The sequence below is a fragment of the Chenopodium album genome, chromosome 25 (assembly GCF_948465745.1).
Source record: "Chenopodium album chromosome 25, dcCheAlbu1.1, whole genome shotgun sequence".
Taxonomy (NCBI): Eukaryota; Viridiplantae; Streptophyta; class Magnoliopsida; order Caryophyllales; family Amaranthaceae; genus Chenopodium; species Chenopodium album.
In genome coordinates this window covers 36,045,702-36,117,094 of record NC_137858.1, presented here as the reverse complement: position 1 = coordinate 36,117,094, position 71,393 = coordinate 36,045,702, and the positions used below count along the sequence as shown (strand labels likewise).

Below are 71,393 nucleotides of genomic sequence, written 5' to 3'. Positions count from 1 at the left end.
AAAAATTTTAATCCATATAAATCCTAAATCAAACAATCTGATTGTATAACAATATAATCCATATAAATACGAAGTATATATTTAGTTGCATATGCAATTGTAAATAACAACATAAGATTATGGTTTCCTTGCAGTTCCCAATCTTCCCATGGCAATATTGTAGAATAAAGTCAACTTAGATATTTAACAACATCTCTTATTCATTTTGTTAACCACTTACACCACCTTGTTGAAGTATGTGAATGGTAAATGGAGGGATTGGAGGCCAATTCCTTTCAAGAGGTGCCCAAATTATGAAAATATTAACAAGGGTCCTCCGGACAATTGTGTATGCTTTTGACATCAGGATGTTTATCACTTTACTCCATATTTGGCACCTCCCCCCCCCCCCCCCCCCCCACCCTCTCTTTTTCATCCTCCTTTACTCCACCAAATAGGTCAACTTAATGTAATTGATAATATTTCGAACCATAAATCTAAACAACTTTCTTTTTTCAACCCAATAACAACGATATTAGAGCTTTAATCCCAATGATGGGATCTGCTACGAAAACCAAGAATTTATAACTTGTATTTATCAAACAATCTCCTCTCTCTCCAATCATTCTTAAATCCCTTCATCTAAGTCATCTTTAATATCCCAATTCTACTGATGTGCTCTCAGGAATACTTACCTTACAGTGCATCTTTGGTCTCCGTCTTACATGCCCAAACCAACTCAACCGATACACTTTTATTCTCTTTCCTACCCAAAGAATTTTTTATTTATAGATAAAATGTAACATGTCATCGTCAATAACTTACTTTACTTCAATGAAAGGTATAATAGCAAGTATAAACTAAATTTATGAAAGTATACTAAGTACCAACAAAAACATTTATTTATTTATAGATTAAATGTAACATGTCATCATCAAATAACTAATTGAGACTTGGGTCCTATATTGTCCATGCATATAACAAGTTGACAAGCTAATATAGTAAGCTAGGAGGTCAATTTCATAATCAATAAGTAATGGGGGAAATTTGCAACTTTCGCCCCCTTTTATACTCCATCTATCTAGATTCTAGATTAGTTTTTATACTTCTATTTCAATAAGGTCCCACTATTATTGCAACACGGAGAGGATGCACAATATTTTAGGAAGGGAAAGAGATAGGGAGAGATAAAGAAAGGCCCATGTGATAAGGAGAGAGATACAAGGCATTATTGGTATAATAAAGTAATGTTCTAGTTAGTTTGCAACGTCCCAAAAAGGAATATGTTGCTGTTAAAAGAGAACGGAGTAAGTACATCTTTCTACTTGGTACATAAGGGTCCCACACTATCACATTAATGAAGAAAACCCATTGTCTTCAATCACATCTATTTTTATAATATTTAAATGAAACCCACTACATCATACCACATCTACTAATTCATAACAATAGCAATTGATAATCAAACTTGTCAGTTGTCACCTAAAACTTTATCATGATAAATGTCTAAACTAGTATGGGAAGCTTCACTAGGAATTCTTTCTTTATGAAACACTAGAAAAAGACTCCTTAATAGTCTTGTAAACATCACAAATCTCACGTATCAACATTATAAAACAAGTTTAGGATTTTATTTATGACCTCTGCCAAAATGCAATCATAAAGATCTATACACGTGTTCAAGAATGTAATATTCAAAGAAACCAATAATGTATAAAATGCTGCAATTAGAAAACATAATTGGTGAGTATGTATAGAATAACTACCAAGTACAGTCATTTAACTAAGGAATATTGTCGCCAAAGTAAGAAGAAAGACAGACATTCAAGGATGAAAGGAGTCTTTCAAACACAAAGATGCTTCCCAAAATATTATTAAAAAATATATATATAATAACCAAACGGCAGAATAATAGGGTCCACAAGTGTATGGGGGCTTCATTGATGGGGGTGGGGGGAGGTGAAAAGATACACTCTTTAACCAGAAAGTTAGTTTCATATATTATAAGTAAGAGGGAAGTATCCCAAACAAATCTACCAAAAGTCATTTCTCCAATAATCCACAAATGTTCATCTCAACTAGGAAGTAGACAAACTTCATTAAAGATGACTGAAAAGCTAACACTGTTTATAATGATGATTATTTTGAAGTTTCACTATCCTCTATTTATCTCTCTAGCTGATCCAACCTTCCCCTATCCCCTAGGACACCACAGGCCACGTCCTAGAAAGTAGAAATCAGTTCACCACTCTAGGACACCACTGCCTCTCTTCATATTCTTCACCCCCTCAAAAAGCTCAGCCACCACCAAAATCTTCATGTCAGTTAAGGCCATTTTTAGACCTTCGAGGGCATAGGCTCAATTTGTTGCCAAAGTGCTTAATCGAGTTCACTGCATTCAAGTGCTGTTTTGGTGGAGCAGTCCAATTCGGCCAGAATTCTTTTGTTTTTTTTGGCCAAATTTCAGGTAAGGTTAAGTGGGAACAGTGGTTATAAGAGGTGTTAAGAAAAAGAGAGAGAGAGTGTGATAAAGTGATTATCATGATGATGACAAGGATGAGAGATAGTTGAGAGGAATACAAGGTAAGATGAACCTAAAGACCAGACACTTGCAAGTAGCATTGAGACTAGTTTTCTTCTTGACTTTCGTGAGGCATATCCACATAAGATTTACCTTGACAAAAGATGAAAGTGTGGGGATAATATTGAGAAATGACCAAATGTACAAGCTTATGTGGAAAATTCTAAAAGTTAAAGTTCTCAAGTCTAAATATGCATCTCAACAAGTGCAACACAAAGACACAATCTCTTAGCAAAATATCTAAAAGTAAGAAACACAATTTAAAAGCAACACACATTAGCGCCTTAGTGCCACACCTCCTTTCAGATAGTATATTCATGTCTCCTGGTTTAAGTGGACACATCAGACAATAATAATTTAGATATATTAGAGTGAGAGCAATAACCTTCAAGAAGCAGTGTCAAAAGAGGCTTCAGTCTACCACTTTCAGCCATCAGCCGAACATTATGTTCACTCTGCGCCAGATTATCCAGGGTTTTATGAGCTTTCTCCGTAGTCAATATGTTTTCTGACTTGCTGCTGGCCATCCCAATCAAGATAAGGATTGCTCCATTAATTGAACCAATTTTCTCAGAAAGATTATGAGATTTAGAAAGCTCATATAGCAAAGAGGTAGCTTCTTCTTTTTCCTTTGGCGAGGATTTAGAGGACAAAAATTTCATTATGGTACGTACAGTGCCTCCTTCACCCATCACTTCCTGCAGAGACATAAATCTTTAATTGAAACTTCAATTACATTGTACCTTTCCAATATTAAAAGGAAATATGAGAGTAGAATACAATTTCATGTATCACTCAGTAGGATATGTAAATGTGCAGAGACAAGCTTAAATTGTTGCTCTTGGCATCACCAATGCTTGACCTACTTTAGCAAAATGAGGATAGAAGACCAATATCAAAATAATCAGAAAACATTGATTCCAATGATTTTCCTTAAAAAAGTAGACTTCCACGAGGAATTAATGACCAGGAAACAACCTTCATATCTGGATCTTTTTCTGCTATGACCCGTAGAGTTTCCAATGCTTTATGTCGTACTTTCCTGCTGCCGTTTCTAAGCATTTCAACAATTGCTTGCACTATCTCTGGATTATGAACCGCTTGCTGATTTAATCTGCTACCTTTTGAAATGTATTCCACGTGTCTCAATGCTTGAAGTATATCCCGTTCTGAAGAGCCTGAGGATAATGATCTGCGAGCAATATCAAGCTGTGCGGCTTCATTCCTAGCAGTCCATTCTTCAATTGTGTTCCGCAGAGCAATACTCGGGTTCAAATATGTACTTTTCAGATCCTCCAAAGTTAATGGACACATAGGCTTCTTTCCAGTCTCTTTACATTCCCTGAACCATTTCTCGATTGCCTCCCGTTCAAAAGTGTTTCCATTCTCTATGGTTACTGGATCACGCATGACCTGCTTTGTTAAAGGACAAACAAATGGGCTAAAGATGGGCTCTACATGCAGTTTCTCAACTGGTGAGCTATCATCTGACTGGCTATCAAAGTCTGTACTTCCACCTGAACTCCCGGCCATATTACAACGAAGAGCCTATAACACAATCAAATAAAAACTGATCAATGTTAGATTTTACCCCATTAAGAAAGAGAGAGACATGTCATATCATAATGATCCCACATTATACAAGTACACATACCCACAAGAATTGATAAAGCTCATGTATTGCTCAACCAGCACCTCCTGGACCAGAGAAAAAAATTCACATAATTCATATACTACAACATCATAGCCTACTTACTTCTAACGATGCTACCACTGTGAAGTCAGAAAGGAAACCTTACTCCTGTGATAACCAAAAAGTTGTTTCAGTTGACCCTATCCATTTAGTATGTAGTAATAAATGCTGGTAATGGGTCATATTTTATGCGAAATGTCCTATGACTATGCCTATGCCCATGGTAATGCTACTTCATCCTAAAGTACCTCTTTTCTTCATAAATTTTTCATTACCATCCATAACCACTTGAGTGGTAGTGATGAAATATATGAAGAAGGATGGGTTTGCATTACCATGGACATTAAAATTATACTTTCTTAGCAAATTTACACTTTAATTCATTCCCATTACAGCCATTCAGTAACACCTATCAAAAGGCTAGTGAGTGCAAGCTGATCCACAATAGTAAGAGGTTCAGTCATTCTAACAATATGATTTAGTCGATTACAAACAAAAGTCAAAGAACAACAAAAATTTTCACTCCATTAGAAGTAGACATTAGTTTACACATATTTCGTATATAATGGTTGGCCTCTGTATCTTCATTAAGTATGCTTTAATAGTCTATTAGCAATCATTTTGATCCAATTAGTCTCGTCAATCGTGTAATCTAATGCATGATGATAATTCTGTGTAGATTTACTGTCTGTATATACTCCATGACTTTATAATTTACCCCTTTTGTTAATTGTGGTTATAAGAACAGAAGATGATATTCTTCATATTACTAACCTCTTATGACCAGTGGGTAGACAATAAACATGTGACCAAACCAGCAATGGTAGATGAGTTTGTGCATACTTCACTAAAGGAAAGTCTCATGCTATTGTTTATGATAATGCAACTCCACCAAATTACATGTTTCTCTTCAAAAATCCTATTACTACTTAAGAAATGGTATCAATTATCAAGTGGTGATGGAAATTTATGAGCAAAAAACATGTACTCACGAGTGGAGTTGCAAGAACATTGATATTGGGACGAAGTATACACAAAATCATTATTTATACCATCATTTATCACACATCATACAGATTCGTATAATTGAAAAGATGGTAGCTTTTCGAAAATCTAACTTTACTAGTTAAAGTTGATAGTTTTCTATGAGCACATAAATTAGATGGTGCTCTACCTGTAATGTTACTGAATTAGAAACAAAATGCATTAGAACTCAAAATGTTACAACCAAGGTTACCTAATAACCCATCCCCCCTTAATCCGTATCAGTATTTTCGTTCCAATACTCAACTTTTGCGTATTAACACTCCTAAATTAGCGTTTTTCGTATTGTATGGAGTAGTCGATTGGTCCATGATTAAGACATTGTTACCAAAATTTGGACATGGAAATCAACCAGTATTATGTACAAGTCAGCAAAATATCCTTAATCTTCTACACATAAGCCAAATTAAGAAACACCCAAAATAATTAAGCATTAGGCATTACTAAATTCATAGCATTCATCAATAACAGTAACTTTTAATAATCAAAGATATCATCACCAAATACATAACCATAAGCCAAATTAAGAAACACCCAAAACTAAACATAAGATATTCAAGCCAAATTAAAACACCCAAAACTAGAAATTAACAGATTCATAGAATTAACAGTAATTTCAATCATTCAAAAGGGTAATTAAATAATGAATTGAAAAGTGAGAAAAAATATACCTAAATTAAAGGAGAAAAATCAGCGGAACACCTCAAAATATGATCCAACGCGTGAAGAAACTGCTTGAATTACTGACTGTACACAAAATTTGAGCAACAGGAATCAAATTTCAAGCAAAACCCACAATCACTAAATAAAAAAAAATGAAAATTTAAAGAATTTAATGATTTGTTCTTCTTTGAAGAGGGGTGAAATTGGAAAAATGGTGGTTGAAGAAGGAAGAGAAAAAAGAAAGAGTAGAGTAATTGTAAATTGTCATACGAATATCAGAAGAAGAAGATTGGTTGACTAACAAAATACTTGTATACTTCTCGTCCAAAAAAACAAAATAAATTAATTAATTAAAAAATAAAATAAAAAAAATACAAGTATACTTGCAAACTTTACAGTCATGAACTCATGATTGAATGCTGATGGGTTCAGTCTCTCTCCTCTTTGATTTTTTTTTTTATTTTTTTTTTATCAAACACTCGATATCCAAATGCACGGATATAAATCGGGTATACAAGTATAAAATAGAGTGTTCAAATAAATATCAATACACAAGTAAACAACAAAATAAATCTGCCTGACATAGTAAACATTTGTTTAAGATATTATATTTAAAGGTTTGCTGTTTTTTTTTTATTATTTAATAACTTTTAATTTTTTTGTCCGGATCTAACGGGGTTCAGTTGAACCCCGCTAGATCCGCCACTGTTGGCCATAAAGGTAGGCTCGGGCCGTTGTCTTAGAGCATTCACAAATGAGTGACTCAATACCCTCTCCATTGACCACAACACTCATGAGGTGAGGCTCCTTCCTCTTCTAAGTCCATAAAGGTAGGCTCAGGCCGTTGTTTTAGAGCATTCACAATGAGTGACTTAAGACCCTCTCCATTGACCACAACACTCATGAGGTGAGGCTCCTTCCTTTTCTAAGTCACTGACTGCCTCAACATTCGAGCTCAATGACAAACAAGAAGTTGATAAGTAACAATTTTTTGCATTTTCATTTAATTTTTTTGCCCAAAACTAACAAAAAACAATTTTTAAATTGTAGTGAGCTAGCTCACCATTGTCAAAAAAATATATATAAATGAGTGACTCATAATAGTGATTCAAGTTAGTGGAATAAGATGTGGAAGAGTTAAAATTGAAGAGAGAAATTGTGAGCTATTTGATGTGTTCATCTTATATATATATTTATCCCCGTCCCTTGGTCGTAATTAGTAGTGTTTTTGGCTCTTCCGAGCCACTTTTGTTACTAATTTGTGTTTTCCAGTGCTTTGGTAGTTTTGCTTGAGTTTTGTAGGAATTTGCGTACTTGAAGCATTTTCCCGGGCTTTTAGAGGAGCATCTACAAGTAGTGGAATACCGCGACCGCGTTCGATAGCCCAAGACCGATTGGAGGGATCAAATCGGTGATTAAGGGCCCGGTTATGAAGATTTGAGGACTTGGGCCGAGTTCGGAGGCCCAAGGGTTGGAGAATTCGAAGCCCAAGAGCTCGCCCAAGTCCACTCTCTCCGCCCGGTGCACGCGCCCGGCCGGGCGGGCCAAAGCAAGCACGCGCCCGGCCGGGCGCGAGAAAGCTTTTAAGGAGAAGAAGGCGGGCCCGGTCGGGCGAGCCCTTGCCCGACCGGGCGCGTGTCGTTCATCAGCGACGATTTGTTTTCCGATTTGTTTTGTTTTAACGAATAATACTTGCTTAGTATTAATATGTTATTATTAGGCAAGATTAGTCTCTCTTTTTATTATTATTATTACTCTAGTTTTAGTTTTTCTCTTCCTTCTCTCTACTTAACTTTCTCTCTCTAGATTTTATTTTCTTTCTTGTTCCTCGACACTTTTGTAATTCCGCCGCCTTGGTACGATTTCTTCCTTAATTAATTTCAGTATTTTATTCTTTCCGATTTCCTTCATGTCTTGTTTTATTATTATGTTTTGTTTAGTTTTGATTATGACCGAGTAGTTTAATTCTAGGGTTTATGGGGATCCATAATTAATATGAAGGGGTAATTTATTATTATTGATTATTGACTTTGCATGATAATTTCTTATTGAATTGTTTTAATTCTTTGCAATTGGATTATGAATCGAGCAGATGTAATTTGATTGTGAATGTTTAGCAATATTGAATTGATGAATCGAGCAGATGTTAATTTGATATTAAAGGCTATTTTCAATAGGAACTTAGATCTAGTAAATTGCGAGAGCCTGTTAGATCTATGTTGGTTAATAAATTGTGAGAGCCTGTTAATCATGTTATTTGTGCAATGTTGATTGATTGATTGTTATGTTTTATCCCGGAGTATTAATTATTGGTGAACCTGTGACCCTAGGCCTTCTTATATCTGATTTTCTCCCTAAACTTAATCTTCATAGCATAGTTTCATATTAAATACAACAATTTGGTTACCTTGATAATTTAGACTATATTAATTAATTAGGAGTAGAAAGACCAGTTTCCCTGTGGATTCGACCCTACTTCCCTATCTACTTTAGTTAGAGGATTTAGGTAATACTTTTGATTAGGTGATACGACTTTAGCCTGTCAAATTTTGGCGCCGTTGCCGGGGAAACGGTTTTATTTTTATTTCTGATTATTTTTGTAGTCTAGATTATTCTTTTTTTTATTTTTTTATTTTTATTTTGTTTTCTCGTCTTAGAGAACGCAAGTTCTTTGAGACAATTTCTCACATTTTTGTTTATTTAGTACAGATCAGGAATCAAGCATGAATCCACCGCCACCAACTCCACCTCGCAAGCTTAGCGATTATTCGCAGCCATCCCTGACGGATTTTCCACATCTATCTCCTACACCAAATCTCGAGGGAGTACAATTCGAGATCAAACCCCAGTTTATTACTATGATTGAAAGAAAGCAATTTAGCGGAACTAAGGGTGAAGATCCAAATCTTCATATTGCAGATTTCTGTCAATATTGCAACACCATTAGGCAAGCTGGGTCACACAAGACCAAATCAGGGAGATTCTTTTTCCTTTTTCTTTGTGTGGTAAAGCTAAATTATGGTATAATGGATTGAATAGAACTGCACTTGGTATTACTGACTGGGATACTCTTGTTTTGAATTTCTATAATAAATATTACCCTGCAGAGAGGACAGCTTTGTTAAGGAGTTCAATCCTAAATTTTTCCCAAGAAGTGGATGAATCTTTATATGAAGCTTGGGAAAGATTTAAGGATTTGCAGAGAGAATGTCCCCATCATAAACTAGAACAGTGGCAGATAATCCAAGCTTTCTACAATGGGCTTGGATATAATTCAAGAATGATTTTGGACTCTGCAGCTAACGGAAGATTTATGAATTTGGATGTGAATATATCGAGCAATGTTGTCGAAGAGATGGCTATTCATAATTCCCAATATGGGAATCCTAGAGGATTTGCAAATAAGGGAAAACATCAAGTCGATTCTATATCCTTTTTGCAAGCACAATTGACTTCTATTAGCCAGAAATTAGACAATATTAATAATTCTAATTCGTCTTCCGTTGCTAATGTTTCTGCTATTGGTACTAACCCTGTAATATTTTGTGAAAATTGTGGTCTTGTAGGTCATTGGGCGCATAATTGTAGGAGCTCACTTGAGAAGGTTAATGCTTTTCAGGCATATAAGCAAATTAGTCCATACTCCAACACCTACAATGCAGGGTTAAAAAATAACCAAAATATGTCGTACAATAGTACGAATGTGCCTAACCCCCCACCACAGGTACAACAACCACAGCAGAGGTACTACCAACCTCCACATCAGAGACCACAACAGGTTGTTACTCCTCCATTTGATTCTGACCTATCAGAAATCAAAACGATGTTAGGTACTATGCAGAAGCAGATGCAGAGTAGAGACGCGCAAATTGACTCATTGATAGCACATAATAAAATGATAGATACTCAGATTGCGCAACTTTCGGCTACTCTGCAAACTCGCCAGCAGGGAGCCCTTCCATCACAGCCAGTACAACCTACAGAATATGCGAATGCAATTACCCTGAGGAGTGGTTCACACTATGATGGGCCTCCTATGCCCAAAGATGACGAACCTGTTATAACAAAAATTGCTAATCCTGATTCCGTTATACCAAATGATGTTGTTAATAGCCCTACAGGGCTCCAGGGTAGCACTAATATTTCTGATAATTCTTTGCAGGGTAGACTCCATGACAAGAGTGGAGATGTACAGAAACCAGTTATCAAACTTCCATTCCCTAATAGGCATTTAAAGAGTAAGTTGGATAAGCAGTTTGGTAAGTTTTTGGAGGTTGTGAAAAATTTGCAGGTAATGGTTCCTTTCACAGATTTAATTACTCAAGTTCCTGCATATTCTAAATTTATGAAAGAAATTTTAACTAGAAAAAGATCTATTAGTGAGGTAGAAACAGTTGCTTTTACTGCAGAATGTAGTGCTATTTTACAGAATAAATCTCCACCTAAACTAAAAGATCCGGGTAGTTTTTCTATTCCATGTCATATTGGTAATCTGATGATTGATAAAGCTTTATGTGATTTGGGTGCTAGTGTAAGTGTTATGCCATTATCTGTGAGCTCTAAATTAAATATAGGTAAATTAAAATCTACCAATATTACTCTGCAAATGGCCGACCGTTCTGTTAAATATCCTTTAGGTATTTTAGAGGATGTTCCTGTTAGAGTAGGTAAATTTTATATACCTGTTGATTTTGTTGTTCTTGATATGAAGGAAGATTTGCAAATTCCGATTATTTTGGGTAGACCATTCCTTCATACTGCAGGGGCAATAATTGATGTGAAAAGTGGTAAACTTACATTATGTGTAGGGGATGATAATATTACTTTTAATTTAAATAATGTTCCTAAAAGCCCCATGTTAGAGGAGAAGTGTTATAGTGTTGGTGTGGTTGATGTAAATAATTTTTCTAATAAGCCCCAAGCTCTCGTTAGAGATCCCTTGGAGGCGGTATCTTGTGTTGCATCTTCCGCAGGAAAAGCTAGTACATGGAAAGATGAAGTTGATGCTATAGAAAGAGCTCTAAATTGTGTAGGACTTGGGTTTGAGGATGAACAAGTGCAGAAAGAGAAGCAAGTTGTAGAGTTTGAGGCCGTAGTGAAAGTCCCACCCGATCGGGTGGCATTTGCTCAAACAAGCAAAAGTACGAAGGAAATTAAGGCCAAGAAGAATTCTCGTGCAGCAAGTCGTAAAACACGACCTGGTCGTAGCTTGGAGGCGGGCCCGGTCGGGCCATGCTCGCCCGGTCGGGCGCGAGATCGCGGCAGCAAAACTGGGCAACTTCAAACAGCCATAACTTTTGCGTTTCTTAACGAAATTTTGCGTGTGACCTATCATTGGAAAGCTCTTCAAGTCTACTTTCCAATGCAATTGGAATCACGTCATTATAATTTGTATAAAAAAAGTTATGAGCAAAATAGTGGACCTGACTCGTTTTTGCCTCTTCTCTTACTAACACTTTGTTTCTATTTTGTCCAAAATTGTACCAAGGTGATGCATTGCAATGTTTGGGATGGTGGTGGAGACAAGTTTGATGATGAAGGGTAGTCTCTTGGATTACTAGCTTCCCCTCAAGCCAATGAGGACATTGTCTGATTTAGCTTGGGGGGATTTCTTGTATATTTAGGTACTCTTTCTTTCCCTTTTCTTTTTATCTTTCTTTGGTGTGCTTAGTTTAGATTTTATTGCTTTCATAGTATAGATTTTATTGCTTTCTAGTTTAGTTTTACTGCTTTCTTTATGAGAAAAATACAAAAAAATTGAAAAATTAAAAAAATAGAAAAATACGTTCCAATGAATAATGAATCATACTTCTCTGTGCCCCTTGATGAATTTTTCGAAATTGTTTTGATTCTTGGTTTTTGATGATAAATATTGTGGATTAGTTGATCATGATTTGATGTTTGATTGCCTTGGAACCTTAACATGCGTCAATTTTGTCCAACCACTTGTGAATATAGCGCTTGACTAGTTGATTTGGTTAGGAATGAGTGATTAGTTCCTGGTATGTCAATGAATTTGAGTATTGGTTTGCAACGATGAGTAGTGTTTCATGGCTCACTATTATGCACATGTGGAGGACGAAGGCGTTCACTCTTTTAGGTAGCCTTCAGATTTATTTAGATACATTTGTTCCCTTCTTGCTACCTATGTTGTTGCCTTGACTTTTTGTTGTTTATTAGCCACATTATCAGCCATGTTTGCCCCATTGGTTACTAGTTCCAAGCTTGGCTTGGGGGAGCTATTAGTGAGTGAGGTGAGGGAGTTTGTAGTGTGCACATTATTTGCACAATTTAGGTGGGTTTGAGAAGTTATTTGTTCTTGATCATATTTCTGTTTTGATGAGTTTTTAGTGCATATATTTAAAAAAAATAAAAGTGTGATGGAAAAAAAAAAGAGAAGTTCAAGAAAAAAAAAAGTAAAAAAAAGAAAGTGAACTTCTAGAAAAGCAAAAAGAAAAAAGTTTGACGTTCAAATTATCTAAGTGAAGATTTATCAAAAGAAAAGAAAAGAAGTTGAGTTTCAATGTAAATAATTGAGTTCAAAGTTTGTTTATTCACTCTAGTTCCATATTATCATATTTTTATGAGTGAAATTGTGAGTGTTGGGATTGTTTATTTTGTTTGGAGTGTATTTGGTGGTTTTTGTTAGAGTTAGTTATGTTGTTGGAGATGTTTGATCTTTGTTTATCTTTGATCATGGGTTTATCAGGATTTGGCTCCCTTTAAGCATAGCTTTTCTCTCACATTTTCCCAAATTTATCCTACCCTTTACCCTAGCCTTACATTACAAGCTTTAAAAACCTTTTGACCTTGTGCATAGAGTTGTGTAAATATGAAAGTGTTGTTTATCAATGCAAGTTATGATTTGACATATTCCGAGTCGACTATTAGGTTGAGTGTATGTCTTTTTAAACACACGAGAGTTGTGAGTTTGGGAGGGCATTGTTCACATTAAAGGGGTTGGGATGGAGAGCGATCGAGTACATCTTTTACTCGCCACATAAATGAGAGTTGAGTGTGTGAGCACTAGTCTTGAATTCTATATGCTCTTGTGGTTTGCTCTACTTGACAATTGTTGGGGATGAAGGGTGATTAGATGGATAGGATTGGTTGATTTTGAAGCATGTTCACTTGATTTGCCTTGAGTCGTTTGTGCTTGATTTTTATATTGGGGTGAGGCATGTTTTATTTGTTCATTGAGGAGCTCTTTGCTTAGGGACAAGCAAAGTTTTGGCTTGGGGGAGTTTGATGTGTTCATCTTATATATATATTTATCCCCGTCCCTTGGTCGTAATTAGTAGTGTTTTTGGCTCTTCCGAGCCACTTTTGTTACTAATTTGTGTTTTCCAGTGCTTTGGTAGTTTTGCTTGAGTTTTGTAGGAATTTGCGTATTTGGAGCATTTTCCCGGGCTTTTAGAGGAGCATCTACAAGTAGTGGAATACCGCGACCGCGTTCGATAGCCCAAGACCGATTGGAGGGATCAAATCGGTGATTAAGGGCCCGGTTATGAAGATTTGAGGACTTGGGCCGAGTTCGGAGGCCCAAGAGTTGGAGAATTCGAAGCCCAAGAGCTCGCCCAAGTCCACTCTCTCCGCCCGGTGCACGCGCCCGGCCGGGCGGGCCAAAGCAAGCACGCGCCCGGCCGGGCGCGAGAAAGCTTTTAAGGAGAAGAAGGCGGGCCCGGTCGGGCGAGCCCTTGCCCGACCGGGCGCGTGTCGTTCATCAGCGACGATTTGTTTTCCGATTTGTTTTGTTTTAACGAATAATACTTGCTTAGTATTAATATGTTATTATTAGGCAAGATTAGTCTCTCTTTTTATTATTATTATTACTCTAGTTTTAGTTTTTCTCTTCCTTCTCTCTACTTAACTTTCTCTCTCTAGATTTTATTTTCTTTCTTGTTCCTCGACACTTTTGTAATTCCGCCGCCTTGGTACGATTTCTTCCTTAATTAATTTCAGTATTTTATTCTTTCCGATTTCCTTCATGTCTTGTTTTATTATTATGTTTTGTTTAGTTTTGATTATGACCGAGTAGTTTAATTCTAGGGTTTATGGGGATCCATAATTAATATGAAGGGGTAATTTATTATTATTGATTATTGACTTTGCATGATAATTTCTTATTGAATTGTTTTAATTCTTTGCAATTGGATTATGAATCGAGCAGATGTAATTTGATTGTGAATGTTTAGCAATATTGAATTGATGAATCGAGCAGATGTTAATTTGATATTAAAGGCTATTTTCAATAGGAACTTAGATCTAGTAAATTGCGAGAGCCTGTTAGATCTATGTTGGTTAATAAATTGTGAGAGCCTGTTAATCATGTTATTTGTGCAATGTTGATTGATTGATTGTTATGTTTTATCCCGGAGTATTAATTATTGGTGAACCTGTGACCCTAGGCCTTCTTATATCTGATTTTCTCCCTAAACTTAATCTTCATAGCATAGTTTCATATTAAATACAACAATTTGGTTACCTTGATAATTTAGACTATATTAATTAATTAGGAGTAGAAAGACCAGTTTCCCTGTGGATTCGACCCTACTTCCCTATCTACTTTAGTTAGAGGATTTAGGTAATACTTTTGATTAGGTGATACGACTTTAGCCTGTCACTATTCCACCAATTTAAATGCTCTTAAAACGGGCCAAAAAAAAAGTCATGGTGTTAAGAGGCTAAGCACGACCCGACCAGCATATCGTAATCACGTTGGGGTGTACTGTGCTAGTGGGTCCTTTAGTAATTTTTTAAAACATAATCCATGGTAAATAGCTTAAGAAAAAGATGGCAACACACACATGCTAGCCTGGACGTAATACTCGTCCATGGCATGTGTGAATTTTTGAAAATGATTTTCATGCACGATCCAACTCATTCAAGGCCCACTAGCATGCTTCATGCGGGTGTCGAATCAAACCATATTTGTAACGAGTGAATTTAATTGGTTCATGTCCACCTCTACCCACGGACTTAAATGGAGTCATATACTCATATCCAAAAGTTCGAATTATTGGATCGTAAGCATGGGCGGACCCACTAAGGAACAAAGGGGGAATACTGTCCCCCACTTTCGGAAAAAAATGGAGGAAAAAATTTTTAGGAAAAAAAAATACTGGAAAAATACTTGTATGCAATTGTGTGTAAGAAATAAATAAGAAGTTTGCCTTAGCTAAGTTGGTAGTTGGCTAGAAACAATATGAGTAAAGGGTGAGAGTGAGGGATAGCTCAAGTGGTTAGAGCTTCCCTCCCGATTCCAGGAGATCATGGGATCGATTCTCATCCCCGCCCTTGTGGCTCTCTAAACATCCAAAAATATGAGTAAAGGGCCAATATGATATTCACCTACATTTAATATGGTCTTTTGGATTGAATATGTACTCGACTTTTTAAAATTGTGTACCCGAACTTTTTTTTAATAAATTTAATTATCTAAATTGTCCCCCACCGTCAAATTCCTGGGTCCGCTACTGATCATAACTCGTAAGGGGTGGAGGAGGAAGATTAATGTCAATGACTACACTGAATAATCAAATTTGATTCATGTAACCGACCCCACTTATGGGACTAAGGCTATGATTGATTAATTGATTTATATATTTGCTCTAATCGCTAAGGCTTAGAACGAGAAATGGAGGAAGATTTATAGAATAATTCAAGGTTGCTCGGGGCAATTTGCAATGGAGGAACCATGCTACGTTGAGTTGATGCAATTTGCGGCAGCATATGTTAAGAATTTCATCAGAGTTAGAGTTGCAATTAAATCACCGAAACTTCAATAAGATGATTGCCTATACACTGGAATACAGAAAGAATGAGTGTAATACAGATTATCCATGACCCTTTTAACACAGCAAATAGAATTGATGAGCATTCATGGTATAACTTCCAACAATTCTGTGCGACTTAGATGAGCCCTTTCAGATAGAAGACCGGAAACTTTACATTAGTAGTAGTGTAGTACCACTGTGTCAACATATATGAGACTGGCAATGCAGAACCAGACAATGCAGCCTTTGGTTCTAATTAACTACATCTTAGCTCATCAAGTAACCATTAATTGCGACTCTGCGAGCAAGTGATAAACATTTTCGCCCAACATTTTAAATAAGACAGTCATACACTTATTTCAGATCAGCGAATTTATTTAAAAAGAAACAGCCAAAGAATCAATATTCCTAAAAAAAATCATACAAACCATTATGAAATTGTAATCAACACATAATTGAATACATTGTTCTGAAAAAATGCTACAGAAATACTGTTGCTACTAACCAGTATCTTCTGGAGTAAAAATTTTGGTTCTTCAGTATTCACACGAGTACACGGCATATGATATTTCTAATTACCAGAGCAGATTCAGATACATCCAGCTTGTAGGTGTAAAACTGTAATAGCCATACAGGTCATATAACATATCAAAGATTCAATCACCTTAAAACATGAGTATTGTAGAAAGGGCAATAGCACAGGACAAGCCGCTTCAAGTTATAGCCCAGCTCTAGCTTCAAACATCACTAAAGATGAATAAATCACAGAAGAAATTCTTGAAATAATCTTGTCTTGAACTCCATTCAAAAATTGACCTGAAAAAACATCATTGATACTTTCTCTTACATAGCTTAAATAAGCACTGAAATTGTTCAACACAATTAGACTTTAAACCATACTACGAGTACATTACAAAAATTCACTTTAAATAAATGACATTTCAAATAATCTCTGACTACAAGATTAAGGTAGCTTTACCCTTAGATCTCCTAAATCCTTTAGTTCAATACTAGGTAGTTAATTTTTATTTAAAATAAATAAATAAAAGCCAATGCCGTCCTTTCTGAAGTGCATTATTATCTTCTAGGATAGCCATCCCTAAATGAAATACAAAAAATATGCTTCTTCAGAGTTTGCATTTGTAGAACTTAGAACCTGTTCTGTTTATCTGACATCAGGCTTTTAAATCCAAATTTATAAAGGCCTGGTCTAGTGTGGTTTGATGTCACAATTAGACCAAACTTAAACCCTATAGTTACACTTATGTATAAGAGAAAACATTGTTAGATTCATCTCAATGTGCACTTTCTAAATATTTGATATTCAAAAATTATAGGAAATTTTGTCTAAAACTACCCTAAAGATAGGATCATTTGTGAACAACTACCCATTTTTTTTCTATTTGTTTAGAACTACCCGAAAGTTACAAAACGTTTGGGTAACACTACCCATTAACGTTTTCCGTCAAAAAAACCGTTAATGAGACCCACTTTTTCACTTTTTCCACTTAATTAACTTCCCTAATTACTTTTCTCTCCTCCCTAATTAACTTCCCCTAAACCCTAGAAATCAAAACCCCCAAATTTAGACATCCTACCAATTATAATGGCTAATTAGACATCCTATCCATTACAATGGCCAATTAGTAATTGAAATGCAATTGAATTCAATTTCAAAGTCAAAATAATCGAAACCTACAACTCAATTGAACCCCTAAACCTTAAAAATCAAAATCCCCAATTTTTTTGAACCCATAAACCCTAATCCGAATCACTAATTTACACCCTAATAATGTTAATTGCGCTCAATTAGAACTTTTAAACAAATACAACAAACAAAGAATTAAAAGGAAAGTGTGAAACATTACATATTTACATGAATGATTGAGAATTTGTGTTCAATTGATTGAGTATATGCTCTTGGATTTTTCGAGTGAGAATTGAGGGAAGTTAATTAGGGAGGAGAGAGAAGGTAATTAGGGCATTTAGGGGAGTTAATTAAGAGGGAAAAAGTGAAAAATTAGGCCCAATTACGTCTTAATTGGATGGAAAACGTTAATGGGTAGTGCTACCCAAACGTTTTGTAACTTTCGGGTAGTTCTAAACAAATAGAAAAAAAATGGGTAGTTGTTCACAAATAACCCTATCTTTAGGGTAGTTCTAGACAAAATTTCCAAAATTATATTAGTATAATATAATGAAACATATTACTCCGTAATAAGTATATGAATATTAAAAGTTTTGGTCACATCTGATGTGATTTGGTCAGATTTTTACAAGGATGAGTGATAAATTTACATATAAGTTGAATAGAACAAATTGTAAAAGGACTAATAACCAGAGCAGAATCATCACATACATTGCAGACTTGCATTATAACAAAGTTCATATCAAAGAAAGCTACATCATGTTATAGTAGTGATACTAGTGAAACGAAACATAACGAAACATAAATATGCCTAATCTTGCACTCTCCCTAAAGATTGACCTGACAGAATCTGCAAAACCTCATTTCTAATCAAGTACTATAAGAGTCAAACCATGGTTCTGCATTATTAATTTTGTGTGAATAGCAAAAACCTGCTTTTCATTATTAGAAATAATAATGTTCTATCTTTCGCAAACAACCTTTCAAAAAATCTTTCACTATTATAGTTGCCTACTTATAAACTGCTCAAGGTCCTGCATCAGTTGTATTTTGATACTAGGTAGATTTTATGACGAACCAATGTGGCAATGCTTTTTTTTTTTTTTTTTCAACAAAAATAATATCTTCTGTTTGACATACCTACTACTGTGAATAAATCATTGTTAAGGCTCTTCCTCATCTCCAACTGTACAATATGATCACTCTTTCGAAATTAAGTCTAATTCACCTATCTCGAACCTTAATTCATAAACTAATCATGAAAAAAAACCTACAACACATTGAGTCATTGATTTACTACATTACAGTATTTCATAGCAACCATAATGCATATACATTGCCAAAGCCATAATAAAACTACACATTTGAGTAGCAATATAACCAAGAGTATACCTCTTCCTTCAATGGTTCGGATGGCACAAACTCGTTTCGCCTCGATTCATCACCCGGTATCCGACCAAAACCACATACACAATACACAATTCATTCATATACCCATTAATCCATCACCTTAATCCAATCAAGTCTCATCCTCCGGAAGCAGGGGGATCGTGCCGCAAGAACTCCTCAACCGTAGAAGGAAACTCAATCCCACCAAAACCCTCACCATCACCATTACCATGAACAAAAGCAGCTTTTCCTAATAGCAAATGAGCCAATCTAAAAGGCTCAATCTTTTCACTCCTAAAATAACTAATCCACCCTTCTAATCTCTCCATTTCCTTCTTACATTTAGGACCCTTCACCCCAGCAATCTTCCCCAAAAACCCACTACCACAATGACAAGAATCACAAGTTTCCAATTCGAAATCCGATTTTAAGTCAAAATCAGATAACCCTAACCCTAGAAGTTCAATTAACAATCCAATTTCATCAAAATCTGTAATTCCTTCTTCGAGGGGGGTTTCAGGTGGATTAATCAAAAGGGGTTTTTCTAGCAATGATTCTGCTTCATGGGTTGGCGGGAAATCGGAGGAATTTGAGAGGAATTGAAGTGGGGTCTCACTGTCTTCTTCTTCTTCAAGATTTGAAGATTGACGATGAAGTTGAGTAGTATTATTATGAAGATATATTGGGGAAGAGAGAGATTGTGTTGGAGAAGTGCCGATTTCTGGAGTTTGAGCAAGTGAAGAATTAGGTTGTTCAAGTTTCAACCTTTTCTCAACTTGTTTCAGGGAAGAGAAGAAGTTGAAATGTAGCCTGCTCATTGGCTTCGATTCGGAGGGATCGCCAAGGACGGACTTTGTATCACATTTTTCTCTTTTTCTATCAAAAAAACTCTTTTTATTCGATAATCGACAAGCTTCCCATAACAGACTTTTTTTTAAATTATTTTTTTTATACAAGAATAACTTATAAAACAAAACAAGTCAAAAAGAAAATTACAAAAGCTTACTACACGAATAACTTAAAAAACAAAATAAGACAAAAAAGAAAAGTACAAAAGCAAACGATGATAGGCTTTCGTGGCCAATCAATGAACATTGGGGTAATCTAAGAATGGGGGACCTTTCTAATTCTGCACAATGATTGACTCAAAAGAGCAAACTGGATACCACGTAATAATTCCTTGAAGAAATGGGAATAGATTCCGAACCAGACAACAAGGACGATAAGGTAGAACAATTAATTTACATGAGAGTTCGATTGTAAGCTTTCTGAATGCCCATTTGGAGCAATCAAAGACACGCTTGTAATTCTAGCTAAGCTGAAGCTGAGTGACAAGCCCTGGCACCACCCGCAAGAACCTGCAAAGAATCAGTATTCCGAAAAATCCAACCCATACTGGCATAATTATCCGGTGAAAATCACACACCGTCAAAAAATTAGACACCATAACAGCTTAGAGAGGGTCTCGGCTTTAATTTTTTTGAATTTTTCTTACCCTCAAAACATTATATTTAAAAATCACATTTTTTTAAATTTGTATTTTACCTCTTACAAAAACGTGAAAAAAAAGAGATTTCACCACCTCTTAAACGGTTGTTAAATTTCAATTTCATCGATTTTTATGTTGAAAACTTGCTCTTTTAAGGTTTTGGGTCATTTTGGTTGTAGGGTCCAACTTGAGGTCATAATTGAAAAAAATTAATTATATTTCCACTGTTTTGTGTGCTAAAAAATTGTCTCGATTTGCGTGACAAGATATTTTATTAATTTTTTTTTTTCAATTTTAATCTCATATAGAATAGCACTAAAATGACCCCAGGCCAAAACCTTCATAGAGCAAGGGTTGGCACGATTTTTTTTTTTTTTATAAAATAAAAATGAAATTTAACAGTTTATATTAAGAGGTGGAAATTTTTTTTTATTTTTTATTTACAGTTGGTTAAAAAAAATAAATGAAAAAACTGGTGGTTAAATCTAATCATCGTGTTTTGAGGGGTAGTAAAATACAAATTTCCTTCCATATTAATATTCACTATTTTTTTTTTATCCATGTACATTTCTAGTCTTTATTATTTGTAAGATTCCGTTCTCTACACCTTATTTTTGCAGAACTGAAATTATTTTTACTAAAACAAAATTATATTTGCTGAACTTAAATTATTTTTACTTAACTTAAATTAATTTTACTCAATTGAAATTATAGTTGCTTAACCGAAATTATTTTTACTGATTTTCTTTTATAATTCTTCTTTAAGAAAACTGAATTTCACTGAACTGAACTTGTTTTTACTGAACTGAACTTATTTTTACTGAATTGAAATTAATTTTACTAAACTGAAGTTATTTATACTGAATTGAAATTATTTTTACTTATTATTAATTTTTTAAGGTGAAGAGAATAGGGCCTAAATCGCTTTAAAACATATGCACATAGACCTATCCTTAAAAATAACAACTAACCTCGAACCCCAATTTATATAAAAAAAAAAAAAAAAAAAAAAAAAGCCAAATTTGCGAATGCCATAGTTTCGTTTGAGAGATGTGAAGGGTTAATGTTTGAGTTAGTTGTGTCATATCATCAACTCATGTGGGGTTAAAATTTTAGACAGATATCTTACGTATACAGATAGGGTTTGTTGGATTAAATTGTAATGGTTCGTTTTTTTTTTTTTTTTCCTTAATGGCTCGTTGATTAGGTACTATACAATTATTATGGTGGACAGATAAAATTGCGAAGAATTGCACGTCCACGTGATGCAACATATTACCATAACCCATTTCAATCATTTCATCATTACTCCAATTTAATCTACTCCGGATGTTACGTGTAATAAATAAACGTTGATCACAATATAAAAAGTTATCAAAACTATTAATTATAAACATCCAATCTTTTTGGGGTATAAACTGATTAACATGACTTTGATTTTGTTACAGGAATAATTTTGGTCGGATAAGATAACTAAGTTGCCAAGATGAAGGTGCTAGATCTACTTTTAGTAGCTTCCATGCCTATTATTAAGCTTCTTATCATCACCGCGATTGGTTCATTACTCGCCATAGATCGTGTTGATCTCTTGGGTGACACTTCGCGGAAGTATTTGAACAAGGTAACATTAATATATATATATATATATATATATATATATATATATATATATATATATATATATATATATATATATATATAGCGTTTTTGTTACAAAGAACTTGCATATACGAATTTATTATTGTTGGATCATCGAGTTATATATGGTCTAGCTAGTAACCGGAGAGGATTATATATGCGTGTTTAATCTTGTTGATTTTCTTGTTGGGTAATTATAGCTTGTGTATTTTGTATACAATCCGGCTTTCGTGGGTAGCAACTTGGCACAAACTGTGACTTATGAGAGCCTACGCACGCTGTAAGTTTCATCACCATTATTCTTTGGTATATGTTTCATTAAGTTTTTGTTTAATTTCTTGTGAATCTTATCTTCATTTTTAGGTGGTTTATGCCAGTAAATGTCTTGATCACAAATCTTCTAGGATCGGCGCTTGGATGGTTACTTGTCAAAGTTACAAGAGCTCCAAGGCATCTAAAAGGCCTCATTATAGGTTCATCTTCAGCAGGTATACATATATATATCGAAAAGAATAAGCTAGATCGAGTTACATATATCATTTTAAGATACTTGAATGAAGTTGTACTGTCAATTTTTTTTTTTTTTTTTTAAAGGTTAAGGTTGCATCCTTCAGTATAGGTTCCGTAAATAAGGCTTCTGCCTTAGAATTTACTATTTGAGTTTATCCGAATTAGGGAACTTGGGAAACTTGCCCATTATCATCATCCCTGCACTATGTAAAGAGAAGGGTGGACCCTTTGGCGAACCTGATGTTTGTTACTCTTATGGCATGGCTTACGCTTCACTTTCCATGGCAGTATGTTTGCTAACTTGAACACTTGTACATACTAATGATCATTATATCAATAGTGTAATTTGAAATAGGAATGTGATTATTGATTTCGGATTGAGAGAACATTTGTATGCTATCAGTATATTGGTCTGTTATATTGCTTTCTGAACTGTCAACTCTGTCTGTGTGCAATCAAATGCGTGCTTCAGTTAGGAGCCATAATTTGCTGGTCATATGCTTTCAACATTGTCCGCCTATCTTCATTGGAGTTCATAAAGGAAGAAGTACCTGCAAATCATACTGAAATTAGTGATGAACTCAGTGCGTCGACATCAGAGAGCTATGTAGAACCCCTTCTACGTAGAGCAAGTTATTCTCTAATGGATCTTGGAAATGAGGTAAAATTTCAAAGTATTAGTTTACAACTATTTGATCAAAGAAGCTATAAAAGCTGGTTTTATATGATAATATACTCTCCTTTTATGAGTCAACAGGTTCCTTCCTCATCTAGTATAAGGAATTGGATAATCAAATTCTTAGAGAAGATCAGTCTCAAGGAGTTGTTGGCACCTTCAACTCTTGCAGTGGTATTCCCTCGTCGCCCTTTCTCTTAATATTCATCAATGCTCGTATATATTATACTCGCTCCACGTGTTAGTTACAATTACATATATAAGTATTACACTAAGTATAAGGTTTTTGAGTACTATTGTTTGATCATATACTTTGATACGAAGAGTTGGGACAATATATTACTATACATTGCATACAGAGTATGTTATTCTTTCATGACTGTGCAATCAGGCTATCTTCTCACACACGAGTATTTGTTTGGCATTCATGTCTTTTAACCCTTACTGATCTCACTATATGCAATATTCCATGAACTATCACATTCGCTGTCATAGGCTAGCTTGCTAAAATTTAATCTTTACTATGCTGATCAAATAACTTTCTTGTAATCATGCAGATACTTGGGTTTATCATTGGAATGATTCCTGCATTACGCAATTTGCTTATTGGCAATGACGCTGTTCTCCATATCATTGAGGACTCCATTTATCTGATTGGGTATGTAGTCTTGTAGTCTATGAACATACACTCTTGAACTCAATTGATTTAAGTATATCAAATAATAATGTCGATCTTTCCATAAAACTTCTATTACAAACAGAGATGCAGCTGTCCCGGCCATGACCTTAATACTGGGGGCAAGTCTTGTTGGAGGTATATATATTTAGAAACTCATTCTACTCCAATGTTCTACGAATATGATTTTAATCTAGCAGGTATAAGAATCAAGAAGTTCTGATAAGTCGGATGCATTTCAGGCATAAAAGGATCAAGAATCCAGCATAGTGTTGTCTTGGGGATTATAGCAGTTCGGTATATATTTCTTCCATTGTTGGGGATCCTTATTGTACGCGGAGCAGTGCATTTTGGCATCATCAAATTCAATCCTCTATTTATGTTTGTTCTTCTTCTTCAATATGCAGTGCCACCTGCAATGAACATTAGTAAGTAACATCACCTTTACTGTGTATGAATTTCGCTAATTTATTCCCTTGGGTTATGGTCTTACTGATAAACATTTACAGTATTTTTCTTCCCCAAAATTTTGCTCTACTTTTACAAGGCATGCATAATTACATATATTGAGCTTTCACTGTTGATTACACGTTGCATATATTTTTACAAGACTTACAAACTCCAAGAACATGGTAGTATATAAACTTGTTATCAACAATTTTGAATAAATATATATTGTTACCAACGTTGAGTGTTATTTTCGTTGTTTCAAGTCTAAAGTTTACGTTCTCTGTTGCAAGCTGCACATTATGGATTTTGAGAAAAGCTGCTCATTATGGATTTTGGCTGCAGGTACAATGACAGAGATGTTTGGAACAGTCGAGAGTGAAAGTTCAGTAATAATGTTATGGACGTATGCTTTGTCACCAATTGCGCTCACTCTTTGGTGCACTCTCTTCTTGTGGATTGTATCTTCATAGTCCGAAAGCAAATTAAAGCTAGGCTAATGTCTGCATAGAATCTTAGCTTTGGTTGTAGTGTTGTTCTAAAGAAATTAGATTCAAATGCACTGGTATATTAGTTGTTTAATATGCAAAAATGTTGCATGTATTGTCTAATGAATTGGTGAGTAAAATTACAAGTTATTGAGGGAGTGTTTTTCGCGCTTTTTTGCTACTCCCTTAACTCTTGGTTCGTGTTTTGTGTGATAGAAAATATAAGTAAATCAGACTTTATCCATTCTGATTCAAACTCGTTTTGAAAAGAATAGCTTATGCTGTCAAAGGATGAAGTATGCTTCCTAAATGAACAGGAATGAGTTGTATAAAAAGCAATACTCAGATTCATGACCTCCACATTTATACTGTAAGACTGCTATTAATTAGTTTCACAGATTTACTTTATTATTGCCAAAATCTCCTGATCAAATACTTTTGCAAGAAAATAAGTTACTACTCCCTCCGTCTATAATATTTCTTCGCACGTCCTTGACATTTTTTTTGAGACAATCACTGCCTAAACAGAAAGTCCGGTGATAAATTTGCAAAAAGTTAAATCCTATTCTCAAATCTTTCACATCCATTGGATAACAGTTTCTTGCAAACATTGCTATTGCTAAGATTTGGTTATTTACCTCTGAATGTATTTTCCTACATTATTCTTGAAATTTTTTAAATGATGACATGTTGACATCCATTTAATACCAAGCTTTTAACACCACTACCGCACTCTAGGAGATCAGCAACATCCAATTGATTCCCTGTTTAAAAACAGTCGTTATCGAGCCAAAGACAAAGGCAGCTCTTAAGGAGATTTACAAGGGATGAGATACTCAAGTCATGATTTGATAATATATTCAGACATGTTAGTTAATAGTTCTTCATAGAATTATCGAGCCATGTGAAGTTTGGGCAGCTCATGAAAATGTTTGCAATGTATTAATACTTAGATTTGTAAGAAAGTAGAATGGAGAAGGAGTGAGAGAAAATTAATGTGAGGTGAAAACTGAGAAGGCGAGGGGACGGTTTAATCACCCCCTAAGTTTAGCAAAAGAGACAATATTCAACATAATTTCAATCCATTTCCAAACTCACATCATTCCAACACACCAAATGCCCCTTATTTCCTATTAAACTTCCTCTACTATCTAAAACAATCCCCTTCAATTTGGTCTACCTCTCCATCCAATTGGAAGATCCAAGAATTTAGCTAAGTATGCATAGAAAAAACAATACATGTACAAAATTCAAAACCATAATTGGATACCTGAAATTGGGGTAAAAAGAGAGAACAGGTCATTCTCATTCATCATTTTTGGCAGCTATTACAACTTCAGGAATGCATGTTCTGACATTCTAAGCTATCACACCTGTACATGTTAATATTTTGTTACTTAATGCATCCATATCAATGCATTATGGAGTGCCTGTCCAAACTAAAACTCTTAATTACCAGCACTACTACATAGAACAAGTCATTATTCCCAACCAAGACAAGGGATCCGAAGAAAAACCTTCCCCTTAATTCTTCTTAGTTGGATCATTTTCTTGTGCGGGAGGATCAGGTGGTTTCTCCATCAAATCCTTCTCATCAACTTCGGTTAGCACTCTAAATTTTAGAATCTTGTGAAGGGATCTTACAGGCTTTATATGCTTGGATGAACCCAAATTCGGGTCAACAGTACGATCATTCTTGAAACAATTAGCTTCTGAAGGTCCTATTTCTTCATGAAGTAACGATGTCTTTTCTGCCAAAAATCGTTGAAAACTACTGATAAGTCATTTACCAAAAAAATTAACCAAAAAAAAAAAAAATTAATACGATGCAACAAAAATATCAGGCTCTTCATACAGGGGTGTTCAGTCAAATTTACATTTCATTATATACAGACAATTAAAGCAATCCACTAGTTTAGACAAAATTCTGTTCTTCTTAGCATATTCCAGAGAAATCAAACTCATTACTTGTATTTCTATGTTTAGTTATACTCATATACACAAGTAGAAGTACGAGAACCAAATAATACAGCACAATCAAGCTGTGCTTTCTTCAGTCGCATAATTGACATCAATTCAAGTTGTGGTGTTTTTCCCATTTCAAAGTGGAAATAAAAATAATTTTTTTCAACTCAATATTGCTACATGACTTTCTAATGCTTTATTTTATGTTAATCCTTTAAGACCACATATCAGAGGAAAATATAACTCACCATTCTCTGAAAAGATTAAGCATGTTCCGATTGTTTCTTCGTATTCTCCTATCTGCAAATGGTAGGATAGTGTTACAAACATGTCAAACACAATAATTTCTTCAAAACAGTAGGGGCTAAATCCAAGAAAGTAATGCACTTGGCAAAGAAGCATTACTGAAAAGTTCACCGTTTACTATCAACCATAAAAAAAACAGAGCCTAATTATATCTTACTGCGTCCCTAAACCTTTCTCCTAGCTTGAAATTGAAGATCAAATTTTTTGTTTCTTTTTGAACATTTCGTTCAGCCATAGTTTAATATGTTGATTTTTTTCAAAAAGAAAACAAATCAAAGGGATAACTCGGCCAAGATCTGCCGCTACTGTAATCTGAATCCTTGAAACAGTGAGATATAAGAGAACCTTGAATGCAAAATAACACAGAAATAGTATCTATAGTAGTCCTTAACTTGACCATGCCTTTACCCATTAGATGAGGTGATTAAACGCATTCAGGGCAAGATACCTTTGACCAAATTCAGGATGAACTTTACATGAGGAAAAAAATGTACCTTGAGCTTTAGCAAAAGAAATCATAAGGACCAAGAGACTCACCAGCTTCAATTTATTCCCAATGGTCAGTACTGGATTCTGTGTATCCAAACCCTGCATCAATATTCCCATATATCAAGAAGATAAAAATAATTCATAAATACAACATTACACAAAATCCAAACTTTAAAATAGCGTTGTCAACCTTAATTATAACAATGGTTTTTCCACGTTTAAATGAAAAGGCAAAAACAAAAAAACAAAAAAAAAAATAGAAAAGGGATGGCCCACCTTAAGGACACCAAAAACAACTAGCCAGACTTTATTTTGCTGTAGGCAGGTCTAAGATGATAGAGATCTACTACCTTGTTGTGTGTCTTATCTTATTTTTCAACCTCTCTTACTGTGACTAATTATTAACATTAACTAACAAAAGTACAAAAAAAAACAAAATGAACTACAGAAGAACAGCTTAGCAACAATGTGGCACAAAGAGGAGGATATGTGGCATGACATAAGACCCTTGATGAGGTAGACGATCCAATTTAACTCTTCAGGAGGTCAGCATGTATTAAACCTAGCCTTTAGTTAAAATAAACATGTGGACTGTGGAGACATTTTCCATGTCATATGTAGACTCAAGAATGCCCCAAAAGCACTAGATGCATCTATAGCTAGGTTTGAAAGATAACCCATACAGTTTTTATATCATGTGATCCAGTGAATAAGCATGGTGAAAATCCAGGTAGCATAATAGCACATAATGGAGTTTACACGTGAGATGATTCCATGATTACAAGTGACCGCATAATGGCACACACTTATACCTCTTGCATGCTTAAGTAATTCAAGGGAGTGAGACACTTTAGACTAAACACTGTTCTCAAGTAGGGAAAAGAAGGCAAAAGAATTAGAGAGATAACAGAAGAAGATAATCTAATCAACTCCTATGCCAAAAGAGAAAACTTTGCACTATGCAGAGCAGACAGCAGATAAGCTAAAATTTGAGGGGGGAACAGCCATAAATCTCATTAACAAAGATATATTTTCCTGGAGAATTTCAAAATGAGGAACTCCAAAAAGCTAGCATAAAAATGATCCAGACACATTTAAGCCCATTGATTAATAGTCTTACAAGGATACATAGAGTAGAAAATATTTTGTCTTCGTGTACAATGTCATTATCAGCTATCCTACTCTACTAACAATTCATGCATTGATAAATCAAACAATCTTCCTTATAATTGTTCTCAATAAGTCATTCATAAAGGATTCTTGCAAGACATGATATAATTGTTCAATAAAGCTAACATAACATACAGATAAAGTGTACGGTTCATTTGGAGGAATGTCAACTTGGCTACACACCGCATCAAGATCGAGCAATACATACTCTTCTTCCTGATTGCAATCAATATTTGCATTATCTATCTCCATAACCTGCAAGGCAACATACCACAAAGTCGATAAGTGGTAAGGTGACTAAAGTAGTAAGCTCCAAGGACTAAGAATGAAACTTAATAACTAATTTTAGGATACAAGATATATACATACACAAAATTTCTCCATTATAAACTTAGTCTGAGATAAGTCATCTAATTAACATTTTGAAACGATTTCTCGGACAATCTAGATAGTTAAATAACAAGCATATTTCTTCTCATATGCATTAAAAAACATAAAGATCAAATTTTTGGCATCATTTCACTAGCTATTTAAAACTCCCACAGAAAGTATATAGTCCTAAATTACAAACAATTCTCACAAGTGTTCACTGAGGCATTTCAACAAACAGGTTCAGGGCATCCCAAAAAAAAACTCTGATTGCATCTTTCTAAAGAAACAAGGAAACACAATCAAATTGGTCAGTTCATCAACTCAAGTAATCTTCAGAATAATCCCACTACAATTCCAACTTGAATAAATAGTTCAATTTGATCCCTAAATTGCTGAATAATGCCCCTTAATTCTTTATTCGAATTGGAATTGGAAATAAATAGAAAAAATAGGGGAATTTCAATAAGTAATCATAATAAAATTCTTCATTAAAACTCGGGACTAACCTGAATGTTTAGGGCAATCGCAATATGTGCTTGAATTTGCAAATATGCAGAGAAAGGGAGAGGAGAGTATCACAGAGCTCTGGAGTTTGTTGGGATGAATAAAGGGTAAATTACTAAATTAGAATAAACTTTAGTCGTAGCTCAACGCTCCAAGACACATTGCCTAGATAGTTAGACATTAGACCTAACCATCTAGAGGTGGCCACTGGCCTGTGGGCATAGGTTGAGCCAGCATGAGTGTCCAACAGAGGATTGAACACCCAGAATCACTTACTAACTTCATCAAATAGTTACTTAGTTTATTAGGGTGAAATGTCTATGACATCCACATAGGACAACAAGATTTGACTATCTTACCCCTTAATTTTATTATTACTCGTATTTTTTAGTCTACAAATTCTTATATGTGGTTAGACGACATGGGAATTACTTCGACAGTGTTAAAGGGGTTACCCAGTCAGTGTTATAGAGATTACTTGGTCGGTATTGTAGGGGTTACTCAGTCAGTGTTAATGGGGTTACTTGGTTCTTTAACAAGCGGTCACACAATGTGGCCAATCGCACACAAGACAAGCTATTTTTGATGTGGCCAGAACTTCTCACGTATCCACCCAAACTCGAGTAGATAATTTTATTATTTTTTCTTTATTTTAATAGGTAAGATGAAGTGTCTTATCGGACTGGAACCTCTCACAAGTCAACCCGGCCCGGATTAGTAGGCTAGATAATATGGGAGAATGAGGGAATGTGAGGAAATTTCATACTTTTGTGGGGATTGAATCTCCAACTTCATAATTGAAAGGTGCTCTTAGGGCTTATACTGATTGACTGAATTGAACTGAACTTATTGGAGCTAAACTCAATATTTTATGAGAGAAGAAAATTAAGATAAAAGCTAAATTGAACTGATCTAAATTAAAAATAAGCTGAAGAGAACAAACCCTTATTTCCACCGGATCAAGTTTACCTCTACTTTTTTTTTTTTTTTTTTTTTTTTTTGGATATACTAGTATTTCGTGCTTTCGTAGTCTATTGTTTCTCGTTTCATACTCCGCAATTTTTGAACAAAAATATCGTGAGTTCCTCAATACGAGTATTGCGAATTTGCGATCAGCAGAGCCCTAAATTAGTGAATTAAACCCTAAATTGAACCAAATAAATCAACAAATGTCTGAATTTGAATCCTCAATCATCGAACAGCATAATGCTGCTGCTGCTGATCATGATGATCTAAATCAGAAGAACGACAATGATGAAGATGTGCTCAAATTCTTGGATTCCCTTGATTCTTACCTTCTTTTACTCGATGAACTCTCCTCCACTCTTCGTCAGGTTCAACTTTATTACTTTTCATTTCCCAATCCCTAATTTACTTTTTAATCAACTTGTTATCTGCAATCTTCTGCTATTTTACGTTCCAATTCTTGTTTTAAATTGATTGTGAATCGAGGATAACTTTCTAGAATTGAAATTTGATTATTTTTTGTTCTATTGAAATTTGTTGATTTTCTACTGTTATTGAAACTTAAACCATTTGTGTTCATCAATTGTTGATTTTCTACAGTATGTTTTATGCAAGTTGGGATTTTTTTTTTTTTTTTTTTTTTTTTTTTTTACTTTACAGATTAATATTACTGAAGATGCAACTTTGTTTGTATTTTAGATAGTTACTAAATGTGGCAAGTTCTTGTTGATTATAATTGACATATACGGAGTATGTTACATTAATTTGTTAAAGTCGTTGCCTTTTCGGGTGGTGGCTTGCAAGGAACTTGAATATTGTGTAAATAACTAAGGAGGGTGTCGGTTATTCAATTGTAATTGTAATGCCACGCTATGGTGTCTAGATTATCGGTGATTCCCCTCGGTGATGATCTAATCGAATATTATCACTCCTAGAAAAAAAAAGCCCTTTAAGATAGGGGTGAGGTTGGTGCAGTCAATGGAGGAAGTGTTGTCTTATGTTTTTGAATACTTAACCCTGTTGTCCCTTGGTTCTGGTATTGTGGCATTTCTGTTTTTAATACTCGTGCTTTCAACACGTTGGTTTCAGGGATGGTTTGATTTTGCTAGTGCTCGTTATTCCATGGGAACTTCACGCGTCAATAGTGTATTATTGGACCTTAAAGAACACTCAGCTGCCACTCGTTTGGAAGTAGAAAAGGGTGATGGTGAGTGTTTGACATTTTACTCTCATGAATTGGTGATTCTTTTGATAAGTTTAGAATCTTAAGCTGTCGGAGGTGATATTGAAATTGGATAGGAAATTAGGAATATTGGGACAAAAGAGAGGAGTCAGGGATACAATATGCATGTATTAATTAAATGTAGAAATGAGGGTTCAAGTACTAAAAAAATTGCTAGTTACTTGCAGATTGAAGCTTAGTATATTTCTTCAATACAAACTTTCTTAACAGTTTCATATAACAAGTCAAGCTATTTGATTTTAAACTTCCAGTATTGAATTATTGCAGAACCACATTTTACTCTTTGCAAGTGGGTATCCGAGGATGCTGCAGATTCTGAGAAGATGAAAGAAGGAAATAGTGGACTACAGCAGAAATCTGAAAGTATGCGCCAGCGAAACAAAGATGTATCTCAAACAACAGGTAATAAACTTAGGTCACTTTATATGAACTGGTGATGATGCTTGAGGAATATGTTGTGTGTAATATGAAACACTATCTGTTTAAGTGTTAAATGAGGATCAATAAGGATCTGGCAGGATCCTCATTTCTAAAAATTAGATTCAACTGCTATAAAATCATTTTTGTATCCTTTGTGTGCTGTTTCTTGTATCCTTTTTGGTTGGGTCTAGCTGTCCAGAGAGATTTCCTGATAGTCTCCTTGTTTGTCTGGATAGCCAAGGAAGATATCTCGCCAAGTGCATCATCAAATCCTTTTGCACAGGTACAAAAGGAAAGATCAAAGTCACTTGCTGTTTTCGGCGCATTAGGTTCTCCTAAATTGGGAGCCGCTCAACTTTCATTTGAAACAGGTTTGAGTGTTCTCTTCATTTCTTTTTATTTATCACGTGTTCCCTGAACTTTTTACATCTATTGTAGCAACTTTTTGTTCTCATTGTAATACATCTTATCTTTTTGACACACAGCCTTGGAAAAAGTGGTTGAGATAGCAAACATGCGGGCATCAATGCTACATGCTTTCGAACAAGTACGGCAACACATGGATGGAATTGAGGACTAGTGCAAGTCATTTGGTATCAATTCTAAATTTCATATGCTTGATCCTTTACAGTGTTTGGTCACCTTGTCTGTTTATCCCACTTTATAAGCTCCACATATACTGTCTTTACAATGTTCTGATCTCTTTATTTTTTTGGTTTCTTTTGCTTTCACCTTATTGTGTTTTATAGTTTTTTATGACCTTGTGCATCTTACAATCTTACTCCATTAGTATAATCTTTTTGTTTCTGTAAATTGTTCTGCTCCCTTCAATTTCTTGTTTCTTTACTTTGTGCATCTTATCTTTTTGAATAAGATTAGCTGAAGGATTTAACTCTTGAGGTGGATCTAGCACCTTTGTTGATGAAATTGCTGGAAGCTTCCAAGAAGAAATTTGCTCAAAGCCTCATCTTGTACAATTAGCCAAACTGTAGCCAGAAATAGTATTGGCTTAACACATTGCTCAAGAATTAAAACCCAACAGTAGACCTGCTCTAGTCAAAGTATCTTATATTTATTGCCTTTCTAATCACCCAGTGTCCCTGCTCATGACCAACTAAATGTTTAACTTCTTTTTCAAAGCTTACTTCTTTCAGAACCGTTCTCAGGCCCTCAACTCGTGATAGTAACTTGCTGCCTCTACCCAATGAATTCCTAATGTTTAATTGTGAAAAATCAGATTAATTTATAAATAGAGTTTGAATCCATTCTCATGATTTGATGATCCATGGTACCTGTGATTTCAACCCGACTTCTGGTTGGAACCTGGTATGACTGTGTGGGAACTCAACTGCAATGTCTCCATTTCTGGCTTTAAATATACTCTTGATACTAGTATACATAAATCACAGAATATGGAAGTAGGCAAGTAAAATAGAGCCAAGGGATTATGAACTTTGTTAGATACCTCTACATCATTTCCAAGTTGTCAGCAACTGAAGAATTCTTATGGGTTGTCAAGTTGGATAGAACTAGGAAGATGTTTGGAAGGGAATTAGTGGCCAAACCTGGAGAGAGATTCTATCAACTGATTCACCTCAAAGATAACAGTTGCATTGGAAATGTTCTCATCCTCTTTTCTTTAGAATTTACTTCTTTAAGCTTGTTTGTTTTGGACAATTAGTAATTATTGGTTGGAGCTGGGATGTATATATGTTAGTATGAAGGATGCATTTTGTTTTGATTTATTCAGAACCTCGATCTCTGCTAGCCAGTTAGGCCTTTCATGATTTATTCTGCCTGGGTGATTGGTAATTAATTAGTGAGTCCAAAAAAAAAAAAAAAAGAAAAAGAAAAAAAACATTGACAGTGCCCCTTTGAATAAAGTGGTGATATCCTCTGTTGTAATTTGCATAGCATCATAAGCATTGGTGTATCCTCTGTTTCCCAAGGTTCCAATTTTAGTTGGCTCGTGGATAGACTCACTTTAAATATTGGACCTCTGGCTAATAAAACCTATTTTCTTTGCTAGGTTTGTTCAATCTTGTTGGAGGAATTGCCTCTAGATTCGTGACAGCACCTCTATCTTGTTCCTGGGTACACCTAAAAATTTGTAAGATGTATGACTGCTGAATGTGTTGTGTGACTGTCAAGGTGATTTCCCTTTGATTCAAGCATCATATGCAGCTTGGAAGTTTGATGTCTGAGGCACAGTTACAGATTTCCAGGAGCCCTCTTATCGTGACTGAATGGGATTGAGTTGTGATTGTCAATTTTGTCAGTGAAAGCATCAGAATTGTTGAGAATGTGATTTTCCGATACAATAGTAACAATACTTACTTTGCAATGTAAGTTATTAACTACTGCCCTTGTCATTAAATCAAATAATGGCTACTTTCGAAGTTGGGTAACTTTCAAGGAATTTAGCAAAGCAAAGCAGTCAAAATTCTCCTTAACAATTCAATCTTCTAACCATCTTCATTGTATTGAACTTTTCATTTGTGAACCATATGAAAAATAAATTCTATTTATTATTATTTTTTACATGTTCAACAAACGTTATTTGTCACCTATCACTAGGGATCATGATAGAAGATACCAGTCGAAGCTTAAGCGATAGGCTATTCTTGCATGATAGACTATTCAGAGTAATGAAAAAGAGTGAGTGGTTGCACGTACAGTTGTTTAGCTAGACCATATGCACATTGTGAACAATTATGTGGCCTTTCTGATGATTGCCGCATAATCAAGGCAGTCAGCATGAATTTAACCCACCCTTTTCCTAGTTCCCCTTTCGAAATAAGTCAGAGCTACTAACAAGAAAAGAGGATCATTGACACAAGATAAGAAGAGTACGTTCTCATGATTTTCACTCATGTGACCTTTATATCCCCTTTGGACTCCCTTGTCTTGGTTCTTGCATTACCAACAATTCTACAAAGCTCATTTACTTGTCTTAATATGTTCTCCTCCTGTTCAATCTCTAACTACCGAGCATCTTTCTCATAAGAGTCAACTGATAAAGCCTAGCAAAATAGAGTAGAAATTCACTTCATAGAGCATCCAGTAGTGCGTGCAATACACTTTCCTCCTCGGTGTCTATTGGATGATGAGATATTTAAATAAATAAAAAGATGGTGAATCACAATGGAGGGATTAAGTATCGCAACATGAAGGTGAGACTAGTGAATCTGTCAAAACAGAGTAACAAACTTTTATTCTAGAACGAGTTTTCAGTGTGCTTAAAAATTAGTGTTCTTTTCTGCTTTTTAAGAGAACAAAATTATGAATCCAAGGCATTCATTGTGCAACACAAAATCACAATGTGAGAAGAAAGGTTGAGCTTGCATCACAGCAACAAGAAATAAGTGTCTTCAATGCAACACCAGAAGGATGGCGCTATTATTTCAGCTTAGCGAATAATCTTGGAGCAACCTGCATTTTCACAAAAAAAAAGGTTTCAGATGAAGATGAAAGGCTATCAACTTGAATGTTTTAACCAAAGAAAAAAGTTTGAAAACTTACACATTTATCAATACAAGACCAGTAGTCAAAATACTGTCCAGTGCAATGCTTATGTCCACTTTCATCATCCTTGATCCTCTTAACGCATGCCTGCATTATAGCTTCTAACATCAGAATGCACTTCCAACTAAGCTTAAAAGCATTCGCCATAAGAGGTGCACACTTTATATGAAAAATGAAAGAAATTAAAAACTCCCAATGCATGCTTAGTTGAGAAAAGTGTGGAAGTGAATAATACACATTTAAGGCAGCTACAATAATTTAATAGTAGAAGGGCTGATCAGAACATTTGTTTCTGTATTTAGAATATATTAGGTCACATCAGCAAACATTTGCAACAAAAAAGAAAGAGCAGCCTATCTCTTTTCCTGTTTTCCATGTCCCATGATAAGCAGAAAGTTTGGACAGAAGGTAGGTAGGTTTGAAAGCAGAGATGCATAATTTTCCAATTGATAGGTAGTGCCCCTTTGAATAAAGTGGTGATATCTCTTTTCCTGTTTTCCATGTCCTTGCTTATTCTTGCATTCAGAAAGATTTTTATATCAAACATGATTTACCTGGTAATCAAGCAACGGTTTCACACATTTGGGCTTGCAGATGCTTTCTTCAATCTCCCTCTTAGGATCAACAGGCTCCTCGTCCGACCTACATATAAAAAACAGTGGAAAATACATAAGATTACATACAAGTACTTTGGTAGAAGGATAGCTTTTTACAATATCTCATTTTTCTTTATTATTGGTAAATAGAGAGCGGGGTGCACTTTATTGAGTGAGATTTTGAGAGCTGGTCGTCTATGTCCACTCAAATACTGATACTTCAGGGACTTGCTAAATCCTACAATGCCAGCTCAGAAACGAAGACAAAGGTGGATGATGCAAAAAACTTCAGTTGTCATGGAAAGACAGAGATGGGGAAAGACGCACACATATAGGAAATAGCTATAAAGAGTGTGGAAAAAGGTACTTGAACTACTAGCCAAGCAGCACTCAAAAAAAAAATCAAATTAAAAAAAAAAAAAAAAAAAGGTGAAGTATACGCTCCAAAATTCATTTAAACAACCCTATGATGCAAACCATCGACAAATAAATGCTATGCACTCAGCACTTCACCATTAGCTTACACTGAAAAGCAGAATCAATTTGTATTTGTCTATTGCCCTCAACTAACAGAACTTTAAGAGTAAGACTTGATAGGCAACCTCTTAAAATTCCGATCCTTGAAAATCTTACATTTAAAATCTATAGCAAAGCTAGGTCTATTATGAAACCAAAATTTCAATTTTGACATTTGTATACTTTATCGCTGTTAGTCTAGGTGATTTTTTAACAGTAAAGAAAACTATGAAAGGGTATGAAAATCCCTTGCACAAACAGTGATCTAGAAACAAAAACCATCAGGTCCAAAACCAAAGGAATCATGCATTATATTCTGCCCAAAAACAAAAACAGGCGAGCAAATAAGCAATATCTAAGTGAAAGCTGTGAAACACATTTCCCAAGGCGCCCACAACTACACGATTGGCCTACATGAAATTTGATTAAAGACTATTGCGCTTCTCGTTTTCCACGGCACCAAAAAACCTTGGCCATAAAAACAGGGCAGCATCGAATAAACTCAAAAGCCAAAGATAGCTATGATTTTTTAACAATAAAGAAAACTATGAAAGGGTATGAAAATCCCTTGCACAAACAGTGATCTAGAAATAAAAACCATCAGGTCCAAAACCAAAGGAATCATGCATTATATTCTGCCCAAAAACAAAAAACAAAAACAGGCAAGCAAATAAGCAATATTCTAAGTGAAAGCTGTGAAACACATTTCCCAAGGCTCCCACAACTACACGATTGGCCTACATGAAATTTGATTAAAGACTATTGCTTTTCTCGTTTTCCACGGCACCAAAAACCCTTGGCCATAAAAACAGGGCAGCATCGAATAAACTCAAAAGCCAAAGAGAGCTTAAAAAAAAGAGCTACATGACAATCATTGATCTTACAGCTCCTTAGCAAAACAAAATCCGGTTGGGACAATAAATATTTTTAGGCTATCATTATGCTTATGCATATTCCCCTTAGAAAGATAAATAAAGTTTAAGACTTTCCTTTGCTTCCAAACAGACTCAACAACCTCACATTAACATAAGCGCAAAATCCATCATTTGTTGATTTGTTCTCCTTCAGACTAAGCATTGAATAGAAAATTCAATAACATAAAGGTTGTTTTCCTCTACAAACTCATTAAGAAAGCTAGAAATATTTTAATCCAATTGCTTAAGATTGCCATTCCGTGACAACTTCATTGCACCACAGCTTTTATGAAAGATACCACCCTACAAAGAACTGGAAAATAGAGTCTCAACAGATGATCCTGGACCAACATAAACCCAAAACGCACTCCAGATCTACTCTTCATACAAGATCCTTAGCAGCCAACATAGAATTCCAAGTAAACCACCTTCTCATCCCATTTCTTTACAATAAATACATTTAAAGATAGCCCTCTCTTCATGAAAAAACCTCTTAAGGATTATAACTTATAACTATTCCATCAATGAAAGTTTAGACAGCTTCTCAACAATTCCAATTATAGGTGATTCAAGCTAATATGTCATTTCATTCCAGCAAAAGGAAACAGAATAAAAATCTTCAATAACATTGTTGCATATCCTAAAATACATTCTTTTGGAAAACCTTTCCCATAAGCAAAATGGTATTATTAATATGAATGAAAACATGAGATAAAGGCACCGAAACAATAGACCTAGAGTGAAATCTGCAGATCAAGAAATGATCGTTTTTATGAGAGCTAGAAAAGGTGGTCATGAAATGTAAGGAAGCACATCACACATCGCTTATCAAAAGTTCTAATGTTTGTTAACTCTTAGTGTTACTAACTCTAAAAGAGTGCAGTAATATTATCCCCCCCCCCCCCCCCTTCTCTCTCTCTCTCTCTATCTCTCTCTCAATTGTAACAAAGAGAAAAAGATCAAGTGGTCTTGAACACAAAACTTCTACAGCTATATCGTTCAAATTTTCTGTCATTAAATCCCTTGTGTCCTGTCCATGACTCTATGATGAGATCACCACAACCCACGTACATTGTGAACCCATATTTTCCTTGTTGCAAAATCAAATGGTAAAAAATTAACATAAAATCCTTCTCAAGCTCTACCACCACTACCAGCAAGAAGATGATCACCTTTAACTTAATGCAACTACAATCAGCATTGACCAACTATGGCCATTGAATATCTCACGTGCAAATTTTTTAAAATATATCTACATGATACTAGTAAATATAGGAGACTTTTATTAGACAATGAACACTTGTCTTGAATTTACATAATGAAAATTGACTTTTCACGTAAAACAAAATTGGGGAAAAGGACACATGGAAGCAGTATAAGAACTTTAGAAACTAAGAAAAATTGCAGGATCCAAGGAATAAGAGGCTCCATCCAACTATGTAATAATTAATACCCATATTAGTTTGTAAGTCAAGAGAACATATATACTTACATGATTAAGAAGTTGAAGTGTAAGTAATCCAAAGATTATCCTTGCCCTGCAGCAGAACACCAATGACTTATAAGAAATACGTGTTTAAAGCAGAGAGAGAGAGAGAGAGAGAGAGAGAGAGAGAGAGAGAGAGAGAGAAATTCAAAAGGCCAAGTGCAATTGTGCAATGCAAGGTGATATGAAATATCAAAGAGCATAAAAGGCAGGCAACAGCTTATAAATAACACAAAGCCAAGAACCTTTTTTGATGATGCCAACACAAACAGAAAATGCCCCCCCCCCCAGTCAATGAGTGTCCATAGGACAATCTTGGACATCTACAAGAAGTGAGAGAAGAACTAATACTGATACTGCCACCTACGTTACAATGACTCTTCTTTTCACCTCAAGTATCCATGTTGGACCTTTGACACTCGGACATGGGTATAACACTTGGACACTTGACTTTTGGTTCAAAATCATGGATTTTTTTTCACAAAATAGCCGAGTTGGACGCTTGGACACATGCCCATGTCAAACATGGGTACCCGAGTCCACGTAACAATGACTGCCACACAGAACACTGATACAACAATTGTTACATACATTCCCCTCATCCACTCCCTGAGCCCCTGCCCGACCCTGCTTGTCCCTGCCCTAAACAAAAAACTCCTCCAACGTCCACATCCAAATAAAAAGCACTATGCTTTCAAACAATGGTCAAAATTCAGTATATTTGCAATCAAATGCAATACAAATTCCTTAAAAAAAAATGTATGCGAGCGATCTCATCACCTAATCAAGCAAAAAAGGATGCATCTACCCGCATAGATTGTAAAACCAAAAAAATCATCTAACATTATGGCCAATTATTTATCACCGGTCTGATAGTTTAAACAACATTTAACAATTAACCAAAATTATAAAAACTAGGTCTTAACATTTCACTACTAAGCTTGAAGATGCCACTTTCATCGAACACTAGTCACACCAACTCCCGCTCAATATAGCATGACAATCAAATCGGAGAATTAAAACAACACAAAATTCGATTCAACGAAGTAATCTTAAAAGGGAACGAGATGAATCAAATGAAAATGAGAACAAAACATGGAAATTAATCCAGATAAATGAATTCAATTAAGGATAAATCAAAAAAATTAAAAACCCTAAAATTTATATGTAACAATTGTGATCTGATGATTTGATAAGATTCTGCAACACTACTAGCATTGTTGAACAATCGAAAAAACTGTAAAAGACGAATGAATTCAAAAGAGAGAGAAAGAGAGAAGTCGCACCTGTAGATCAGTGGGGAAAAATGGCTCAACAATTTGTGCTAGATTTGCAATTAGGGATTTCAGACCCCGACCTTTTTATGGGTTTTTTTGTTCTTTTTTTTTTTTGTTTGGTTGTTGTTGTTTGTACTTGGGTTACTGTGATCGGGCCATGGGCTAGTAATCGATATACAAGGGACTTGGTTTATGAGGCCTTTTTTCATCTCATTAGGCCTTCTCATTTCATCAATCGCGAAAACCAAATTTAATCTAAGGGCTTGTTTGACATTATTTTTTGTTTTCAGTTTCTTTGTTTTTTTTCAAAACTAAAAACCAAAAACAGAAAACAAGAAAAAGGTATTTTCACTTTTTTGTTGCCAGTTTTCAAAAATATTATGATTTTAATAAGTTTATATAATTTTTGATTCATTATGTGGCAGATATCGTATACTTTCATATAACAAAAAAACCAAAAAACAGAAAACAACAGCAATGTCAAACGAACCCAACGCGTTTTAACTTTAGCACTACTTATAGACTATTCTATTGACCGTATTTTGTGATTATAGGTAATGATATAAATTCATGTGGAATCATAATCTTGTTAGATTCGTCAATGTATTTTCAAAATATCAACATTTATGATTTTTGTTCAGTAAAATTAATTACAATTCAGCAAATGTAAGGTGAAATGAACAAAGGCTTGTCAAAAATTAAGGAGCTTTATTACTTCAAAAAAAAAAAAATAAGGAGCTTTAAATCAAGGAATGTAAAGATCTAAACTTCAATTTTTAAAGGTGGTAATATTAAATAAGCAATCTAAGCTTGAGCCTTGCTATTTGCTAACATAATTAATACAAGTAGTAGATTATAATTAGTTTTAGTCATAGAATAGTGTGAATCTAGTAATAAAGTTCCAAGACAAGTTTCAGTCATCCTTTGGCTGTGAATCAAGGTGATTCTTTTTTTGTTATTTTTTCATGTTATCATTGGAACGTTGTCCAACTTATTTCTGAAGTAAGTTCAGGGGTAAATTCAATGGAAATCATAATGAATACTTTGTATACATCTTCTGGTCACTGGTCTAAACAGTTGATCAATTACTTTCATTCAGAAACATCAGCGCAGGTTAAATAGAAACTGCTTAAATTAGAAAACAAGATCTCGCTTATCTATCCTTACAAATAAAACCATATGCCAGCTTGAACTTCATAACCGATCGAATTCCCAGCTCTGAACTCTGAAGTTTAACCAGAAACTCAGGATTATATATGATGTACTTGCACCAAGCTATTATATTTATAGGAGGCATGAACAATGAAAGATTATCAACCGTTTGCCCCAAAACACAAACCAATATTTGCATAAGATTCTCCATTACAAGTTTACACACACCCTACTAGGAGCAAGGGGTTAAGAATTATGACAAAGATCATATTATGTCAACACTCAGCAGGTCTTGAGCAGAAAATTTCAACTCCCAAGTAGTCTATTTGGCCCTGAACTGCGACATGAGGTTTTTTTGAGCAAACTTACTATAGGTGATAGTCGCAATTTGCTAAGCTACGTACTCCAAAAGATCCCGAGAAGTTCCCTCAATGACCTCCTTGACTATACCGTAAATTTTGTTAAGACTAAGGATCGGAGTAAGTGGATGAATCATGAAATTCTTTATGATTGCAAGATACATTATTGCCCTATGAATGATACAAACAATAATAAAACAATGGTACAAATGATCAATATCTTTGTAATTAATTTTAGCTTTTGGAAGTCAAATACTCATGGATTCTTATCTATTACTACCATATTATTCTTACATTCGATTGAAAGCAAACAAGAGCATAAATGAAATAAGAACAAGCATGATTTATTTTATTTTATTATACGAAGTAATTTAATTTGGGAAGAGCAATAAAGACAACATTTTTACATCAAATTGCGAATAACCCAACAACACGTCAGAAATCACAGAATACAATCTAATTGATATGGGTCTTCTGAAAGCAACTACTGTACATAATTTGACATCAACATCAATTCAAGTGAAATTTTGGTTTCGGAAAATTTACTTGCAGATATGATTACAATTCAATTCAATATAAGGAAATAAAAATAGATTTGAATGAATTACTTGCAGATATGATTTGAAGTTTTGGAGCACTGCAACGTTAAGTTTATCTGTTTGAGAGAGAGAAAAAAGAACGCTGCAAGACTATTGTAAATGTGAACTTACTGCCATTGGAGAAAGGCATTTGGGCAACGTTTTACATGGACAAGTATGAAACTCAAAATGATACGACTAATCAAGTGTGAACGTATCAACTATAATGAAACGGAAGAAGCATATCTTATAAAGAATAACTCTTAGCTTATAAGGCCCTTTCTATATTGATGTTCTGACCTCACAAGTTCACACTGTAAAAGCGAGAATGTTGATGTTGAGACTTCACAAGTGGCCTTGTAAAAGCAAGCAAAATAACCTAGAAACTCATATCAAACGCATACAATTCATGAGATTAAACAGAATAATACTTTCAAATACAGTGCCTTGACAATGTAATTTCAATGTGTTAATTTTTCATCATGGAGTAGTTTCTTTTTTCTATCTCGCTCCACTCCTAACCAGGCGAAGAGCTGACACAATTCCCAAATGAATTAATAATGCACAACGTCTACTGGTTTCTATATGCCAGGAGAAACATATTGCAGGTCTCTACAAAACATTACAAGGGTACAAATACCAACGAATTTACACGAGTAAAACTATACAGGCACACGAAAAATTGCTGCTACATATATCACTTTGTTCCACAAACTGAACAATATGGGAGTTGATCCTAGAACAAAGCGCAATGAATTAGAATGAACTCCAATTATCTGAAGCTTTCTTGGGTGTTTCAGAGGAGACCTTAAAAGGTCCAGAGGATCCAAAGGGATCTGCATCATCAAACGAAGTAAATCCTCGACTATGGCCACCAAAGCCACTCCTGCTGCTACTTACGGAGTCAAACCTTGTAAGGGTTTCACGTGGTGGAGAAAACCGACTGCTTTCATTCATGTTGAAGGAATCAAACCTTGAGTAATTATCAAAGAGGTTGTCCCCAGCCTCACTATATCTTGGAGAGTTACCAGACTTGGAAAATGATGGTGTTCCTGGCACAGAGTCAGCAAAGTTGAATGGGCTTCTTTTATCATAACTGCTGTCCCCTTGTGGAGAATCTGTTCTAGGACTTAAACCAAAGCCACTGGATTCAAACAGACGATCACTATGCTGGTCCTGTAAGGATGAAAGAACAAATCCTTAGATGAAAAGATGTAGACAGAAATATACTCCCTACTTCCAGAGTCGCACACACTCCCTCCTTCCCCAAATGATAGTGCCTTATGGCCTTTTTTTAGTCCTAAATTGATAGTCCCATTTGCTTTCTTAAGTACCATTAATATCAAATTTTTTTTATCAATATTCCCTCCAATTGCAACAATATTTGTGCAAATTTAACTTTCCAATGTAAATTTTGTTTTTGAATGTACTTTTATTACTTTCTTTCTCTAATTATTTTACATACCCAATGTAAATTTATCTTTTCAATGTAATTTTACTACTTTTATTTAAGTTTCTTAATTCCCGTGATTTTTGCCCATAAAGGCCTATCATTTGGGGATGGAGGGAGTATTTAAGTATTAGGGATAGAGATAAACATTAAATGCTAGTGTTAGATTAAAATCAAGTCACATCCTTAATCACAAGGTATTCTGGGACAATGTGACAATCATTTCCGGACAAGAAGAATATTTGATCCAACGCGTACTGATGCAACCGACTTACCTTGGAATTAAATCCCCAAACTGAATCTGCATCATCAGTACCATCGAAATTGCCCCAACCCTGCTCATCAAAGCTTCTGTGGAGGACAAATGAGAAATTTTTTTTTTTTTAAAAAAAAATGATTTAAATGAACTGTTGAACAAAAAAGCAAAGAATGGGCAAAGCATACTGCTGGAAATCTGTATCTGCCTCGCTCTTTGCAAAAATATCTGAAAATTCTTGTGATGCTTGAGGTAATGGACTTCCATGTGGGCTTCTTGCTGAATCATCTTCACTATGGGGGTAAGCAGATTCACTATCAAAAGCACGTTCACCTTTACTATCAGGGCTATATACATCATCATGAGAGTATGTTCCATTCTCGAATAATGTAGATCTTGGAGAAGTCTTAGCAGTTTGTGTGTCCGTACCAACCTCCTTGTCAAATTGGAGTCCTGAAAAAATAAAGTGATTAGACACCAAATTTCTTTATTTACTCTCTTTGTGCAATAAAGGAAAATTTTGAAACGCTTTAGAACTAATACAATTTGCAATATGAACAACTTCATCAACAAAAGGTGAGCAACAAAATTTCTACAATTATACCTTCATCATCAAACTTGTCCCATTCTTCATCCCAGACAGCAGCTCCTTCTTGAATTCCAGGTTGCCAGCCTTAAGATTATAATCATGTTCAGGTCAGTTCACAATTAGCTTCATTTTATCACACTAAAAGCGAGCACAAAACATGCAAACAATTCCCAACATATGATATAATGAAGAAACTAAGCATAAGATGTAACTGGAAATTATGAAAGGGTGAAATTAACAAAGAAGCAAGATATAAAACTCAAACTACCTTTAGGAAGCTCAATCAATGCTGCGGACTTAATGTCTATGCCATGTTTCTTGCAGCGTTCAGACAAAGCTTTTAGGAGCTCCTCAAAATCTGACAGTATCCTATCAGCACGTACCTATAAAAAGAGAAACTCATGGGTACAACATACAAGTCTAGAATTGAAAGCAAAATTCATGTGTTAACCATCATACACAACTCTACCTGAAGAATACCATCCACACTTCCACCTTGTTCCATGTTAATAATTGCTTGCTGTAACTCTGCTTTTCGCCCCTGAACAGAATAAAGACAGAAATTTGTAAAAGAAAACAACCTAACCTTTGAGACTAAAATTTTATGCAACAACCAACCTACCATATGCTCCTAAGTCCTAACAAAAAGCTGTCAAGACATGAGTAGACTCAAATTACAGAAGCAGTTAATTCATTTACGAAAATAATATAGAGTAGTCAAACTTTGTGAAAAAGGAGGTGCAATAATGTAAGAGGGAAAAAACACTCTCTTCAAGTAAAAGTAAGGGAATAAAGGAAGAAAGAAAGGAACAGCAGAAGCAAAGACATGAGAAATCAATAAGAAAATGACCCCATTACATGGATTAATCATAGTACAACTGTTGTATCAAGCACAACTGCATAAGCAAGTAAATTACTAAGGAAGAAAAAACATAATTCAATTAATAGATACCGTAGATTATAGAAAGAATACAGATGAAGAGACCTCAACCACACAACAATTTTTCACTTCAATTTTAGCGCTGCCCAGGATTGCAGTAGAATGATATCAAAGAAAGTCATAGACCACCAAAGGCACCAATTTTGCACAATCATGGAATAATCATTTCCATAGATGGCCAAGTTGCCACAAAATGTCAATCAAGAAAAATTACCTGATATTCTCGGAAATTAGCCTCTTCAATAGTCAGCTTGGAAGCTATTTCTGCAACTTGCTTATATTTTTCTTCATATTTCTTTCCCAGTAACTCCGCCTGAGAAATCACTTTGTTAGATACATCATACATGTGGGTTGAGGGATAATGCAATGTATGAAATTCCCTGGACATATGATTTACCTCACGCTTATCTGCAGATGCTCTCTCAATGATTTCATTCAGTCGATTATCACATCGACTTTTGTATAGAACCTATAAAATAAACCAAGATGGACATTCATAACAATATTTCAAATTTATAAAACTAACTACGTAGATACATTCATACAAGTGCTACTGAAATGCACACTTTGGACATGAAAATTCCCAATCCAGTTAAACAACACTATGCAGAGTCAACAATATTCTAACGGCACCTTAAAATTTGGGATCAACATCCAATCAAATGAAAAGTCAAAGTCTCTGTAGAGAAAGAAAATTGGACTATCTCACATATTCAGGATGCTTTGATCCCTCTGTAAGTGTCCTATAAAAAAAATTTCAATAAAATAGATTGAAGCTTGTATCTCAATCATGATACTGGCAGTCAAGTTGATTGCTGATATTAGTATCATTTTTTCCCATTTTAGTTGTCCTTGCAAGATTTTAAATGCAAGTAATATTCTTTTATATTTCATTAATGAGTGGGATTTTCCAAACTCAGAACAGCATAGCAAGAGGATTTTTGCAGAGTTTTACTGCTACCTACTCATTTTCAAAAAAGAAAAACTTAGAGAGTTTCTGATGGGAACTTTCATAAAGCTTGGATAACAATGTAATCAACCAATATTCAAGTAGACCATCACACTATCCTCTACTTTGGTCAGAAATTTGTAAAGTTATTTTCCTTCTGGTTCAGGGGTCAATCAGAAACAAATTCTTTGAGGTGAAGGTTTCTCCCCCCCTCTCTCACTAAAAATAAAAACAATTAATAATAATTAAAAAAAAGCATTGGGAATTTGGGATAATGGTATGACAGATTTTTGTTCGTCACTGTCTAATTTTATAACCTTTCAAGCGCCATAAATGAACTCAATTATTTGTCAGATTTCGAAAATGAACAACTCATTAACTTTAACAGCATACTAGTAGAATTGAAGGCTCAGTGAGATAAGCCAATAAAATTCCTGAAATTGCAGAAAAAATCTAAAACTTATACACTCACAAGTTCCTGCATTTTTGTACGGTAGAACTCGAGCTTTTCCCTGGAATCTAGATATACTTTCTCTACCTTTCCAACCTTCAATTCATGAAACAAAAGTTAAAGATTCTGATGAAGATGAAAAGAGAAAGTAAAAAAACAATTTCAAAACTCAAAATAATATAAGCAGAGCTGTCAATGCATGTGTAAGCAACCAATGTCATAATACAACAATAAATGAACAATATTAGAAAAACACAAATAAATACAGTAGTCAGACAAGTAAGATTCCTAATGCAAATTGATGTGTCTTGCCTTGAAATTGAAATCAGACAAGTACTTGATTTCAAAGATCTAATCCCAACTTGAATAGAATATACTGCATTTGATGAAGTCAGAGCCATTTGAGTAGGGGGAAATTGATAGATTCTTATTAGCATCCCATACACTATAATGACCAGAATATAAGTACAAAATATCAACTAGCATCTCACAATTTTTGGCCTTAGACTACTGAGAATCCCATTCTTTGCTATAATGTCACTAGAAACTCCCATGTCTGTATGAAGTGTAAACTGCTTCAACTATGTGCATCATGTTCTCCCCACAGTTCATGCATCCTCACCAGACAGCACAATCAACTTATAAAAGCTAAGCATTCATAAATCATGGAGCAGTTAAGTTTTTATCATATTGATGAGAATAACAAATTTAGTAGAGAGTGATCACTTTTCAGAGTTCTCACTGTGAATTCGGTACTATGGAGTATTACCATATAACTAGTGTGCTGCTCAAATTTCTAAAAAGGTGTGTCCCTTTATAAACTGATGAATTGCACAGGAAACAAACAAACAAACAAAGTATTTCCACCAATACCTCTGTTTTCTCAAGGAAAGAAATAGCCTTGTAAAAAGCTGTAGTAAAAATAAATAAAAGGCCACTACTAATTCTCACTGCTCTTCAGATAGCACTAGAGAAGATGTATAAGAAGAAAAGGCTGGATGATCATAAACGGATTAAAGATAAAGTTTGTAGCTACATGAAATGAAAAACAGAAGCTGCCCTTAAGGTCATGAGAACATGGAAAATTACTCGAAGAAACTATCATAGAACACAAATCTACAAAGAGATAAGAGCCATGAACAGTGTTTGAAAAGGTGTGCCTTGGTACACCTTGAGCCTTTTTATTCATTGGCCATGAAAGCATTTAGTGCTGTGAAATTTGCAGGATCCAATTTTAAAGTAATTAAGAGATAGTGAAGGGAGGATCACTCGTGGACAAAAAGAGGGCATGAAAGGAAAAAAAAGGAAAGAAAAAATGTCCTTGGACCACCATAATGTACTGTAACTAAAAATTAACAAACGTCAATAATCACTCAAAAGTTAATGTTTGACTCCCATTTCCAACAATACAAAATCAGGAATGGCTTGCATATTAGCTATATAACCAAGAAATGCCAAGTATTACCAACGGAATTAACATGTTGAAAGCCAATACCTTATTTTCTGCACCATTTGTTTCTAGAGCACTTGGTTGCAGCAAATCCTTCTCACCGTCACTAAAATGGTTAGCTTGGGAATTATCCAATACAGATGCTCTTGACTTTGGCTGCTGGGATTGCACGGTCATGTCAGGCTGAGGAGCTGAATTCATGACTGGCCTCAAACCAGATGCGCCAAGTGAGGAAGCAGCGTTTCCCTGTACTGGTCTGTAACCTAATTTAAAAAAAGGGACCACTAAGCAAGAAGAACACGAAGAACGGAAAAAAAGATATGAGATCAGAGAATTAGAGTGTTGTTAACCATACCAGTACCAGATGCTGCTCCCCATGCTGCATTGCCATGCGATGAATTTGGAAGACCTGACATCCGCATAAGAGTTTCATCTAACATAATGCTATTTGGAAGTGAAGCTGGAAGGGGACGCCCTTCTCGATACCGCTCCATCAAATATAGGGCTATGCAGAACTCCCTTAATGAAAGCATGCTGTCATTATCCTGATCAGCTAAGTCCCACACCTGCTTTAAAACCTCTGAGAAATAAAATTGGATCATAAAATGAGCAGAGCATTCAAACGGATTACTAGAGTGCTCGTCTCTAAATCTATAGGCATAAGACAGGAAGAAAGTACAGGAAGTATATGAGGGAGTAATATGCTTATTTCACATCAATCAATCAGAAATAACATACAAGCCTAACATAAAATATGCATTTGCTAACTTCCTCCAGAGGCATATATTGCACTGATGTTATAAATAAAATCCAACATATAGCATAAAGTCTTTTGAGTTTCTCTTTAGAGCAAACTTGCCACCTTTTATAGAATGAGAAATCCTGTCTGTCCTTAGTGCAACGCTGACGAGTGCATCCAGCATATATCTTTAACATAAATAAACCTAAATATATTATTCTCTTAATAATATCTACGGAAAATATATCACACGTATAATTTCCGATATTTCTAACAACCTTTGTCAGTTATCTCAGAGGTTGTTCCTTCATGGTCCTTTATTTTATGATACTATCATGCTTTGCATTTAAATAAAAATATGATGAGCCCTTGCCCACAATCCTTTCTAGAGGAGAGTGGGTTTCGTACCCTAAAGCCATTTCTGATGATGGATATAGGTGGTATGTATACATGCAGAAAGGCTAATTAAACCTTTATAAAAAAATAATAAAAATAAAAAAAAGAGGGAAAAAAAGTTTCTCTCAGGATTGATAAATTTTTATAGTTAGTTAGTTACCCCCAAACAAACTGTAACAGTAAAACGCCACTCCCTCACAAATTATGTTTGGTTATCATAACTCTGAAAGTTCAAATCAAAAAACCATCCTATCATTGAAAGATAGCATTAAACAATAACTGCTCTAGCCTTAAATCATCACCATCTCAAATTCACAATATAGGACATTTTAGAAAGGGCATCATTATTTAATTCTTATTACAATGTATATGGTTTGGAATTATTAATGTATATGACAGCTCGGTAACCTCTTTGTTGTATGCCATTGAAACCATTAATACTTCATTACCAAAAACATATATTAACTATCTCCATATCCAGCATATTGAAACGTATGTTGGCCAGACAATCTAAGCCAACAATATGATCCTTAGTGATAAACATCCCAATTCTAATCAATAAACCTGTCTTTAATAACCTGGGTATTAGATTCACATAGACTCGACTTTAAGACTTGTATTAAAAGATACCAACCTTACACCAAAGGACTAAGGAAAACACATCAAGCTCTAACAAACATAGTAACACTCAGGCAAGAAAGCTAGATAAAAATCAAATCTTCTACTTATAGACTTTATGATTGTATCTAAAAAACCTAAATGGAAAAGTAACGCTCAAAAGGGAAACTTTACAAAAGCCTATCGAAGTACTTAACAATGCCAAGTCAACAAATTGTGTTGATTCGCAAGCTCTGCCAAACTACTAAAGGGAACCAGCTTCCAAACTTCAACAACCCAATTCTCATTATTGCTTCTCCAACAGAGGAATAGAATTAGGGAGGATTATGTGGTGGTCATGCGCCTTGTCAGCTTGATGGGTGTTTGAGAAATCTGAAAATGGGTGTACCTTGTGGCCTTGTACAATTCTAGGCAGCAACCAAGATTTTTCTACTTCCCTTACATCAACTCACGAAAATCTTTGGGTTAATTTCTTAATGTCAACACCATGTAGTTGTCAATTGTCATTGCTTTTCTTGTAATTTTTTTTAAGGAAAATGACATGGTTTGGATATAAGAATCTAAAAGTGGAAATATTAGGTTCTAATCCAACATTAATTTCACTTATTAAAACAAGATTTTGACATGAATTTTTAATCTTAAACTACTTAAGTATATCTGATGTTTATAGTGCCCTAAGAGCAGCACATAATCACATATCATACCCATTTGTCCATTTATACAAGGGGGCAACTTGGGGTTATATCAATTGCTTCACTCTCTACCATTGAATGAATAGCTAATTAACTTATTGAAGAAAATTCTATATCTACCCATTAGCTCTAAGTGAGGCTTCTATTTTTCCCATCCTCCCCACCCCTGATAACTTTTAGTTAGTATTCATATTACAATTTGCTCTACAGAGCAGAATTACTTTTAAAAATACTCACTCATTACCTACCAAAAATATTGAATCAAAGAAATACAATGTATTCAAAATGAGAGGAAAAAGAAGTATCAAGTGATTGTCTAATTCTCCTGATGCTCTGAAATATTGCACCTAATAATTGTGTCGGAATTTTGTCCTTTGTGGTTGCCTAGGCTTTAGGTCAAAGAATGAGGCTATGCAGATGGGTCAATCATCTTCAAACCTTTACAGGGAAAATTTAAAAGTTTCAATCTCTTTAAGATCAACAGTAATTCTTTAAAGCACATCCAGCAAACTAAAATCCTCTTCTAACCATTTGAAATTCTAGAGATCAGGGGGCATATTGCAGTTCATTGATCCCCATACCAAAATACTACTTGGGTCTCCAGTTGCCAGTTTAAGCAAAATTGTGAAATTAAAACTTTTAAAAGACAATCCCACAACAGTGTCAGTGGATCTTGGGGATACAAACCAAAAAAAGGTGTAGATAAAAAGTACACCAACCTTGGCATGAAAAAATTTAACATGCAGGAACTCAGTTCGAGGGTATAAGGGCCAAAGTCAAAATCCATATAGGCTTCAAGTTGAGACAAAGAAATATTGTGAGTGATTAAAGAATACATTAAATTCCTTATCAGCATAGAATGTCACAAGCTCTCTAATGTTCAAGGAAGATCACATTGTATGAAGAAAATAATATATCCAACTATCCAAGACAAAGGTGAGAGCATGATTTTGAAAATCATAATCCATATCATCATATACTTTATCCATTAATAAGCCTAGAGAGTTTTATTTCTTAATCCTAAATCTAAATTTCTTCATCAAACATTGCAACTGACAGCTGTTCATAACAGCAAGAAGTAGTGAAGCAGATATAAAAACCTGATAAGTGGAGCAAACAATCCAAGGGCCATGCCCTGATAACAAAAAAACAGCAAAGCCTCAAAATTTTACATTGCGAAATTAAGCATTCAGATGAAAATCAAGGATGTAGAAAATGGTGAGAGATAAACAGAAATGTTGAAACCAACTGCTACATTGGGAAATTCATTTTTTTTTAAAATGAAAATATTATTCACTTCATTTGGAATCTCAATCCCGAGAATAAGAACAGCAGTTTACCTCTAGGTAGTCTCCAGCTCAGAAACAGATTACGTGCCTGTTCACCCGTGATTTTTCCATCTCGATCAGTGTCCACCTCTGTGAATACTTTGGTATATTTTTGTATACCTGGAGAAGTCATCTTTGGCCATGGTGGCTGGGACTGTTCTAAAGTGGACTTAACGGGTCCAGCTGGAAGCCCAGGTGAAGCACCAGAGGAAGTGACTTGAGGTAAAGACTGAGACAAATTCGAGAAAGCTTGTGCCTGATGTGGCTGACCACCCCCCACAGGCTGCTTCACAAAGGCACTCTGTAATGAATCAAGAGAATTTGATCTTAATGGAGCCTGTGTTGAAGAGGCTACAGGAACGATTGCTGACGAAGTTGTTATAGAAGATGCTGGAGCTGAAGCAGACACAGGAACTATAGCTGAAGATGTTGCTGGAGAAGCACCTGGTTTAGTCATTGAAAAAGCAGCAAAAGGGTCACCTCCAGAGGCAGCTGTTGCTTTAGAGCTATTGTTTGCAGCTTGGGGGGTCACTGGCATATTTTGTGGAGATGGAGTGGTCCCCATATTAGAAACTTGAGACATTTGTCCATAAGGAGCCCCACTCATGTTTCCACCCATCCAATTGGCTGAGACACCAGAGTGTGGATGACCAGGAGTAGATGTTCCTGAGCTTGGAACAACAGATGGAGCCATTCCAGAACTTGGGACACCAGGAGCAGATATTCCTGGGCTTGGAAAACCAGGTGTCGACATGCCTGAGCTCTGGAAACTAGGGGTCGACATGCCTGAGCTCTGGAAACCAGGGGTCGACATGCCGGAGCTCTGGAAACCAGGGGTCGACATGCCCGAGCTCTGGAAACCAGGGGTCGACATGCCCGAGCTTGGTCGACCAGGATATGACAAGTTAGAGTTTGGAACCCCAGTTGATGAGACTCCTAAATTTTGAAGACCATGACCACTTTGAATAGGATGTGAAGCAGAGCTAGAAGGCAGACCTTGAGCAGGCCTCGTCAATTGGTTCCCTGGAGATTGGAAATATTGCTGCTGCATGTTCTGGTTAGGTGGTAAAGGCCCTCTATAACCAAGATTTTGTGACGCTGTAGGCATCCCAGAACCCATCGACATTGCAGGTGAACTAGGCACAGGAGATGCTTGAGTTGTAGCGGCAGGAGGTAGATTTATTTGTGGAGGAGGGATCCTGGCTGAAGCTGGTCCATGCAATGCTGACCTCACAATCTCAGGAGTCAGTTCTCGCTTAGATTGTGCCACTGTGACCAGCTTGAGAGCATTATAAAACTCTTGACGACCAAGGAAACCAGCACGATTCTGATCAGCATGCATCCATATCTACAACCAATCGAATGAACACTCATCAGTAGCTATTTCAGTACACAATTGTTGGAACTTGGATCATTGACAAAGTAACTTTTTTAACCTCCATATCAATACAGGAGGAAGACTAACTTCATTACTAGATGTTCACATCATTAATTCTAGCATTAATGCCTATAACCATATACTTCATAGAAAATTACCTACTCTATACAAATTCTCTCTCAAATTGTGATCTCTCGCCTCTCAGAAGCTATAAACCAACAAAAGGGTCCAATAATGGACAGCCATCCTATGATTCGTAAGTGTTTATACCTCCTACGACAAGTCTACTAAACATTGGGGTTCCGGTCCAACTAATCCATAAAATTGCTAGACTTTTCTCACAATCTTAGCAAATTGAGCTAGGATATAATATAAAAACTCGTAAATAACTAAATATTCAAACATATAACATGAAATTGTTCACACTAACCACGAAGAATGCATTATCAGAAAAAGAAAAAAAAAAAGGCACCCAAAATTCACTACTTACCCAATTTAATCAAATTCTGAAAACAATTAAGCTCCCATTTGAATAATTTCACATCACATTTACATTAATAATTTACATCATTAACAAATAAACAAATCCCAGTTCACAAATAATGCCCCAAAAAAAGAAATCAAAAAGTGCAAAACCTGAGCGAGAACTTGTTTATTCAACCCAGATCCTTGGAAAAAAGCGACAGCTTCAGCACCACTAATCCGACCATCATGATCCAAATCTGCCCTTTTAAAAAAAGCCTCAAATTGATCCATATTTCCTTGATTTTGACCCGCCATTTTCAAATCTTCAAACCCGGAATTAATCGAACTTAATAATTAGTACATTTAAAAAAGGGGGGCAAAATTTGTGAAATTAGGGATTTAAATTTCTCCCAAATAAAAGAGATTGGGGAAATTGAAGGAGTCAGATGAGAAATTGAAGAGAGAGAAAGAGTGAAGAGTAGGAGAAAATGAAGAGAGAAAAAATTGCACAGCGAATCAAAGCAGTTTTGGTTTGGTTTGGTTTGGGGCTTTTTTATCAATTTTTTAGACCAGTGTCCAGTGGTACATTCTCCCTCTACACTTTCATGTAAAACTAGTATTCCCTCCGTCGTATAATATAGCTCTTTTTGATTTTTTTTAACGGTATTTAAGAAATAAAAGAAAAAAGTGGATGAAGTACATTTAAAAAAAAAAAAAATCTGATTCCGTTGCTCTCTTTAAAAGGATTGAGGCAGATCCGATATCTTCCTATCTTTTCCTTATCGTTGCGGATGTTTTTTCTACTCTACTAGCAAAAGCGGCTCGGGATTGTATTTTTTCTACTCTACTGGCAAAAGCGGCTCGGGGTTTTACAATTCACGGGGCTAGAGTTTATCGGGGTGCTCCTAGAATTTCTCAGTTGTATTTTGCGGATGATATCATTCTTTTCGCTAAAGCAAATGTTGCAGAGTGTTCGGTGATAGCTGATATACTCAACATATATGAAAAAGCGTTAGGTCAAAAGGTCAATCTAAACTAAACAGATGGTGTATTTAGCAAGAATGTGGATACCAATCGTCGCAAGTAGATAGTGGATATATTAGGAGTCAAGGAGGTGGAAAAAACATGAGAAGTACCTTGGCTTGCCGACTATCATAGGCAAATCGAAAAAAGTGATTTTTTGCAATCATTAAATAAAGGATTTTGGAACCGTATTCAAGGTTGGGGTGAGAAGCTACTATCGAAGCCCGGGAAAGAGATATTGATAAAAGCAGTTGCCCAAGCCATACCGACCTACATGATGAGCATATTCTGTATCCCACATTCCCACATGGTTTAAATAATGAAATTCATGCACTATTGACTCGCTTTTGGTGGGGATCGAATGGAACAAATAGGAAGATGCATTGGCATAATTGGGAGTCTCTTTGCAAACCGAAAGGCTTTGGGTGGAATGGGGTTTAAAGATCTAAAAGTGTTCAACCAAGCTCTCTTGGCTAAACAAATGTGGCAATTATATTCCAACCAAAACGCATTGCTTCACACCGTGCTTAAAGTCAGATACTTCAAGCACGACTCTTTAGACTCCTTTCGTGGCTATGATCCAAGTTAATCATGGAGGAGCCTTTGGGGGTCGAAATCTTTGTTGCTAGATGGGCTGAAATGGAGAATCGGTAATGGTGAGAGTATGGACGAACTCATGCAGCCCCTACACACGTATCAATTTTGACCATGAGTTGCGGGTTAAATTTCTTCATTGTTTGATCCTTGTTGTAATGACTGAGACGCTAATGCACTAACGACTCTTTTTGATGATGAGGTATGTTCTCGAATTCGTAACTTACCTTTAGCTACTGCCCATATTTCAGATAAGCGCTTCTGGTGGCCTTCGAAAGATAGAGTTTTTAGCGTCAAATTTGCTTGTTGGTCTGGTAAAAAGGGTGTGAATTATGTGAGTAATCCGAATTAAAATGCTGATGATAGGAAGTTATGGAACGTAGTGTAGGGTTTGGGTGGTCCTCTGAAGTTGAGCCATTTTATGTGGAGGGCATGTAAATGGAGTGTTGGTGTAAAGGAGCTGCATAGACGCCATATTGCTACCAGCGATTTCTATATAGCATGTGGTATTGAGGTGGAGTTGATAAATCATGTTTTATTTGACTGTGTCACAACCAGGCAAGTCTGCTAGGATACTTATAAGCATGCTTCAATTATTTTTGAGTCTCTGTCAGGCTTTGTTGGCTGAGAGAATGTTGTGGATAGCAGACAAGACAAACAAAGAAGAGCTCTGAATATTGTTAGCTATTGTGTGGTCAATTTAAAAAAATACCTCGGAGATTAGTTAGACTCCAAGATTATTTTGGTTTTAATTAACTTACTATTTAATACTTTTAGACGATCTAAAAAAATTTTAAATAAATTGTTATTCCTTATTTAAAAGGTGTAAGTTTTTTTTTTTTTTTTTTTTTTTACTAAATGGTAATTTAGGATGCTATCTTATTCGTTTGGGTTATTTACGTGTTAATTTTATTAAATATAAATTAACAATAAAGGTAAGATTAGTTTTTTCAATACGATTATTTTAGGATTAATTTTATGCAAGTTATTTTTTTTACAAAATCTTAATCTTACGCGTACTTTTTAAAAATAATATTTCATGCCGCTATGTGACACATATTTTTTTACAGAAAAAATCATAATCTTACATAGCGCTCTAATTTTTTTTAATCAAAATCCTACCTGGCGCTCTTAAAACTTGTATTTAGAATTAGTAATTTAATTTAATAAATAATTACTTTTATCTAAAATCTAAACTAATAATTAAGTTTGAATATAAACTTGGTGCCAAAATTTGAATTCATTTTAACATCAAATTAAAATCATTATTTAAATTACGAAAATACCTTTGTAAAGAATAATAAAATAAATGCTCTGGTGCTTTCTTCAAAAAAAGAAAATATTTATAAAAAATACAGATATATATATCAGATTACCTTCGTCAAACGTGAGAGAATTATAGCACGATTCAGTAAGTTTTGAGGACCTAAGTGGAGTGACTAGGGCTCGCCTTGTTTCTCGTAGGAGTGCTTAGTCTGGTCTAGCTGAGTAGGAGTTTTATTTGCTTTTGATTGCTTTGTTTCGTTGTTTCGTTTGATGCTTCTTTTTTTTCCCGTTTCTCTGTTTTTTTGGAGCTGCTTCCCTCTCTTGCACCAAAAAAAACATTACATTCGTCAAATGTGAGAGATTTATAGCAAATTTTATTTGTAAAAAATTGTGAAAAAAATTACATGAAATTATTCATAAATTAACAAATTTTGCGGATATCGAAATTATATGTGAATACCTTGTGAAGAGAGCAACATCGAAGCTGGTTCCACCTAGTGAAATTCACGATATAAGTCCATTTGATTTCTATAATAATCATCCTAAAGATCTTGGTAAGTTTTCTTAAAATTTTGATTTAATTTTTTTTGCTGATTAGTGTACAATGTGTTTTATGATTTAATTCTTAAATCGATTTTTTATTTTATTGCGTTTTTAAGGTTTCCTAATGATGGGAGTGAGTGATACTTTTTCGTTTCACAAAATCTAAACGAATTTAAAGAAAAGATCCAACAAGGGGTGGAAGTTGTAGGGTATCGGCAATTCAAATTCAATGTTTTGATTTATAATCAAGAGAGCAAACCAATTGGCAACAAGTTTGAATACAAGTTTTTGAGAACAAAACTTGCCAAACTTGAAGGCAAACCAAAGGGAACAATGTGAAAGCTTGATTTATATGAACTACTCCAATAAGTAAATAATTCATATACTCCGTCTAATTGTTGTAATTATGGGTATTTTAATTTGAATTTTTGGTTTTGTGATTATATATATATATATATATATATATATATATATATATATATATATATATATATTTAGTACTGACATGTTCTAAACCATAAATTAGTTAAGTTTGATATCATAAATTTTTAAAAACTTGTTCTAAAATTTTAACTTATATGTTCTAAATTTTAAAACGTGTGTTCTAAGATTTTGAATTACATATTGCAGATTTTAAAGCGTATGTTCTACTTTTTTTACTCCTATATTCTAAATTTTTTACTCACACGTTCTGTATTCTATATCAATTTGTTCTAAATTTTTATTCACATGTTCATAATCTTAAATCTGATGTTTTAAATTTTACTCATGTTTAAAATTTCGTAAAGTAAATTTAATAAATATTTAATCACTTTTTCTAATTCTTAAATCAGATGTTCTAAACATATTACTCACACTGATGTTCTAAATTTTTACTCATATGTTCTAAATTTTAATTTGAGTCACATGTTCTAAATTTTTACTCGTATGTTCCAAATTTGTACTCACATGTTCTAAATTTAAGATCAGTTCTCATATAAGTATGAATTCTCACATATGGGCCTATATATATACATATATATATGTATGTATATATATATGTATATATATATATATGTATATATATATATGTATATACATGTAATTCAAAACAACAATAACAAATGGTTTATATATATATATATATACATATATATATATATATACACATATATATATATATATAAACCATTTGTTATTGTTGTTTTGAATTACATGAGTATTTCTTTAAAGAAAAATTGTTTTGCAAAATTTTATAGGTTCGCTTTTGATAATAAATTAGTAAACATAATGGTTCATTTTATTACACTTGTTTTTGAAGAAACACTCTCTGGTGGATCGGAGTTGACATTTCAGGGAAGAAGTTTCGGTGACTAAGCGATTCCGTAAGTTTGAAGAGGACGTAATACTTAACTATATTCCTAAAGTCGATCAGGAGACAGGAGGTACTGCAAGTGTAGGCGTCGTTTGAAGTGCGCCTACGTTAAGCATGTGTGAATATGCTTACACTCATAGGAAGTGGGAATTGACATTATGATTAGGGACAGGGACAAGGAGAGTAGGGAGCCGCCAACAAGTTTTTAAGGAACTTGTAAATCGTTCACGGATCATAAAAGACAACCACGATAAAGGGACAACGATAGGCAACAACGATTGAGCCGTAAAGGTTACACCCATTCATAATCCATGAGGATACAAACTCCATATGGTTCGGAACCATGAAAGGAGGATCGGGGATGATGGTACGAAATGAGTCATGGAGTCACATTCGCCCGTATTGGTCTCTACTCGATTCTTATTGTGAAAAATATTCATGTAATCTCAAATGCATACAAAACAAAATATTCAATTCGCTCCAAACTATTATTATGCTAAATTGGTTAAATATCAATGCATACATAATTCTAAAATATTGTGACCACTTGATTAAATAATAAGATTAAAGGAACCTAAATCGATTGTCCAAATTATCTTATTAGACGTGGTTTTCAATTATATATTCCCTTTAAACATGCAATATGGTGATCATAATAACAATAGAATAAACATTAATATTGGAAGAATTTTAACCATAACAACGTTAGTCCAACAATTAATATATGACAAACATAATAAAAATCGTTAGAAAAATAATAGGAATAAAAGGACATGATTCCTTACTTTGATTTTGTTTGCTTGCAACTACAAAATAATACTCGTGTTAATCCGTAACTTCAAGGAAATCAATAAACAATGAGAATTAAATTAAAATGAACTAGAGTTGAGTTGGGCCAAACCCTCAAACGGTTCTACCTTTCATGCCGTGGTTTAAGGATGGAACCTCGGGTAAAGTACGAACTCTTGGGAGTGCTTAAGGAAGGAATTTTGGAAGAATAGGGTAGGCTAGTGTTTAGGCTATAGCATAGAAGAGAGAAGAGAGAGTTAATTGGTGCCCGGACTACATAAATAAGGGTCATATTTATAGGGAAAATGAGTAGAGGGAACACACGGAACCCTAAAAAGATAAAACCCTAAATTTGGGTGTCGTGACACGTCAGATGTATGCCGCAACACGGCAAAATATGTCGTGACGCGGAATATTGTACCGTGACGCTAGGAAGTAGCAGCCCTAAAAGATAAAACGCGTTCAAGTACGGGCGTGGGAAAAACACGGAAGTTCCCCGTGTCACGGGATATGTGCCGTGACACGGCAAAATATGCCGCGACGCGGGATATTCCACCGTGGTGCGACATCTAATGCCATGTCGCGGTGGAAATTTTTCTCATTTTTGTTGTAACACCCCCAAATCTCCCTCTACGGAAATACTAGTATAATTATACCGTAGAGATAGACTTAGGTGTATTACCGCCGCGTGATTACGCAAGGCTACTCAAACTTACTAAATAAATCAATACTTTGCAATGGAAACTTCAATGCTCCTCTTTATTTAATAATACACTAAAATAGTAACCAATGTCATGAGTACTCAAAAATAAATACAAGGACCAACATTTCCTAATCTAGCTGAAACCATTCCCAGGACTCCAAATGCTCAATTATTGACTCCACTTGAAATTAGTCAACACTGCTTACTATTACGGTAAACAGGGCTAACCAAAACAAAATAAGAAGTACGGGTTAGCAAAATATGCTAAGTACGATAAGTGCAAGATAATTAAACTCAACTTATTTGCAAACATGCTTTGAAATCAATTCCATCCATTCCAATCATTAAACCAATAATTCCAACTCATAATTCCAAAATCAATTTCAATAACCAATACTAATATTCAATAAAACCAATTTCGATTATTTTAAAACCAATCATCTCCCAAGTGTGCACACCCCCCAAGCTAGTCCCCTTATGTTACAAGGCTATGCTTGAGGAAAGTCCCGGTCATACAAAGTCCAAGGCCTTATCAATAAACCAAATCCGCATACTGGGATTACCAACATGCTTATAAAGCATTAATAATAATAATAATAATAATAATAATTCAATGATTAATAAATCCTCTTTTTAATTCAATAGTTCCAACCATACAATAATAAATTCCAAAACTCCTATTTATTAAATTCAACATGCTTCCAAAATCAAACCTTTTGAACAAGAATAATAATTTAATTTATTTAAAACATGATATGAAATCAATAATCCAATTTATTTATCAAAACCAACTTATTTAAACATGCTTTTATTTCATAAATCATAATTCAATTCAATTCAATTTAATTCAATCACCACAAAATCATTCAAACATGCTTTATTCAAACCAATCACTTTCAAGGAATCTAGCCACCTATCGTACCTTGATCCTTGCTTAGCTAAAACACTCCAAAAGAAACCTCAAGGATCTTGATCAAAAAACACCCTACAAATAAATATAACCTTAATTAATATAAGGTTAATAAATAATCACAAATAATTAAATTAAAAACCTCCCAACTATATGTACATGGACCTTTTAAATCAATTCAACATAAAGATTATTAAAAATCTGATTTTATGTAATTAAAACTACTCATAATAATTTTTATAAATATCCCATAATAATTATAATTAATTGAATGAGAGAAAAGAGGATTAAAAGATAAGAAACCAAGGAGAAGAGAAGGAATGAGGTGGCGGCAAGGGCAGCAACACGACGGAAGGTGGCTGCTGCCGATGGTGGCTGGAGGCAGCAGGTGGCGCCGGTGGTGGAAGGTGGTGCTCGGTGATGGTGGTTGGCGTAAGGAGAAAAAGAAAAAAAATAAGAAATTAATTAGAGAATTTTAGATAGAATTATGAGGATTTGTGTGAGGTTTAATCATGAATTGAAGGGGTATTTATAGGCTAGTGTAAGCATGAATTATGGTAGGAAAATGTAGGAAGAATTATGGTAAGTAGGGTTTAAGGGATTACTTGGAGAAGTGAGTAAAAGAATTAAGGAAAGTTTTGATAATAAGGTGATTGTGTATAATTAATTATGGAAGGTATGTATGTCATGAAAAATAATAAGGAAATTGGAATTACTTGGGGAATAATTAAGAAGAATGAATGGTAAGAAAATATGATGATTATATATTAAAAAGATGGAGAAATAGAATTAAGGAAAATAAGAGATTTTGAGAGATAATTAAAAATACAATTTTACCAAATAAATTCCCCCAAAATACTTCAAGAGGGCCGAAAATATTGATCTTACCATAGATCAAATTTTCGGATTCCTCTAGATATATTTAGGAAGATTTTGCTTGGTTTTTAAGGAATAAAATAATTGTATAAATAATATATAATAAATAAATAATTAATTAAATACCAATTATGTACCAATAAATAACCATCCAAAATTCCTTAGCTCATTATTGGGAATTTTTGGCCATAATAATTAATTAATAAAACATTATTTTGCTTTAATTAAAATATCCAAAATATGTAAATAATCCGGTTTTTAAAATAAGATAAATGGAGAATAAGTCTTATCCAAAATAATGATTAGTTTTCAAAAAACTTTTGGTGCCAAAATTCAAATATTATTTGGCTCCTATTAATAAATTTACTAAAATACCCTTTTTATAAAATAATTCCTAAATAATTAATTAGGAAAATACGTATGAAAATACAGGGTTTACGTTCAAATTCATTTTAAACCTAATTGCACTCGGCATTTTTAAGTGCCATTTTATAATTTCGGGCTATTTATGTTTATTATTCATTAATTGGGCTAAATTAATAAATAAAGTGAAAAAAATTAAAAAGGTTTGGGCCAAAATATAAATTGGACTATGCTTTGACTAAACATTAGGACTAATCCATTGACTTTTTGTGAATTAAGTTTAATTGAACATGGACTTTAAGCACTCCTGGGATTAAATACTCGACCCAACCAATAATGACGGTGAAAAGTTGTTCATCATCGGGTTTGGTTTCTGGGAGACATTTTTAGGTGTCTACAGCAAGAAAATTGTAACAAAGATACCCCTCTAGCTATTGCTATAAGGGAAGGTAATCTGATGTTTATCCAAGATTTCATTGAGGACGTGAAGAGGAAGGTAAGTTGATGTTGAAGGTGCTGGGGATGTGCACAACCTTTCGAAAGGTTGTTGAAGATAAACAATTTCCAGGAAAATACCGCATTGCACCAGGCAGTTCTAATAAATCACATAAATGTGGTGACACACTTACTTGATTGAAAAAGGCCCTGACATTATCTACGATTATAATGCTTCTGATGAAAGTGTTCAATTTTTCTTGCTATCGAGAGGAAATACATAGATATTGCAAACAAGTTATTGGAGAATCCTGTTGTGATTAACTAGAGAACCAAGAGGGACTTCTACACTACATGTTGAGGTTCTATATGAATTGCAATGTATATTATATCTTATTACAATTAGTATTTTGCTCACCTGCTTAATTTTTTTTTAAGAAATTGACGTAGTTTAACGTTTTCATTTTACGCTAACGTGTTATTTATTTATGTAGACATGGTATCAACTCTTGTGAAACATAACCTAGAGTTACTGAAGTGCGAAGATAATCTTGGATGGAGCGTCCTACACTATGCCACAAGATAATTTATCTACATTTGGCAGCATCATTAGGGTCCCTTAAGCAGATTAAATTAGTGATTTCTAAAGCTCCATATTATATTCTTTTTGTTTATTTGATGCTAAGAATCGACATACATGTTTCGGTACACACAAAATCAGTGGGGACTTGGTCAACCAAAGAGATGACCTAAGCCGCAGCTAGGCTGCTTCTAGGCCTCGTAGCAGCTGGCTTGGGTCTACCTTCGGTTAGGTCTAGTTGCTTGGTTAATTACATAGTTAATTATTCAGTGAAGTCAAGTAAGTGAAATGCCTATTAGAAGCCGTTTTCATTTAGTGAGAATAATATATGACTAGTCTCACATCTTGCGCTTGACTGAACCTATTGGGTCACACCTTAAGCACGAAATCAAACCGTAAGACGCAGTGGGTCGAAGGCCCAAATACGTCTATAACTATAGCTTAGATCAATGTGTTGTATGTTTGGAATAAACGTGCTAAGTCCAAGCTCAAATCGTCAAATGGAGATCAAGCAAATCACAAAGACTAAGCAAGTCAAGCAACGACAAGCTAGGCCCAAAGGCTTGGCGCACCAATATGTGGTCAAAGTAGGGCCTAGCCGATTAACGTGTAGCTTGGGCTTGGGAGGCTTAGCTTGTGGGATGCTGCTTGCCTAAGGGCACAAGTGTGGCATGCGGCACACACATGAGGTGGTCGTTCGCGGTTGGCTTGTCCTTGTAGGACAAGTCGTTCTATGTAGACGACTTTCCTATTGCTACTAGAATTATTTTAGGGAGATTAATTAAGTTATAAATACCCCAAGATCATTAGATGATCATATGACAATTAATTAGAGATATAACAGTGCCTTCTAAAATTGAGAACCTAAATCTAAACACATAACCTTGAGGGTCTTGTCTAGTATTCTAAGTTAGTACAATGAAGGCGTGTTTGATCTTGTGGGTGGACTTTCGATAAAGGGATTGCACTTGCGGTTCTTGGCTCCATTCGTACTAACAATCACGCTTCAATGGTATAGTCTTTAAAGTAGATTTTATGCTTTGATTAATCTCTTGAATTATACATGGATCTGGGCATAGGGTTATTTCTAGCACTCGTAATTAGATTAGAATTAGAATAAAACCCAACACTTTTGTATGATGATCCTTTTGTATGTATCTTTCACTTCACCATGAGGATACCTCCATAACGTAATTTTTCACAATCCTCTAATATTATCCTTTTAAATTAAACCTAGGAATTTGAACCTCAAACACCTTCTTAGGTGTAGGCCAACCCTTAGTATCATTCACGCTTTCCAGGTTAACTTCCACGCTCCCCCCTGACACCAAATGCCAAAAGAATATTGCCTTCTATAAACAAAACTTACACCCAAAACCTTAGCATACAATTGTCTTTCACTCAAAATGATTGAAACACTTGATTCCCCAAGTCCTTAACAATTACAAGTGTATTTATCAACCCAAGGCAACTCATATACAAACGCTCCCAAGACAATGAAACTTCTCTTCAACAACTCTTGGTAATTATGTTTCTCAATCCCCTCATTAGTTTAGCACATTACAAAATTGTTACTCCTTTTCTCATGTACAATTGCGCCCTTATACTCGTAACAAAGATTCATTCACAACCTCTATAATTTTGGATTATAGTGCCTCTTATAATCCGGTTTCTTAACACTATATAATTAGAAAGAACATTGCTTCTCCCTTCAAAAAAAAGAAAAAAAAAGAAAAAAAAAAAGAAAGAACATTGCTTCTTTACCCAAATAGCCAACCTCAGCATGGTTATAATTCCAGTATTGCTTGTCTCCCACACCTCTAATATATCATAAGTCCTCCCTTATAGCTTCCTCCAAAAACTTTTTGTAACTCACCACAAATCTCATCTTTATAAATATTTAATCAATTCATACCCAAAATCATTATAAGATCTCCTTAATCGAACTTAATCAAGTTTGACGCAAACTTTTCCTCTATGCACGTAGTACCCAACCCTTCTCTAATCTTGGTGTTAAAATTAATTTGATAAAATTGCAAGTGCGCAATTATGAGCAATGCGTGCCAAAGAGCCGCCTTGATAATAAACAATCAATATATTTTTTGGTGGTTATATTGCTACAAAAGCAAGTATGAGAATCAATCTTAGAATCCCTTGAAACCGGGAGAGAAACTCCCTCAATATGCTACTCATATATGCCATTTGAGTGAATTAGGAAGTAAGAGAGAAAAGGTGAGGGTACATTAAAAAGTACAATCATAGACAAATTTAGAGAGAAAAAGTGAAAAAAAAAGTACAAGGCATGTGCAAAATTCAAGGGTAAATTAGGAAGTACAATCAATAAAGTTAAAAAAGGTGAGGATATACTGGTCTTTACATACTATCCAAAAATAGAAACAGGAACAACATTTTAGATCTCTAAAATAGGAAAACAAAAATTATAGTAGTATTATGGGATGGAGGGAGTACTTCTACTGTATTTTTATCATTCATTTATTAGGAAAACTAGCTAGATGATCTTGCTTTGCACATAAAAAAAAAAAAAAACCTAATTGCATTATGAGGATGATATAAGAGTAAATAACTCATGACAATTTCATAGAATTCAAATTTATAAAATCGCAAATATAATTTTATAGGGAAAAAAATTGAAATAAAGCAATAAATTCACAATTTTAGTTACTTTCCAATTTTATAGCTTCATAGTAATAGTAAAAAGAAAGATCAGGTAGGTTGAAATGTTACTTAAGAAGTTATTATTTCCTTACTTTAAGGATTTCATTTTCATTAAAAACATAAATCGAAATAGAAGTAAAATAATAGAGTGGATTAGGAGGGAAATGGGGTAATTTGGGAGGAAAATCTGCTAAAGCGGTTTCTGCTTTAGTATAGTACTAGGTTAGAACTCTTGCTATGCACGATTTATATAAAATCTATCCTTATAATCTATACATTTTTAAAAAATTGGATAAATATAAATGATAATTATGCACTTTGTACAAAAAAAAAAATTGTAATTTTAAAATTTTAGATTTTCATTCATCAAAATTATGATACAATATCTATTCAACATTGCCTAATTAATACATATTTCAATGTAGGAGTCCATTTATTAGCGTGCTATTTAAAATTATTTCATTTTTTTTAAACTGATAGGCTGGAATATGATAGATCTTAAAAATAAAAATGTAAAGCTTCTAATATTCAAAATTCAAAATTGTTAAATATGATAGATCTTAAAAATAAAAATAAAAAAAATTGACATTATCGATCCTTGCATTTAGGAGAGAATTAGGATAGTGACATGTGGACAATGATGACGTTAGCAACGTTTTGTTTCAGTAATAGTTAATAGACTGGATGATAATTCTCGAGCGATGCTCGGTTTTGCAAATATAGAAAAAACAATTATTGCATTATGATGATATACTTTTAATTTTAATAATACCAATGACGTAAGTTAATAAGGCATAACAATTTCATGGAATCTAAATCTATAAAACACAAAAAATAGTTTTAAAGAGACAAAATGATTAAAATAAAGCAATAAAAATTCACGAATTTCGGTATTGAGTAATATGAAGAAAAAAAGGAGAACAAATTGAGTTATGACATTAGTTAATTACTCCATAGGCAGAAGCAGAACTATGTTTAAGGTAATGGGTCAATTGATCTAACTTAATTTTGTAAAACAAATTCTTATTACAAATATTTGAAAGATGAAGAAATAACAAGTTATATTTATATTGATTTGTTTAATATGAGAAAAGTGATATAAATTTATGATAGCTTTTTTAAAATCAATAATTTTATGTTACAATAATGTCCAATAATATATACGCAGTTTCATGTAATTTGTTAATTTATAAATATATTTAATATAATTTATTTATTTTTGATTTAATTTGAACATACTTGTATAAAATGGTATATTCGTGAAGGGTGTCCCATGTTAATATATCATTCTAAATGAAAATGTTTGGAATGTGCAATAAGTTTTATGCTGAATACCAACTTATTTGTGAGAAAATACGTGATGTGCATGTGGATGCATGTGTGACACCAAAGAAGGTCAGTTTTGCATCCGGCTGCATATTATGGAAATTTCACAAGCATTTGGTATGTTCCTACTATACGTGTTATTACTGTAGGAAAATTGTAACAAAGACACTCCCTCTAACTATTGCTGCAAGGGAAGGTCATCTAATGTTCATCCAAGATCTCATTGCACAACCTTTCAAAAGGTTGTTGATGAAGATGAGCAAGTTACAAGGAAATAGTGCACCAGAAAGTTCTATGATATCACATAAATGTGGTGATATACCTAATTGAGTAAGGGCCTAACATTATCTACGGTTACAATGCATTTGATGAGAGTCCAATTTTTCTTGCTATCGAGAGGAAACACATAGATAATGCAAAGAAGTTATTGAAGAATCCTATTGTGATTAACTTTAGAGGACCAAGAGAGACTTCTGCACTACATGTTGCGGTTCTATATGAATTGCAAGGTATATTTTATCTTGTTTTAATTAGTATATTTTGTTCACTTGCTTAATTTTTTAAAAAAATAAATTGACTTAGTTTAACATTTTTCATTGGCAAAATTGTCTCAACACTATAAATTATATATGGGTGCACCCAGCACCCTATAATTTGTTTAGTAGCCATAACACCAAAATCTATTGATTTAGGTGCAAAGCACGCATTTAATGAGTTTTTCGGCCACCATTCTCATCGGAGCCGGTGAATTAAATTTTTATTTTTCGATATGGGTGTTGAAAAATGTCCCGTAAAGGTTTAAAGGGTCATGCATTTTGACCCATAAGGGCCTAACTTGAGCTCGAAACAAGCAAAAAATAGCATACATGATTCGTTTAGTGTGTTATAAAAGATCTCGATTTTCATGTCATTGTTTTTAAGCCGAATTGAGTCATTTACGCTTTTTTTTTGCTTATTTCGAGCTCAATTAGTCTCTTAAGAGTCAAAATGACCCCCAAAACCTCTACGAGACATTTTTCGACACGCAAGTTGAATAATAAAAATTTAATTCATCGGCTTAGGCGATAATGGTAGCCGGAAAACTCACTAAAGGTGCGTTTTGCACACATGTAATTAGTTGTGGTGTTTTGGCTACTAAGCATAGTATAGCCGTATAGGATGTTGGGTGCACGGTGCACCCAAGGCATAGTTCAAAGTGTTAAGGCCAATTTTGAGTTTTTCATTTAACACTAGTGTGTTTTTTTTTATTATTTATTTTATTTATTTTATTTATTTTTTAATGTATGTAGACATGGAATCAACTCTTGTGCAACATAACATGGAGTTACTCAAGTGCCAAGATATAATCTCGGATGGAGGGAGTGTAATTATGGTTAGTTAATTGATTGAATTGGAAAAATCACTTATTTACTTAAAGGATATAAGGGGTCCATTTTCTCAACATTTGGCAGCATCATTAAGGTCCCTTAAGCTGATTAAATTAATGATTTCTAAAGCTCCATTGTATTTTTTTTGTTGATTTGATGCTAAGAAACGTCATACATGTTTCGGTACTTCACAAACAAGAAAAAGTTGTGAATTAATTATTATTAAAACGCAAAATCAGTGGGGATTTATTGGTCAATCAAAGAGATATAATAGGAATGATGTGAATCAAGAGGGGAATTCTTTTGAAAGATCTAATGTGCTTTTAGAAGGTCTTAATAACTTCATTATAGGCTGCCAAATAAGGAAATAAACAAGAAAAGGTTCAATAGATCAATTGGGAAAGAAGGAAGCTTGATCACCAAGGAAAATGATTTGCAGCAGTTCACTTCCGGAGAAGTCACGGTGGCCACGCGCCGAGATGGGGCCTACGCGCCACCTTCCCGGAACCACCTTGAACCCACCTACACCATGGACCGCGCACGTGAGGCTTAGGGAGGCGCGTGTAATGGTGTTTTTGGCGGCGATACAAAATGGATGATTTTTTATACTTAGTTTTTTTCTAGAGTTTTGCTTGCAAGTTTTTACCTTTCATTTGAGAGGGTTTTTCTTGGTTTAAGCACTTAGGATAAGGTTTAGTTTCTGTTATTTAATTGCTATAAACTTCCTAAGGTTGTTAGGAAAGTTTTTAGTTAATTAGAGTTTGTTTAGGATTAGTTTCCTATTCCAATTAGGTTTGGTTTTCTATTTTAGTTAGGATACTTGGGCGCAAGGTTAGGGGTTTGTCCGAATCGTTGTAGGGATGGAATTAGCTTATTTTTAGTTTATAAATAAGGGGTTTTCGTGGCCTTTAGAGTCATAGAAAATCATATTAATTCAATAAACTTGTTTAGCTTTGTTTAAAGGAAAATTTGTTAATTACTACCTTAAAAAAGGGGTCTTTTTGAATTACTACCCCTAAAAAAAAGTTGTTAATTACTACCCTAAAACTGATTAATTCTATAGATTGCTACCCTTTTCCTTAATCAGCCCCTAATTAGGTGATTTAATTTCTTAATGACATCATTATCCGACTAATTTCTAATTAGTTGCCTTTAAGGCATGATTAATTAAATAAACCCTAACACCACCTCTAAACCACCACAGCACCACCTCCGACAGCCTCCTTACCCCATCCTCACCATCTCCGGCAGCCCCCTTACCGCATCCCCACCAACTCCGGCAGCCTATCCCCGCCCCGGCATCCACCCCACCTTCAAACCACCCATTGCACCACCTCTAAACCCCCAACAATCCCTCCCACCCACGAAATATCCCTCCTCCCCACCCGCCGGCGACTCTAACCCCGTCCCCCCTTGCTTGAGAACCCTATTAGGCCCTCCCTAAGCCTCCTCCATCCCCTTCCCCCCTAATCACCACCCTAAAGTTCCTAAATTAAAACCCTAAAGCCCTAAAATTGAAACCCTAGGGTGGTGATTAGGGGAAAAGGGGATAAAGGCAGATTGGGGATGGTCGGGCAAGGTTTTCCGGCGAGGGATGGGGGGTCAGGATTGTCGCGGGTGGGGAGGGGGGTATCGTGAAAGGGAGGTGGTTTTAGGGTGGGCAGATGGTGGTTTTAGGGTGGGGACCGAGAAAGGGGTGTTGTCATGGTGGGGAGTTGGAGGAGGTAGATTCGGTGGAGGGTGGAGGGTGGCCGGAGGTGGTGCAATGGTGGTGTGGAGGTGGTTATGAGGTTTAATTAATTATTTAAGGTTTAAAAGCAACTAATTACAAATTAGCCGGATAATGATATCATTAATAGATTAAATCACCTAAATAGGGGCTGATTAGGGAAAAAGGTAGCAATCTATAGAATTAATCAGTTTTATGGTAGTAATTAAGAACTTTTTTTTTAGGGGTAGTAATTTACAAAGACCCCTTTTTTGAGGTAGTAATTAACAAATTATTCTTGTTTAAACACTTTCTTGCTAATTGTCAATTCAAGGAGTTGTCTTGATTGTTAGAACGTGCAATTCTTTAATCTAGGAGTATTCTAAAGTATTGTTCATCAAGATATCTAGTTATGGGAGTAGTCTAACTAGTTTGATTAGGCATTGAATTCGTTCCAAGAGTGGTCGTATTCAAGGTCATATCCAGTTACTTTCGTTTATTTTTTGTTCGAATTTCTTATCAAGAACGAAGCTTTATTCTAATTGTGTGATTTTAGATCTTTTGTTAGGTTAAAGGGATTTAATCCACATTAGGGAAATACACCTCTTCTACTATTAGTTTCACAGCATGTTTGTATCCCTTCA

General features: G+C 34.7%; 7 protein-coding genes and 1 non-coding gene across 12 annotated transcripts in view; 2 read left to right on the top strand and 6 right to left on the bottom strand.

Moving 5' to 3' along the window:
• LOC145615059 (U-box domain-containing protein 44-like) overlaps window positions 1-6,399 on the bottom strand; it is a 12,095-nt gene extending 5,696 nt beyond the window's left edge. The window contains exons 1-5 of one of the 5 annotated variants that reach the window (XM_081670140.1): window positions 6,357-6,385; window positions 5,969-6,044; window positions 4,215-4,258; window positions 3,539-4,108; window positions 2,946-3,258 (exon numbers count right to left, since the gene is read on the bottom strand). In XM_081670140.1, coding sequence (XP_081526266.1) covers window positions 2,946-3,258; window positions 3,539-4,093 — 868 coding nt within the window. In that variant the 5' untranslated portion in view covers window positions 4,094-4,108; window positions 4,215-4,258; window positions 5,969-6,044; window positions 6,357-6,385. Of the gene's footprint in view, window positions 1-2,945; window positions 3,259-3,538; window positions 4,109-4,214; window positions 4,259-5,968; window positions 6,288-6,343 lie in introns of those variants that run through there. The other 4 variants (XM_081670138.1, XM_081670139.1, XM_081670137.1 and 1 more) reach the window with 4 other exon arrangements.
• Window positions 6,400-9,078: 2,679 nt separating this feature from the next.
• On the bottom strand, window positions 9,079-9,185 carry LOC145615812 (small nucleolar RNA R71). Its single transcript, XR_014107400.1, has one exon. It is a non-coding gene; the product is annotated as a small nucleolar RNA R71 (small nucleolar RNA).
• A 6,949-nt stretch (window positions 9,186-16,134) lies between these two features.
• Window positions 16,135-20,231, bottom strand: LOC145615084 (uncharacterized). Its single transcript, XM_081670157.1, has 2 exons — window positions 18,777-20,231; window positions 16,135-16,552 (listed from the first exon to the last, which is right to left on the bottom strand). The coding sequence occupies exon 1, from the start codon at window positions 19,589-19,591 to the stop codon at window positions 18,911-18,913; it is 681 nt and encodes a 226-aa protein (XP_081526283.1). The 5' UTR covers window positions 19,592-20,231; the 3' UTR covers window positions 16,135-16,552; window positions 18,777-18,910.
• A 2,039-nt stretch (window positions 20,232-22,270) lies between these two features.
• LOC145615473 (protein PIN-LIKES 3-like) lies at window positions 22,271-24,694 on the top strand. Its single transcript, XM_081670548.1, has 8 exons — window positions 22,271-22,388; window positions 22,576-22,697; window positions 22,883-23,071; window positions 23,168-23,260; window positions 23,644-23,744; window positions 23,848-23,900; window positions 24,005-24,190; window positions 24,555-24,694. Exons 1-8 carry the CDS (start codon window positions 22,271-22,273, stop codon window positions 24,680-24,682), a joined length of 990 nt encoding a protein of 329 aa, XP_081526674.1. The 3' UTR covers window positions 24,683-24,694.
• A 1,245-nt stretch (window positions 24,695-25,939) lies between these two features.
• LOC145615428 (uncharacterized) lies at window positions 25,940-29,645 on the bottom strand. The gene is made up of 5 exons (XM_081670501.1): window positions 29,506-29,645; window positions 28,763-28,882; window positions 27,506-27,556; window positions 26,911-26,962; window positions 25,940-26,448 (listed from the first exon to the last, which is right to left on the bottom strand). Exons 2-5 carry the CDS (start codon window positions 28,877-28,879, stop codon window positions 26,222-26,224), a joined length of 447 nt encoding a protein of 148 aa, XP_081526627.1. The 5' UTR covers window positions 28,880-28,882; window positions 29,506-29,645; the 3' UTR covers window positions 25,940-26,221.
• Window positions 29,646-30,250: 605 nt separating this feature from the next.
• Window positions 30,251-34,600, top strand: LOC145615270 (uncharacterized). Its single transcript, XM_081670333.1, has 6 exons — window positions 30,251-30,837; window positions 31,559-31,676; window positions 31,980-32,114; window positions 32,369-32,503; window positions 32,618-32,725; window positions 34,162-34,600. Exons 1-5 carry the CDS (start codon window positions 30,673-30,675, stop codon window positions 32,710-32,712), a joined length of 648 nt encoding a protein of 215 aa, XP_081526459.1. The 5' UTR covers window positions 30,251-30,672; the 3' UTR covers window positions 32,713-32,725; window positions 34,162-34,600.
• A 931-nt stretch (window positions 34,601-35,531) lies between these two features.
• LOC145614072 (cytochrome b-c1 complex subunit 6-1, mitochondrial-like) lies at window positions 35,532-37,846 on the bottom strand. The gene is made up of 4 exons (XM_081669073.1): window positions 37,785-37,846; window positions 36,212-36,299; window positions 35,655-35,816; window positions 35,532-35,564 (listed from the first exon to the last, which is right to left on the bottom strand). The coding sequence occupies exons 1-4, from the start codon at window positions 37,844-37,846 to the stop codon at window positions 35,532-35,534; spliced, it is 345 nt and encodes a 114-aa protein (XP_081525199.1).
• Window positions 37,847-42,945: 5,099 nt separating this feature from the next.
• On the bottom strand, window positions 42,946-54,796 carry LOC145614271 (uncharacterized). The gene is made up of 13 exons (XM_081669298.1): window positions 54,408-54,796; window positions 52,406-53,741; window positions 48,976-49,200; window positions 48,666-48,883; window positions 47,192-47,266; window positions 46,168-46,239; window positions 45,985-46,083; window positions 45,300-45,371; window positions 45,099-45,213; window positions 44,846-44,914; window positions 44,430-44,694; window positions 44,261-44,336; window positions 42,946-43,711 (listed from the first exon to the last, which is right to left on the bottom strand). The coding sequence occupies exons 1-13, from the start codon at window positions 54,549-54,551 to the stop codon at window positions 43,292-43,294; spliced, it is 3,186 nt and encodes a 1,061-aa protein (XP_081525424.1). The 5' UTR covers window positions 54,552-54,796; the 3' UTR covers window positions 42,946-43,291.
• Between the last annotated feature and the right edge of the window lie 16,597 nt (window positions 54,797-71,393).

Coding starts and splice junctions, on each gene's coding strand:
- LOC145614271 (XM_081669298.1), bottom strand. CDS start 54,551: ATGGCGGGTCAAAATCAAGGAAATATGGATCAATTTGAGGCTTTTTTT. Junction 47,267..48,665: donor CAAATGGTGCAGAAAATAAG/GTATTGGCTTTC, acceptor CATGAATTGAAG/GTTGGAAAGGTAGAGAAAGT. Junction 46,240..47,191: donor GTACAAAAATGCAGGAACTT/GTGAGTGTATAA, acceptor TTTATTTTATAG/GTTCTATACAAAAGTCGATG.
- LOC145615270 (XM_081670333.1), top strand. CDS start 30,673: ATGTCTGAATTTGAATCCTCAATCATCGAACAGCATAATGCTGCTGCT. Junction 31,677..31,979: donor GGAAGTAGAAAAGGGTGATG/GTGAGTGTTTGA, acceptor GAATTATTGCAG/AACCACATTTTACTCTTTGC. Junction 32,504..32,617: donor TCAACTTTCATTTGAAACAG/GTTTGAGTGTTC, acceptor TTTGACACACAG/CCTTGGAAAAAGTGGTTGAG.
- LOC145615428 (XM_081670501.1), bottom strand. CDS start 28,879: ATGGAGATAGATAATGCAAATATTGATTGCAATCAGGAAGAAGAGTAT. Junction 27,557..28,762: donor ATGAACCGTACACTTTATCT/GTATGTTATGTT, acceptor ATATTGATGCAG/GGTTTGGATACACAGAATCC. Junction 26,963..27,505: donor TTGGGAATAAATTGAAGCTG/GTGAGTCTCTTG, acceptor TACCATTTGCAG/ATAGGAGAATACGAAGAAAC.
- LOC145614072 (XM_081669073.1), bottom strand. CDS start 37,846: ATGCTTAGTCTGAAGGAGAACAAATCAACAAATGATGGATTTTGCGCT. Junction 35,817..36,211: donor AACCGTTGCTTGATTACCAG/GTAAATCATGTT, acceptor TTTCATATAAAG/TGTGCACCTCTTATGGCGAA. Junction 35,565..35,654: donor GGTCTTGTATTGATAAATGT/GTAAGTTTTCAA, acceptor GTGAAAATGCAG/GTTGCTCCAAGATTATTCGC.
- LOC145615473 (XM_081670548.1), top strand. CDS start 22,271: ATGCCAGTAAATGTCTTGATCACAAATCTTCTAGGATCGGCGCTTGGA. Junction 23,072..23,167: donor TAATGGATCTTGGAAATGAG/GTAAAATTTCAA, acceptor ATGAGTCAACAG/GTTCCTTCCTCATCTAGTAT. Junction 23,901..24,004: donor GGGGGCAAGTCTTGTTGGAG/GTATATATATTT, acceptor GATGCATTTCAG/GCATAAAAGGATCAAGAATC.
- LOC145615084 (XM_081670157.1), bottom strand. CDS start 19,591: ATGAGCAGGCTACATTTCAACTTCTTCTCTTCCCTGAAACAAGTTGAG.